The following is a 72,089-nucleotide window of genomic DNA, read 5'->3' as shown; positions in this document are numbered from 1 at the left end:
ACCTAGAAACTGAAGCTTGAGAAGGCAGAAGTGATCTAATCAAGGCTACCTGGAGTATCACACAGGGTATTAAACAGTGTCTTAGAAGTTAACAAGATCCATGGAAAACAAGATGTGAGGGGGGGGGGGGTAGGTGGGAGTGTTTAAGAGAAGAAGAAAGTCTTTGAGAAAACAACATGAGAGCAAAGGCTTAAAAGAGAGGAAGTCATCCTGGAGGTGATGAGGGCCACGCAGGCAGAGTTAACAGGGCAAAGAATCCATGCCTGTGACCTTTCTTTTTTGAGAGAGAGGGAGAAGGAGAGAGAAAGGAGGGGGAGTGCAGAGAGAGGGAGAGAGGGAATCTTAAGCAGGCTTAGCACTAAGTGTGGATCCTGACACAGGGCCTGATCTCATAACCGTGAGATCATGACCCGAGCTGAAATCAAGAGTTGGATGCTTGGGGCGCCTGGGTGGCTCAGTCGGTTGAATGTCTGACTTTCGATTTCGGCTCAGGTCGTGATCTCACAGCTTTGTGGGTCCAAGCCCCACATCAGGCTCTGCACTGGCAGGGTGGAGCCTGCTTGGGATTTTCTCTCTCTTTCTCTCTCTGCCTCTCCCCTACTTGCACTGTCTTTGTCTCTCTCAAAATAAACTATAATTTAAAAACAAGAGTCGAATGCTTAACCAACTGAACTATGTAGGTGCCCCACGCCTGATGCCTTTGAGGAAGAGCCAGAAGGCTGGTGTGGCCAAAGCAGTTTCTGAGACTAAGCATGGAGGCAGATTAGGTCAGATGACTGAGACTAACGTGATGGCAGATTAAGTCAGAGAGGGGGACAAGGGGTGGTGAGGAAGAACCCATAGAGCCAAATAAGCAACTTTGAGGCTGCTAGCTTTTACTCTGAGTAAAAAGGGGGACAACACAGGATAGTGAACTGAGGCCTGGTACGATCTGATACACTTTTATGGACTAGAATGTAGTCTTTTCATACTTCCTGCTTACTGGGCCACAAAGCAAAATTCAACACATTTGTAAAAAGAGGTATCACCCATATTCATGGATCAAAGAAGAAATCATAACAAAATGAGGACTGAATCAAAATGACAACATGTAGCAAACCCTGTGGGCTTCGCAAAAAGTAGTTCATATTTTTTTTTTAGTGTATTATCTTAAATACATCAGAAAAAAACCAAACTGATAGTAAATGAGCTTAGCATCCAATTTAACTAGCTGGAAAAAGAACACTGAATATATTTAAAGAAACCAAAGGAAAGTATATAATAAAACTGTGGAAATCAATAAAATAGAAATTAAAAACCTATTGGATCACTAAAACCAAAAGTCGATTCTTTTTATAGACAAACACTAACAAAACTTCTGGAAAAATTGATCAAGAAAAAGAAGTTACAAACACCTACTATTATAAATGTCACCTAGGAGAAAATGTGCACATAAACTCTAATAAAAGAATATTATCGAGGTGCCAGGGTGGCTCAGTCGGATGAGCGTCAGACTCTTGATTTTGGCTCAGGTCATGATTCTGGGGTCTTGGGATCAAGCTCCACCTTGGACTCTGTGTCGAGCGTGGCGGGCTTAAGGCTCTCTCTCTCTCTCTCTCTCTCTCTCTGTCCTTCAGTCTCTGCCCCTCTCCACTGCTCATGCTCTCTCTCTCAAAAAAAAAAAAAAAAGGAATATCATCAGCAATTTAACCAACTGATATCTAAACATGGGCAAAGTGGACAAATTCCTAGAAAATTCATCTTTCCAAACTTGGCCCAACATGAAATAGAAAGTCTAAATAATTTTATAAGGACCACAGTATTTGAATATTTGATAAATACCAGACTCAGGTTTCCAGGAATTTTCTACTAATGGCTTTAGTTTGAGACAATTCCCCTGTGGAAATAAAAAGGAAAGAAGAACTCTTCATCTCATCATATAGCTTTGATTTCAAAGCCAGAAAAGGCAGTTCATGAAAAGAAAATTACCAGTCCGTGTAACTTTTGGATATAGATATAAAATTCTTAAAATATACGCAAATCAAATCAAACAATTTTTTAAAATATAACACAACAAAATGAGGTATGATTCAGGAAAGCAAGAGTTGTGGAATTTTAGAAAATCTAAAAATTCCATTCACCATATTAACAAGTCAAAAGATAAAATCTCTATTTACATGTCAGTAGCTGCAGAGAAACGTTTTATTTTATAAAGGTCAACATAAACACAGGACAAAAAATCTTTATAAATTAAAGATAGAAGCGAATTTCATTTGATGAAGCATATCTACAAATTACCTGCCATAAGCAACATTTTAATTACATAAACATTAGAAACATGACCTTAAAAATCCATACTATGAATGTGTCTTGACTTAAGAGTTTTGTAAACCCTAAGTAGAGAAGAAACAATTCACCAGAGGGGCCTTTCTAGAGCTGGAAACTCAGGGCACCTGAGCTCGATGCCCTTGAAAGCCAGAGCAGGGACTGCAGTGGGTACATCTGAGGTCACTATATTACAAAATAAATACCTTGTTCAATCTGGTAAAATCCTCTACATTGACGCTGCTTTTCTTTCTTTCTTTTTTTCAAATTTTGTTCTTAATGTTTATTTATTTTGGAGAGGTGAGAGAGAGACAGAGCATGAGCAGGGGAGGGGCAGAGAAGAAGGGAGACAGAATCCGAAGCAGGCTCCAGGCCCTGAACTGTCAACACAGAGCCCAACGTGGGACTCCAATTCACTAACTGTGAGATCATGACCTGAGCCAAAGTTGGACACTTAGGGGACTGAACCACCCCGGTGCCCCTGAAGCTGTGTTTCTAAAGTAACAATATCTCTTTCTGTCTTCACTCAGTGCTATACTCTCAAATGGAAGCAATGATTTAGATTGTGGTTTGCTCTCCCGGACTTCTGCGACCTCCAACTTCAAAGATTAACATACAACTCATGGGCAGAGGAATTTGACTTATATGTTACATTTTCCTAACATTTCCTTGAAATCAGGCCACTGTAGAGAGAAATGGGGTAGAGAACTGGAAGGAAGAGGGGTCATTCACCACATCACTTTCTAAGGAAAAGAAGTGGGAAGTAGATATCCAATAGTGGTTATCTTTTCTCTTTTAATGGTCCATCCACCCTCTCCTCCTTCTCCTTGACCTTGGAAATACTAAATCCTGTTCCTACAGGGCCTAGGCTCTGGAATCAGAAAGACTTGGGCTCCGGTTCCGGCTCCATTAGAAATGGTGGGACTCCTGGTAAGTTACTTGGTGTATTAGTTTCCTGTGGCTGCTGTAACAAATGACCACAAACTGGGTGACTTAAAACAACAGAAATTTATTCTCTTACTGTTCTGGAGGTCAAAAGCCCCATATCAGGGCCTCAGCAGGGCCACACTCCCTCTGGAGGCTCTAAGGGAGAATCTGTTCCTTGACGCTTTCAGCTTCTAGTGGCCATTGGCTCTCCTTGGCTATGGCTGTATCACTTCAAGGCCAGCATCTTCAAATCTCTCTGGCCCATCTATCACATTATAGTCTGCTCTGGGGGTGGTCAGATCTCACTCCACCTGGCTCCTATAAGGGCCTCCCCGAATACCCAGGATAATGTCCCCATCTTGAGTTAAGATCCTTGACTTAATTATATCTGCAAAGACTCTCTGCAACTCTTAAATCCATACAGATACAACTAATCTTATATTCAGTTTGATTTTGTCTAGTACACAGCCTTTCAACTTTTTCCTGGATGTTTTGCTTGTATGTCTCCAAAATTCGAAGTTAACAGTAAAATGTGATTTTACATGTTGTCCTTGTTATAAGGAGTACTTTGCCTGGAAGAGGAGATAAATATATAAGATGATGGACACTGTATTTTTTTAAGTTCATTTATTTATTTTAGAGAGAGAGAGCACAAGCGAGGAAGGGGCAGAGAGAGAGAGAGAGAGAGAGGGAATCCAAAGCAGACTCCAGGCTCTGAGCTGTCAGTGAAGAGCCCGACACAAGGCTCGAACCCACAATCCATGAGATCATGACTTGAGCCAAAGTAGGATGCGTAACTGACAGGGCCACCCAGGTGCCCCTGGACACTGTATTTTTTTTTAATGAATCACATGTGATGGAGGAACAGAGAACGTGATTATTAATTCTGCCTGGGTCTTCCCAGAGGAGAGGGCTACTGAGCTGGACCTACATCTGGCCACTAGTGCCCACATTTCCTTTAAGCCATGCTTTGTCCACTACAAGGGAAATCTTGATCATGTAGACATCATCTTTTAAAATTTTCATCTGGACACCAAAAGCCAAGTAACTGGATCCAAAGTCTTTCGAATGGGTTTGATTGTTTCATCATGAAACTTCCCTTGTTTTGTTGTCCATAGATCACTTCTCCTGAGATGTTGGTTTCTCTGCTCTGGACGAGAGTGTCGGACAAGGCTTCTCGTATTTTGTGATCAAAGCCGGCACAGTCTGAGCAGACACGGGGTAGGGAAACATCAGTGCATCTACCAGGGAACCGCATTAATGCTGCTTATTTTGACTTTGTTCACAATGACCTAACGTGTGTCCCTGATTTCTTTAGGGGCTGCTATTCAGAAGGTGGAGAATATGCCGGTCCAGGGATTCCCTGGGGCTGACCAGAGATGACAGAACTACCAACAGACCCAACCACACCAGCATGTGAGCCCCAAATCCGGCATCTTCTTTCTTGTAGATGCATTTTCCATGCTGTGCTCCACGCTACTAGGATAAGAGTCTAGAAAACTCTGGATTATTTGTAGCTTCCTAACATGCCCCTTCCTTCCTTCATTAATGTTACACTTTACCATCAGAATTCCTGAAACAGTGATCAAAACCCTCTTTCTCAGACACTTGCTTGCACTGTAGTATCTTGCAGTCTGAATTATTCTACTGATATTACCAAACTGAAATCAATCCAGGGAAACCACCAAATTTAAGGGCCTTTCATAAATCTTTAGTATTAATCTGTCATGTTTTCCAGTTCCTAACCCCTACTTTGTTCCCTCACACTCCTCATTCCTCACTCCCGTTTTCCATGCCTCCAGCACTCTTCTAATTCCATCCTTTGGTCTTTCGCTTTTTTTTTTAGTTCTTAATCCCCCCTTCTGGAACATTCCTTCTGTTGTGACTTTGGTATTCTCTTTTATCTCTCATTACACTCTACCCTTCATACCTACTCTGTGGTTTCAACCATATAGCCATTTTGGCTTTAGGCTCACATCTGTCAGCCATGGAGTCCTTTGGTAAAAGGGAAGTTGACAAAGGAGAAAGAGATCTGTAGCCCTGCTCCTTTCTTACACACGCAGGCACCCCTGCACCTCTTTGCTTGTGTGTCCTGTTCAAACCACCAACTCAGCATGCTTAAAACAAAGCCCATTATCTTGACCTTCAAACCAGTTCTTTCCCGTCCTTTATGCCTATTAATGCCACAGGATATCAACCTCTCAGTTAACCTGCTTTAATACCTTTCATTCATCCGTAATTTTTCCTTCTGCTTTTTGTCAATTATAAAAATCTGTGCCCACATGGCCATTCATCAAATGACCAAATCTACTTTTCCAGGCTTCTTTTCTACCGCTTAGAGAGAAAACCCTTTATTTATGTTGTCTTTTTTAAAAAATGTTACTTACTGAGAGAGAGTGAGCGCTCACACATACACACACCAGTATGAGCAGGGGAGGGGGGAGCGAGAGAGAGAATCCCAAGCAGGTTCCACACTGTCAGCCCAGAGCCCAATGTAGGGCACAATCTCATGAACTGTGAGTTCACGAGCTGAGCCAAAACCAAGTGTCAGACCCTTAACCGACTGAGCCACCCAGGCACCCCCTATCTCAAGTCTTACACTGTCAAAGAGCATATATTACTTTATTTATTTAAAAAATGAAAGAAGGTGATGTTTCCATATTCCAAGTTACCAAATGTGCTTTGGAAAGATTAACTTACTTGCCCAATGCCACACCTCCTGTACATAGTGTAGCAGGAGAAGGATCCAGGTCATTTCATGCCAAATATCCTGCTTTTTAACAACACAAAATGATCCTTTCTAGAGGTTTTCCAAGCTGCAGTCTTGCCCCTCAGTATCCCATTACAAACATTCAAGCAAATATACTCCCAAGCCAAAGCCAAGACTGTTGTGAGCCTCTTTTGGAATCATTCCCACATTCTATCATTTCCATGCAAAATGTTCTTCTCACAAAATCCCAGGTGAATTGACAACTGATTCACGCTGTCTTTTCTCGCCGGAAGAACCACTTCCTGTTGAGTATCTATGGCTCTCAGTTTAGACTGCTTTCCAGGCACATAAGACACAAGACAGGTGTTGGAGTTCTCTGAGCCCTTAACTCCATTCCTGGAGCATTCGAGTTCCACTCTTGTATCTCTCCATTTCTCACAGAAAAGAAATACCTATTTTGGAGGTTTGAGCACAGCTTGACCCCATGTACAATACATCTTTGCAGAGGGAATCGTTATGTGCTGGGCTTTGGGGTTTCTTGTTGAAACCGTTTGAAAGTTTACATTTTTAATGGCATGGTTCGGACACACAAAAGGTATAAAATGATATAATGCATCCTTTTCAGGACATTGGCTGGCTTAGAAAGTCAATATTACTGATCTAAGTTTCTTGTGTGTTCCCTATTCATCTACGTGTACCTCAGTTTTGCATTTAATGTGTCTCAGCCTCATTCACTCAGTTTTTACTTTTCCTTCTAATTTATGATTCCTCAAACATTACAAATACCCTCCCTAGCAAAAGCAAATTCACGAGGAAGCAGAAGAAATGGGTGATACGTTTCTCTAAGGCTCACTGAATCTCTTAGATTGGCAGTTGGATTTCCCTTAGGATATGCTGGACTCATACTCAATTGAGGGATAAGGCTAATGTTTATTTTTTATCTAGAAAAACGTATATGGTCAGCATCTCAGTTCCCTAGAGGGAAAACAGGAAAATTTGTGTAGTACCAGCTGTTCCAGAGAGCCTGAGAAGGCTCATGTGTCTGTCCCTCACTATCTTTTATACAAAAATGAAGTATCAGTTATAATTTCTTCCTCTATAAGAAAAAACATTTTATAATTATATATATATAATATACATATAATATATATACAAATATATATATATTACATATATATATATTTAAATATGAGAACAATTTTCATGTAACTTAGACACTACTTTCAAAATTGCTTAGGGTAGGGGCACCTGGGTGGCTCACTCAGTTAAGCATCTGACTCTTGACTTCAGGTCAGGTCATGATCTCACAGTTCGAGTTCGAGCTCAAGCCCCCCATCAGGCTTTGCACTGATGGCATGGAGCCTGCTTGGGATTCTCTGTCTCTCCCTCTCCACTCATTCTCTCTCTCTCTCTCTCTCTCTCTCAAAATAAGTAGATTTTAAAAACTTGAAAAAATAAATATAAAAATTACTTATCGTAATATTAAGGAATTTTGTGGCATATACAATATCACATAATGTGAGAGATTTTGGATTGAGGTTTTATTTAGGTTATTATTTTTATGTATTCCCCTTAATTTAAAATATTTTTATTTATTTTAAAAGAACTTTTTTATAGAATAATAAAATGAATATCCATAAACTCACCAGTCAACTTAAGAACTAAAGTGTTACTAACATATATTATATATGTTATATATATCAAGCTGTGACACTTTCCATATTCCCCTTTATCTGTTGAGGTTTTCCATTAGCTTGTTTTTGTTTTTATAGTTTAATCATATTTATATATATCCCAAAAGACCATATTGTGAATTTTTGCTGGTTTTTAATTTTATAGAAATACCATACTGTAGGGAGTCAGCTACAACTTTCTTTTGTCACAAAATGTTGTAGCCATAGTTCAACTTTAATTGCTCTAATATTCCATTTTTTTATATAAGAACTCATTGACTTATTCTCCTCTCTACATGTTTTGATTTCCATAGTTTTCCATTACAATAAATATTTTTTTAATGTTTATTCAGTTTTGAGAAAGAGATGGAGAGACAGAGTGTGAGGGGGGAGGGGCAGAGAGAGAGGGAGACACAGAATAGGAAGCAGGTCCAGGCTCTGAGCAGTCAGCGCAGAGCCTGATGCGGGACTCGAACTCATGAACCATGAGATCATGACCTGAGCCGAAGTCAGCTGCTTAACCAACTGAGCCACCCAGGTGCCCCTACGTTACAATAAATATTTCTATAAAGATTCTTGCACATGTCTCTAGGTACACATAAGTGAAAGTGTTTCTACTTGTTACTTGTCTTTTCTGGACACTTTTTGAAATGCATTGTGTATTTTTGGTTCTAAATCTTAGTTACTTTTAGGCATTACAGATAACTGCTCCCAGTTTATGGACTATCTTTTCACCTTCTTTCTGATGTCCTTGGATAAATGGGAGTTCTTAATTTTAACATTTTAGGGGCGCCTGGGTGGCTCAATCGGTTGAGCATCCGACTTTGGCTCAGGTCATGATCTCACGGTTCTCTAAGGCTCACTGAATCTCTTAGATCTGCAGCTGGATTTCCCTTAGGATATGCTGGACTCATATTCAATTGAGGAATCAGGCTCTGTGCTGACGGCTTGGAGCCTGGAGCCTGCTTCGGATTCTGTCTTCCTCTCTCTCTGCCCCTCCCCTGCTCATGCTCTGTCTCTCTCTCTGTCAAAAATAAATGAACATTAAAAAAAACTTAATGTAATAACATTTATCAGATTATTATTTCATGCCCCCATCGTAAATATTCTTCTAATTTTCTTCTAAGAGTTTTGAAATTTGCCTTTCATTTCTAAGTATTACGTGCAGAATTATTTTCTATGGTGTAAGAACATATTTTCATATTTTCAAGATTCTTAGTATTTATTGAATTTCTATTTTTTCCCATTACTCTCTAGTTCCACCTCAGTTTTACGTCAGTTTTTCATATTTCCTGGTCCTTTGACCCCTCCCCTACTTTTCTGATGCCTCCTAATGGTCTTTCATTGTTAATTTGTTCACCACTTAACTGCTGGTATTTGATTAGTTTTAACCAGCAAAACTGGGGCCGTCTGGGTGGTTTAGTTGGTTAAGCATCTGACTCTTGGTTTTGGCTTAGGTCATGATCTCATAGTTGGTGAGTTCAAGCCCCACCTCGGGCTCTGCACTGGCAGCACAGAGCTTGCTTGGGATTGGTTCTCTGTCTCCCTCTCTTCCTGCCCCTCCCCTGCTCTCTCTCTCTCTCTCTTTCTCAACAATCAATACATAAACTTAAAAAAAAAAGCAAAACCAACCATTTCATACGGTTCAAAATAAATAGAATCCCTACAACATTCCTTTGAATGTCTTCAGTATTGATTCACAAATATAGAATTCTCTCCTAATATTATTCCATAGCTTTAAGCCTAAATTTTCATCTCTTTGCTACAGGCTATGTATACAGGTTCCCTGCTGGCACCTCAAATACGTGTGCAGGCTTTAAGGCACCCCTCCCCCGCCCCCAGTGTCTTTTTCTCTTTTGTCCTTCAGGCTTAGCTAAAGTACTTGTCTTCTTTTTTTCTCAGACTGATCTGTACCAGGACTTAACTTTTCCACCCAGGCAAACTCTCAGTTTTAGGATCATTCCTGACTCCTCCCAATTTACAACTGATGCCATGTCCCATTGAATTTGTATTACAGATCCATCCATCCTTCATATTCCTTTTGAAACTGCCCCAGTTCAATCCCTTCTGTCTTATAATACCTGGTTCTAATTATGTGCTCCTTAAAAGTATAGAGAGATAGAGTCAAGCAGATGGATCAAAATATCAGTTGCTACAAGGAATCTGCTTTTCATATGGCCAAGGAAGTTTTTACCAGACTGGTAATAACCCAAATGCCACAGGTTATAACCATAAACCTAGAAAGGACACGGGGGGATAAAAAAACCCTACTTACTTGTAAGTACCAGACAGGGGGTGGCTGGGTGGCTCAATCAGTTAAGCGCCTGACTTCAGCCCAGGTCATGATCTCACGGTTCGTGGGCTTGAGCCCTGCGTCGGGCTCTGTGTTGACAGAGCCTGGACCTGTTTCAGATTCTGTGTCTCTGTCTCTCTCTGTCCGTCTTCCATTCACTCTCTGTCTCTCTCTGTCTCTCTCTTTCTCTCTCATAAATAAACATTTAAAAAAAGTACTGGACAGTGCACGAACGTAGGCAAATTCCATGGAGAATCGACATTTGAAAGGAGGGAACAGCATGGGATGTGTTTCTCATGTTATGGCTTTACTATTAGCATGGAAGCAGCTGCAACCAGGGACATGTGGAATGAAAGACTTTTCAAAAACAAAAGCTTTGATTTTTTTTTTATTGGAAAAACCAGAGGATAGAGTTCAGGGCTACACACAACAACTACTGGCGAATGAGGCAGAGATACCAGCAGGCAGCAAGCCAAGGAGAGGGAGGGAGCCTCAAATTTGGTTTTTAAACTCTAGCGAGATCTGTGGGTGTGATCTATGAATGGCACATACGTGAAGAAGATTCAAAGAAGTCCAGCTCAGAACTGAGTTGTGAACATCTACTTAACTAACTGCCACGGGATTTGCCTTTGACTTCAGCAGAGTGAATTTCCTTATTAAACAAACAAGGTGAAGATCAATACTCTTGAAGATGATAACAAAATTCATTTCCTAGATATGACTCCAAGGTATTTGACATACTAAGAGCCAGGAAAATGTGAGCCATTGTCAAGGGGAAAAGCAATTAACAGAAGCAACTCCAAAATCATCCAATGCTGGGATGAGCATCTGAATGTTTTACGGTAGCTATTAAAGTTATGCTCAGTGAGTGAAAAGAAAAACAGGGGTGTGAGGCCTAAAAGGAGAAAATCCTCAGGAGAAAAACAAACAAAAAGAAACAGATGGAAATTCTGGAACTGAAAATAATGTACCAGTCATTAGAAATGTACCAGATAGGCTTATTAGCAGGATGGAATCAAAGGAGAAAAGATAAAGTGAACCTGAAGTTGGGCTAATAGAAATGATCAGATTTGAAGACTACAGAAAAAAAAAAAAAAAAAGATTGAAAAAAAAAAAGTGGACAGATCCTCACAGCCCTATGGGACAATGTCGAGATCTAACATACATGTATAATTGAAGTTCCAGAAGGAGAGGAGAGAAAACGGCACCAAAATTATTTAAAAATATAAAGGCCCAAATTTTTCCATATTTGGTGAACATAATAAGTGTACAGATTTAAAGAATTCCATAAACCCAAAGCAAGATAAAGAAAATCGGGCTAAGCGTGTAGTATTCAAATCGCTAAAAAGCAACGATAAAGAAAATATCGTGCAAGAAGCCAGAGAAAAATGACCCAGTACATACGGAACAGCTTTTCAAACGAATGTTGACTTGGCACAAAAACTATGATACTGACATAGTGTGGAACGTATCTTTGTGTGCAGAAAGAACAACCCGTCAGCTCAAAATTCTATATAGAGCAAAAACATCTTTCACTAATGACGTTGGAATGAAAACATTTTTAGATAAAGCAAAACTAGTTCTGGCAAAACTAGTAAAACTAGTAAAACCAGCAGACACACAGTATAAGACACGCTAAAGCAAATTCTCTGGGATGAAAGAAATTGCTACCAAATGGGTAATTGGATATTCTGGAAAAGTGAATACCAGCCAAGATGTAAAATTATGGCTAAATATAAAAGGCTACTTTTCCTTTTGATTTCTTTACAGTACATGATCCTCAAAGGGAAAACCGTGATATTGTTATATAGGGTTTTAGTGGTATACCCGTTAATATATATGATGAACATAATATGAAGGATATAGGCACATATGGGCTGAGACTTGTGTAAGATTTCTACATTTAACGTGAAATGGTATCGTATTAAGTGTAAGTAGACTCTGAAAAACAAAGGATTAAACATCAAAAAATAACGCAAGATACCATAAATGAAGAGCACGATTCTAGAAATATTCAAATAATTTAAAAGGGAAAACGAGTCAAAGAACAAAGAATAGAGAAACAGGGGGAGACACAGAAAACAACTAATACAATAGTAGACTTGTATCCAACCTTGCCAAAAATTACAATAATTGCAATGGTCAAAGCATTATGATTCAAAGACAGGAAATGTCATAACGATATGCTGCCTATAGAAACACACTTCAAGCACAGATAGTTGCAAAGGAAATGAATGACAAAAGAGGTAGCAGGCAAATAGCCTGAGAAAGCTGACTTGGCCACATTGATATCAGATAAAACAGACTTAAAGAAAAGTTAATCATAATGATGAAAAAGTTTAATTTCCCACGAATATACAATAATCATAAATAAGGGTGAATATAGTAACAGTGCTCCAAAAGAATATTGTTAGAAGGTGGAGAAGGGTGGGGCGCCTGATTGACTCAGTCGGTTAAACGTCCGACTTCAGCTCAGGTCATGATCTCACAGTTCATGAGTTCGAGCTCTGCTTCCGGCTCTGGGCTGACCGCTCAGAGCCTGGAGCCCGCTTCGGATTCTGTGTCTCCCTCTGTCTGCCCCTCCTCTGCTTGCACTCTGTCTCTCGCATTGTCTCAAAAACAAATAAACATTAAAAAAAAAAGAAGAAAGAAAGAAAGAAAGAAGGTGGAGAAGGGTCAGTAAATTATCCTCCAGACTGAGAGGTCACTTTAAGACCAAAAGTCAAAGCAAACCACTCCATACCATTTCCACAGAGAATTTATTCAGGGCAACTTACTGACCTTGGGGAATGAGATGAAGGCACAATCCAAGCACTAAGCAGCTAGTCTCCACCCAGTCCAGACTCGACTCACAGCTTTTATAGAGCTAGGGGCATTGCAATAAAGTCACAGGGTAGTTATCTAAAGTGACACGATCTGTGCCACTAACTAGTGGCAGGATCTCTACTAGTTGGCTGAAGTGGGGCCCTCTGCGTGCCACTGTAGGGAAGATCAGAATAGCCTTCCTACATTCCCACTGGGACTTACGTTAATCTCCACAGCACTGGAACATAGCCCCAAGGGAGGTCATTGCAGGGCACGAACAAGATGGAGGGCCAAAGGGGCACCTGGGTGGCTCAGTCAGTTAAGTGCAAGACCTCAGCTCAGGTCAGGATCTCACGGTTCGTAGGTTCGAGCCCCACATTGGGCTCTGTGCTGACAGTTCAGAGCCTGCAACCTGTTTCAGATTTTGTCTCTGGATGTCTCTGCCCGTCCCCTGCTTGTGTTCTGTCTCTCTGTCTCTGAAATAAATAAACATTAGAAAAACAATTTTTTTAAAAAAGATGGAGGGCCAAAGATAGAGTCAGTGTTGTCAGCACTCCTACAAATATGAAGCAAAAATGGACATAATTCTACAGGGAAATAAACTTGATGAGAGATTTTAACTGTCCTATCTTGACAACGGATAGAACAATATTGGCAATATTAGGGAAAAAGTAAGGTAATCTAGCCAACACTATCCACTGCCTTACTATTGGTATTTATACACCGACAATTACAGAGTACACACTTTTTAAATTTTTTTTTTCAACGTTTATTTATTTTTGGGACAGAGAGAGACACAGCATGAATAGGGGAGGGGCAGAGAGAGAGGGAGACACAGAATCGGAAACAGGCTCCAGGCTCTGAGCCATCAGCCCAGAGCCCGACGCGGGGCTCGAACTCACGGACCGCGAGATCGTGACCTGGCTGAAGTCGGACGCTCAACCGACTGCGCCACCCAGGCACCCCGGTACACACTTTTTAAAATGTGCTTCATAAGTTCACCACAACAGACCATATGCTTAACCATAAAACAGGCTTCAATAATTTAGAATAACTGAAATTACACATCTTAATTAGAAACGCATAAGAAGAAGATATTTAGGGACACAATACATAGGTTTAACAATATAAATGGGTCACAGAAGAAGTCACAAAGGAAGGTAGGAAATATTTCTAAGTGAATGATTGTGTATATACATTTCAACATTTGTGGGATATAACTAGCTAAATAGAAGGATATATGCAGTTTTATGTGCCCTTATTTGAAAAAAAAGAAAAGAAAAGAAAATCAATCTTAAGAGTCCAACAAAAAAATTACAAGCCAATTAAAAGGAAATACTAACAATAGTAATAATAGCAAGAAAAAAAATCAATGAAATAGAAATGAGGAAAATGATTGAGAAAGTGATCAAAGTAAAATGTTGTTTCTGTTAAAAATTCCAGAAACTTGGTCAACCCCAACCAGACTGACAAAAGAAAAAGGACAAAGAACAAAAACTAATAACATTGAGAGTGAAAGAGGGATTGTTAACTACAGATCCTACAGGTATTGAAATGATAATGATATAGTATTATAAATAGCTTCATGTCTTAGAAATCGTGGGGAAAAATGAACAAATTCCTTGAGAATATCATTTATCAAAACTGGCATATGATTAAAAAATCTAACTATCTCCAATCTATTAAATAAATTGAACTCATTATCATAAACCGCTACACGAATAAAATTACAGACTGAAATGGTTTCACTAGTGAATTCTATCAAATATTTGAGAAAGAAATTAATCTCATTCAGAAATTAGAGGCAGAAGAAATGCTTTCCAAATCATTTTATAAAATTACCATAACAGTCACACCAAAACCTGACAGTCACTACAGATATCCATTAAAATATCCCTCATAAACATAGATATATGTTAAAAGTATAATATTTCACAAGCAAGTTGAATTTTCTCCATATGTAATGTAGGCATTAATCAATGTAAGTTACCATATTAACAGAACAACAGCAACATAAACCATTTGATTGTATCAATTCATGTAGAAAAAGTATTCAAGACTCAATCATGATAAATACACTCAGCAAACATAGAATACAAAGGAAAACTATGAAAAATCTACAGTTAGCACCATGTGTAATGATGAAATATTGAATGTTTCCTCCTAAAATTTAGGGACAAAGCAAGGATGTATACTCCCACTACTTGTATTTAAAATTGTAAGAATAATGTAGCCAGTAAAAAAAAAAAAAAAGAGAGAGAGAAAGAAAAACAGAAAGAAAGAAAGAGAAAGAAAATAAAGAAGTAAAATTTTCTCTATATGCAGATGACTTCATTGTTTATGTGTAAAATTCTAAAGCATCTATAAAATAACTTCATAAACTAATAAAGCAATTTACCATGGTTTTATGATGTACAAAAAAGAATTTAATGTTAAAAAATCAATTGTACGTTTGTATATTAGCAACAAACATATGGAAATAAAATAAACTGATTATTGTACAATAATATTAAAATATTAAATCATTAACATTATATTTAATCAAGGACATGCAAAAAGTCTACACCGTAAACTAAAACAAACTTCTAGGAAAAATTCAAGAAGACATAGATAAATACAGAGATAAACTATGGTCATGGGTTGGAAGGCTTGATATTTTCAAGATACTCTTTCTATCCATGGTGATATATAGAATCAACACAACTACAACCATTAATTTAGTAGATTAGATTTTGGTATAGGTAGACATGCAAATTCTGAAATTTATATGGAAAACCAGAGAATACAGATGTCCCAAACATCAATCATATCTAAAAGAATGAATTTAAACATTTAATACTTAAAAAGATGATAACTAAGAAAGTGTGATATGGGCATATGTATTGACAAATTGATCAATAGAAGAGCATAGACTTATAGTCTGTATAACTATTTGATTTTCAGTAGAAGTGCCAAGGGAAGGAAAAAAAGCGCTTTTTAGCAAGTGATGCTGGACTAATTGGATATCCACATGGAGAAAAGTAAAGTCCAACTTTCTACCACACAAAAAAGTAATTAGAGATGGAATACTGACCTCCATGTAAACGCTAAAACTATAAAGGTTTTACAAGAAAATGTTATAGAATACTTTCATGACTTGAAAGTTGAAAAATATTCCTTGGATGAGAAAAAGCAATAAGAGAAACATTGATGTTATGTTTCATTAAATTAAATAAATCTTTTTTTTATCAAAAATACCATTAAGAAAATTAATAGGCAAGTAATAGACTTGGAAAAATATTCAAAAAACATATCTGACAAAGTACTGGTATCCAGGATATATAAACTTTTACAACTTAGTAACAAAAATATAAGAAACTTTATAAGATGTGGGCAAAGTTTAAATAGACATTCCCCAAAAAAGTTATCGACATGGCCAATAAGCCCATCAAGAAAGTTGAAGTCATTAGATATGTTCAAATTAAAACTACAATGATGTAATACTCCATAGTCAAGAGAAGAGCTAAGAATATAAAGGTGGAAAACATTAATTGTTGTTGAGGATGTTGAACAACTGCAATTTTCATGTTTTTGGTAGGAAAGTAAAATGGTACAATTAGTTTGGATACAGATCTAGTATTTTCTTATAAAAACAAGCACACACCTACCCAGCAATTCTAATCCTATGTAGTTACTCAAAAGAGATGAAAATGTACGGTCATCAAAGATTTTTTTTTTTTTTCTGCAAGATTGGTGAGTATATTTACCATCATAGACCCTAAATGGAAAAGCCTAGGGGTCCATCAATAGGAGACTGGATAAACTGCCCTATTCCATACAATGGAATATTTCTCAGCCATAACAAAAGAATGAACTAGTAATTTATGGAACAAGTAGATGAATCTCGAAACCATTATGTGGAATGAAAGAACCTTTACAGAAAAGAGTCCATACTGTATGTAAGACTCCATTTGAATAAAGATCCAGAACAGGCAAAGTGATCTATCACGTGGGGGGAAAAATCTGAACAGAAGTTGCTTCTGAGGCTTGGGGGTAAGAATTTACTGGGAAGTGGGGTTAGATAACTCTCTGCCACATTAGTGCTGTCTAAGTATGACAGGCATTTGAGTTGCCTTAATGTACGCATTTGTCAAAACTCAACTTACGGAGACTTAAAATTTGTGCACTTCTGGAATGTTTGGTTTAAATGAAAACAAAAATAAACTGTAATGAAATACATGCTGAGGCACTTGAGGGAAAAGTCAGTGTGGTCTTATTTTAAGGCATCATACGAAGTGTCTCAAAATATGTGATGGAACAATTGGTGGGGTGAGAAATGGCTATGCGGAGAGTCACGTGTTTTACCAAACACGTTTGGTAAAATGTGAGTGGTACGTAGGTTTTTACAGATATGCCACATTTGAAATTTTTCGTAAGAAAGTGTTGAAAAAAGGAAATGAAGTACAAGTAGAAATGAGAAGGACGTCTACCATAGAGCACGAAGGATGTTTGTCAATGAGCTGATACAGATGTTGGAGAGCAAGACCTTCTAGTGCGTGCCGAGTGCAACTACTACCGGTACCTCTAGATTTAGACACTATTGTAGCCACTGGAGGTTCTCAGTACCATGAGGTGGGGGTGGGGGTGGGGGGCTTCTCCCCGGAGCAGAGTTTACCGTGTGGCTGAGAGACAGCCAGGCATCTCCTGAATGAAAAGAGAGGGCGGCAGAGGAGATGTGCGTTCCCGGTTGTTGAATTTCTCTTCCGATCCTTCTCCTCCACCATCGCAGAGGTGAGGTGAGGCGGTGGAAAGAGCCAGGAGACTGCTCGAAGGAGTCTTCCTCCGAAAGAGAGAACTAGAGTTTGCAAAGACGCAGAAGGCCTCAGGTCCCTTAAGGAGCTCACCTTGTTAAAGGGACTGAAGCTGTCTCGATAGTTGGCTCCATCCCACATTCCTTAGGGGCTTACATCCACCCAAGGTAACCTTTATTTTTGAATAGATCGTAAGCTAGCTTGCGCAAAATCAGATAGGCAGGTATGGGGCATAGGCTTTAAATTCAGATATTCAGGGAACGTGATATGGATTGGGCAGCCAAGAGAGTAAATTCCTGATAACAGAATAATTCTCCCCAAATGAAGACTTAGGGGGCTCTTAGCATTCGTTGGCAGGAAGCGTGAAAAGTATTCGGGAGCAAGGGGAGCAAATCGGCAGAATAGCAAAGCAGAGAAGGCAGGTGAGATTTAGGAATAAATATTAAGAGAGATCGAAAGAAACGGAGCGCAACAAAACACGGGTGGATGACGTGGCTAAGCGGTCCCTGCTTGCTTACAGTTGGCACCAGAGAGGAGGGAGTAAAAATGTGACCGGTAAATGCCTCAATCCCCGTGAGCTGCTCTGACAGGACGCTCCAGACTGGGAAGCTTATCAACAATAGAAATCGAATTCTCAGAGTTCTGGAGGCAGAAAGCAGGAGGTCAAGGGGCTAGTGTGGTTGGGTGAGGGCCTTCTCCCTGGTGCATAGCCAGGGCCTTCTCCCTTGTCCTCATGTGGTGCAAGGGGCGAGGGAGCTCTCTGGATCCTCTTTTGTAAGGCAACATCCCATTCATGAAGGTTCCACCTCCCAAACACCCCGCCTTCTAACAACCTTTTGGGATTAGGATTTCAACATATGAACCTGGGGGACACATTGAGACCATAATGGGTGGACAGGACCTCGTGGTGGGGGGGGGGGGGAGGCGGGGAGGGAGACAGGTGTTGATCACCCAGAAGTTTGGCCTCAAAAAGAGGTAAGGCTATGCTAATCACCCAGATCCCTGACCCTATCACCCCATAGCCTCCTAATGAAGAGTGAGGGAGCACAGCTCTTAGGAGGACAATACACCCCTGTCACCACGAGGAAGTGTCCTTCATATTTTTATTTATTTATTTATTTATTTATTTATTTATTTATTTTTAATGTTGATTTATTTTTGAAAGAGAAAGAGACACAGTGTGAGCCGGGGAGGGCCAGAGAGAGAGAGGGAGACACAGAATCCGAAGAGGGTCCAGGCTCCGAGCTGTCAGCACAGAGCACGACCCGGGGCTCGAACCCACGAACCGTGAGATCACGACCGGAGCCGAAGTCTGACGCTCCACCGACGGAGCCACCCAGGCTCTCCGGAGAAGTGTCCTTTTTATATTTGTTGTACCGGGGGCACCACGTCGTGTGCAGCCAACCCCAACAATCCTCTTGTGAATGGAAATCTCAGGGACTCACATGTGGCTCATTAGACTGCATGTGCCCTGAAATAGGGGAGACGTGTCCCTGACTGTTTTAGCAAGTTGTGTTCAAAGGGAGAGCAGCCCATGCCTAATCTCTGTTTGCTGTAGCTGCCAGCACATATTACAACATATAAAGGAGGCAGGCAGCTGAATTATAAGTGAATCCCTTTCTTCGAAAATGACATCTCAGTGTAGCCTGCCAAAAGAACGGCAGTGATACTAAGTCAAGCCGAGGGAGGAAAGCTGCAGAACAGAGGGGGCCTCCTTTCACGTCCTGTGTGAAGCAGGAGGGTTTTGGCAACCAAGCGGTTAACCTGAATTTACCTGGGGTAGTGATGGGGAGCGGATTTTTAATCAGCATCATCATACCTAAGCATGGGAGGTATAGACCTTCAGGCTGAGATCCGCATTTACGGGCTTTGGGGGGAAGGGTAAAATCTGTGCCGATAAAGAACACAAAGGTTGCCAAAAATGAATTCTGGAAAACTGAATTCAAGGAGCTTTCACTGGAAGGCCATCATAAGCAGTCCCTGTGGGTGATGAGGAAGACTTGGACCCACCTTATACTCGCTTACCATTTGACCATGACGTTGGGGCCCCACCATGAATGTCCCCCTCTTCGGTTAAGGAGCTGTTTAATCAATTGGGTGGAGAACACCTGACACAGGAAGTGGATGCAGAGGCAGAATTAGGAGAAGAAACACGTGTGTCAGAAAAGGACAGAAACAGGACTGGGCAGTGGGAGCCCTGCAGCCACAATGCAGACTGACGATGCCTCTGTCAGCCCCAAGAAGGTGCTCTGGAGCGAAGCATGCCCCTGTGCCTGACCAGCCTTGGCCAGAAATGACTAAGTCCTTGCTCAGTGCCTGGAGGGAGCCCTGAGCGTAACCGGAGGTGGAGCCTGAAGGCACAAACAGCTGAAGGTCATCAGCTAACCATAGTCCTCACAAGAAGACAGTCCTGAAGAGGGATTTGAGAGGCACATCTCTGCGTATTCATGATCCCAGAGCACAGATAAGGGCCATCTTAGAGCCTGATGAGAGAGAGTAGGCTACCAGAGGACTCTCTTCAGCTGTTCACCCAGAGACAAAAGCAGACTATGACTGGTCCCCAGGAGTCATAAACGAACATGGCCTATAAGACCCTGAAAGATCCTCACAGAACACTAGTTCAGCACCACTGAGAAGATAGTTGAGCTAAAGAAGATCGCTGAGCATCCCCAGTCGGAGGAGGAAGGGACAGACTAACATTTTACCTTGAGTGTAGTTGGGTTTTGCAGCTTCAAGGATGCTAGGAACTGGGGGGATTATGGTTACAAAACATGCAAGACTCACTCCCATCCACTTGTGTGAGTGATCTGCTCAGTGCCCCTTCTTCAGCAGGGGAGGCCGTAAACATAACGCTGCTTTGAAGTATGGAGAGTTCCCATAACTCTGGGGGAGTCAAGGATGCCAGCACACAACACCAAAAGAGTTTCCATCGTTCTTCTCAGGTAAGATTCTCAGGAATGGTAACCAATGGGAAACCTTAGGGCCAGGATGGATGGAATCAGCTGCGTAAACTCAGGGAAGCAACACCTTCCTTGGAAAACACATTATCCCGGGCTCATAGGACATCCAACAAGGTTTTGCCTTTTGATTTGTCTTATGTTTAAGCAATTTCTCACTAAGTTCCATGATTACCAGAAAAGTCAAAATAGTACATGAGTGCCTTGGCTGTTGATCTAGAATATTCAACAATATTAAAGAAGATGAATAGCATCACTTTGAGATGTAGTCTCTAAAGATGGGGCTGACAGAAAATCAGAACAAAAGGGGTGTTTTGGGTTAAAATAGCTAAAATATTTCATTTTATCACCATTTTTATTATACAATGTTGGGCAAATTCTTGCCCTTTATTTTTAGAATTATTAGGGAAGAAAAATAGGCATTAAATATTGTGCCTGTTCTGTTGACTTTGAGAAATGAACATCAAAAAAATTTCCCAGGTTCCAACAGCCATGGGGACTTTCTGAAAGATAAACATTTTTCTACTTCACACCCACCAGTAGGATTTCGTATCCTGTTGACAAACCTTGTTCTTAGAAACAACCTCTACTGTGTTTGAGTTGCAATAAACTCTGCTCCTTCCTCCAATTCCTGTATCTTTCCACATCCTCTGTCTTTCTACTTCTTATCTGTTTCCTTCACTGTCATTGGGTGCCTTCCATATACATCACATGGAACGTTCAATCCTGATGGGGAACTTGGATTACGGTAACAGTATCCCCATTGTAGAGATGGCAAAATTGAGACTCAGCAAGTCTGAGATGTATGCTCACATCTCTTCCTGCCATATCATTACCTTCTGTTTGATTTGTCTTTATGTATCTCCATTTATAAAAGGAGACCCACTAAATAAAATTTATAGTGTCACGCTGGCAATTTACTTAAATATTTTCCTGATGTAGGGTTGTGGGTTTTTTTTTTTTAACCGATATTGGAAATTAATAATGTGACTGGTGAGTAGTGAAACAATCAAACTTAAAGGAAGAAGAAGAAAGAAAAGCAGAGGATGAGTTGGTCTAAAATGAAAGAGGTACTCAAGGAAATTAAAAGCTGGCACATGCACATTGCTAAATGAAAGAAACCAATCTGGGGAGGCTACATAGTGTATGACCCCAACTCTATGAGATTCTGGAAAAATGAAAAGCTATAGAGATAGTAAAACAGATCAGTGGTTTGCCATGCAGGCTTGGGATGGGATGATGAAGAGGTGGAACATGGGATTTTAGGGCAGTGAAACTCTTCTGTGTGATACCGTAATGGTGAATGCATGGCGTTAACGCGTTTGGCAAAACCCATAGAACCCTAGAACACAAAGAATGAACTCTGGTGCAAGCTCCAGACTTCAGTTAATGATGATGTACCAATCCGGTTCATCATCAGTTGTAACAAACGTGCCTCACCAACACAAGAGGTTAATAATAGGGGAGTCTGGGGGCTCCTGGCTCAGTCGGTTGAGCGTCCGACTTTGGCTCAAGTCATGATCTCACAGTTTGTGAGTTGGAGTCCCACGTCGGGCTCTGTGCCCACAGCTCAGAGAGCCTGGAGCCTGTTTCGGATTCTGTGTCTCCCTCTCTCTCTGCCCCTCCCCTGCTCACGCTCTGCCTCTCTCTCTCTTAAAGATAAACAAACATTTAAAAAATGAAAAAAATAATAGGGGAGTCTGCGGGACCAGGGGAGAGAGCGAGGAGATGGGAACTCCATACTTTCTGCCCAATTTTTTGTAAACCTAAAACTGCCCTAGAAAATAAAATCTATTATTTTTTTTTAAAGGACTTCCTTAAAAAATAGCTGGTCCAGGAAGACGGACAGCTAAATGTCCAGATGTCAAAATATACCCTTATTTTAGGATGTATTTTAAAGTTGCTAGATAGGCTGCCTGTTAAATATCTGAGTCCCAAAGAATAATGCCAAGTGGCTTTAAATCATGAACAAAGAACAAAGAGAAACGATTCTAATACAAATTTCCATTTTTCTCTATTCACTGCAGACAGAATGCTCATGCCTTTAAGTCATGGGCAGATGGGCTCAGTGACAGGCGGTGGGTATTCATATGTGCAGGACTGAATCTCATTACACTCTAACAAGAAGATCATAATGGAGACAATCAAAACCAAGTCTGGCTAATCATATGCAAGAGGCACTGATTTTTTTTTTTTTTTTTTTTAACTCAGGGCAGGGACATTTTCATGCAATCTGAGAAATCTGATGATGAATGTTACTTTCATTATCTTTTATTTCCTTTGTCCTTTAAAAATCTAAGTGAACCAATGCAATTTAAGAATTAATTTCCAGTTGCATTACAGTTATTTTATTATTGAGTTTTCCCTCAATATTACATAGAGGAGACCGTCTCTTTTTCTTGTTTATTATTGTTATTATCTTGCCAGAAGTCCTTTAAAATCTCTGTTGTAAAGAACATTCTACCTCTTAAAATATGTGCAATCAATAAAGAAAAGAGTCTCAGTGTAACCCAGCAGTATCACCATCAACAAACTCACCGAATCTCAATACGTAGCAAATTACACAGGCTGCTATTTCAGTTTATAATGTGAACTACATAGCACGGACCAGACTTATTTCAAAATGCATTGAAAATAGTGTAATCTCATATATTTTGTGGATTTCATTTAATTAAGCATATGCATCCATGCAAGACCATTTGGGGAGTAGAAGTAGTGAGATGTTTGTTATTTTCAAAATTATCAGTAACTTGAAAAATCCCTGTCTATTTTAAAATGATCACTCCGTGGCCTGTAAACTTTCTGGGACAGGTGGGATTTCAGGCAACTCTTTCATCCATAAAAGGGAACAAGCTTAGTAAACCTGAAAATGCCAACACACCAAGTGCTGTGAAGATACATGAAAGAAATTGAGTTAATAAATCACAAGAGAGGTAAAGGGATGACGGATGCTTCTCAGGTAACTGAGGGCTCTGGCAGGATGTCAGGGGCTGGTGGTGTAAGTGAGGCTGGTGGACACTGAAAACAGAAGACGCTGCTGAGGGGCGCCTGGGTGGCGCAGTCGGTTAAGCGTCCGACTTCAGCCAGGTCACGATCTCGCGGTCCGTGAGTTCGAGCCCCGCGTCAGGCTCTGGGCTGATGGCTCAGAGCCTGGAGACTGTTTCCGATTCTGTGTCTCCCTCTCTCTCTGCCCCTCCCCCGTTCATACTCTGTCTCTCTCTGTCCCAAAAATAAATAAACGTTGAAAAAAAAAATTTAAGAAGACGCTGTTGAGCATCCGTTACACCCAACGTGTTGAGGTCGGGTGGGGGTGAGATAGGGGTTCGTTTATGCAAGAAGACAGACAATTCAGCAAAGTCTCTTGAAACCAACTGACAGAAATGCCAGGTAAAGTGACGCAAACATTATTTTCAATGCATAGCTGAGGTGTCAAGGAAGAAGGGGAACCCCGGAACAGTTTCCCTGGAGGTACGTCAGGGAGGGACAGTGCCCAAAGTTGGGGACCGGGCTGTCATTTCTTTATGGAGCCAAGAACAGAGGGCGTCAGCCTGCATGAAGTGGGTCACAATGAAGAAAGCATCTGTATCTGGGGCACCTGGGTGGTTCAGTCAGGTGAGTGTCCGACTCTTGACTTTGGCTCAGGTCATGATCTCGTGGTTCGTGGGATCAAGCCTACATCGGGCTCCTCACTGACTGTGTGGAGCCTTCTTGGGATTCTCTCTTCCTCTCTCTCTACCCCTAGCCCCTCTCAAAATAAATAAACATTTTTAAAAAATTTTTTTAAAAAAGAAAAACAAGAAAGCATCTGTACCCTCGAGGAAAATAACCCAGCTAATGAATTTGTTCATCCACATGAAAAATCAAGGAACAACCTTGTCTACCCTTTGCCAGCTTCAGGAGAAAAGATGCTTCTAAATCCCAGCCTGCTAATATGAATAAAAATTTTTAAAAAAATTTTAAAAAAGGGGGTGCCCAGGTGGCTTAGTCAGTTAAGCTTCCGACTTCGGCTCAGGTCGTGATTTCATGGTTTGTGAGTTTGAGTCCCATGTCGGGCTCTGTGCTGACAGCTTGGAGCCTGAAGCCTGCTTTGGATTCTGTGTCTCCCTCTCTCTGCCCCACCCCACTTGCGCTCTGTCTCTCTCAAAAATGAATAAGCGTTAACATTTTTTAAAATAAATCCCAGCCCTGACCAGGAAAATGGTTTGGAGTAGGAAAATACAAATATCTGCTCCAGGAAAGCAGAATACCAGAAATGTACATAAAACGGGTTTCCTAGGCCTGTGGAGATACTCCCAGGCATTGGCAAAAGAAAAGGCGAGACTGCCTCCAATCCATGCCACGAGGATTCCCAGACAAAGCTCTTTTAATTTAGGTCCCCAATTCAAAATTCTAAAACATGCAGGAGACCAAGACTCCATAAGCAAGAAACAGCATATGCAAAAAAGTAGGAATAGAAACTTGAGAATTTCCAGTAAAATAATCACGCAGTAGAAACTATGAAACAGATGAAAAATGTTCAAAAGTATTTATCAAAGCTGCTGAGATCATCAGAAAAATGACACCATAACAAATGAGTAGATCAATTAAAAATAATAATAGATGTGCCAAAAGTTAAATAAAGGCAGAGTCACTTAAATTCAAATCTTAATGGGTGAATAAAATTGTAGATTAGATACAGCTGAAGGAAGAATCGGTAAGAAGGAAAATTAATCTAGACAGCGGTTCTCAATCTTGGCAACATATCTGAATCTCCTGAAAAATTTCAAAATGCCAGCGTCCAGACAACACTCCACGCCAATGAGATCAAAATCACTGAAGAAAAGATGTAGGCAGTCCTGTTTTAAAAGATCCATAAATGAGAACAGTGTGAGGCGGTTCTAGTAGGAGCTGCCTTAGAAATAGCATAGAAGAAATTGGTTAATGGAAATAGCATGATCCAGAGGGCAACACCTCCTCACACACACCTGAAGCTTATTGTAGTTCTATATCTTTTGTGTGCCTTTTCTGGGCCAGACACCAGATAAAAAGATAAATGAGACACAAAAATTCAGAATTTCAAGGTGCATCATTAAGCACAGTTACCACAATATCCAAACCTACCAATGTGTTGTTTTTACTAGGAAATTAGATGGGAGCTGAAATTTTGCCGTAACCTGGAGAATTGCATGCAATAGAGGGCAATTCAGAAATCTCCATCCATTGGGGTATGCCTGTAAAACGAATTCTTGTGTATTTTCCTCACCACCTGCTCCCAGCTATGTTGTACTGAACCGCTTCAGGCTTCCGTCTGCCTCAATCTTTGCTCCTGCCCTGGGAGGTCACAACAGCAACTGAGCTGCCCCGCGAATGTGGCCAACTTTCTGGAGTCTTCACTAGTAGTCTTTTCGGACTCCCCTTGCCTGTGGGATCTTAGCCCCTCTCCTATGGGGAAAGGAAGGACTAGCCTCTCGATGAGCTTAGTGAACTCACCCCTTTGGCCCAGTCTCTTGTAAAGTACCTGGTGATGGCAGTTAAATGTGGGGCAGAGTGGTTTGTAGTAGGGTCTGAACAGAGCCTTTCAGGACATCTGTGGGAAAGTGGATGAGCCCCAGTGGTGATGACTCCATAATTACAGAATGTGCTATCATATGGATTAAGCCATCGCCTGAGTATGGGGTCAGTGGAAACATCTCACTTCACAAGATGCATGGGAATAACATGAATGGTACTTCAGCAGCCCAAACTTAAAAATAAATTAAAAATGAACACAGCCTTAAAAATAAACTTACAATGAAAAAAAATTAATAGACCTTTCCCCCTTGCCACCCCCTTTCACACAATTAATAATTCATAGCACCTATTTTTTTAAAATAAGCATTTTGCTTGATATACTTTTCTCAATAAACCTTTAGAATTCCTGAAATGATGAGAAATCCCAATATTTCAGAACTATCTTTTAGAATGAATTTCATCATAAAGTTTAAAATGTTGCCAATATTTAAGCATCAGACTGTGATATTAATATCTTCCTATTCACTATAGTTAGTATTGATTAAATAATTCTCATTATAGATGATGTGACAAAACACGTCTCATTAGATATAAAGCTGAAGAGCCCTAACTCCTGCCATTTTCTGCATTGTACTGCCACCTACCGGCTCAGTTTATTATGGTACATTAGCTAGAAAGGTCTATCTGCCATTACCAGTAGGGTCATTAAAAAAAATCAGAACAAAGACAATCGAGACATTAGCACATGCCCACAATTATACCCCACTGTTATCTATCTTGACAAAAGACTCACAAAGTTATTTTTTTTTATCCAATAAAAAAGAAAAATCCCAATAATTTTATTAACCTTGTTGGGTTATTTAATAAAACCAAACAGCATCATATATTTTCTAATATTAAAAAAAATTATAATGAGAGAGAGGATTCCTAGAAATCATTTCTTTAAATTTGTCATTCTACATATGAGGAAACCTACGTCCAGAATGAAAAACACTCTATAATCATTTGTTGAAGACCTCATAGCTAGTTGGTAAATTCAGAGGAAAACCCCAGGAATTGTGACTCATGGCTGGAGATTTTTCTGCAATTTGGCTTTACTAGCTAAGAAAACTGTCTCACTACTTTATTGGAAAAAGCATCAGGAAGTCATGGAAATGATTAGGTGAGACACGAGGGAAATTCAATCATCATCTTATGGAATAAAATTAAAGGTCCCATGAAACAAAACTATATGGACAAAGAGGTTTGATGTGTGGAGAGCAAAAGGAGTCTTGTAAGGACGTAAACTCAAGGTTTTATGTCATCAGCTCAAAGTGAAACTCATTAGTGTCACATAAGCAATATTTTCACTAAGACAAAAGATATATATATATATATATGTATATATATATACATATATATATATATATAATGGTTGTATTTTTAGATATGTGAAAGAGAGATATTTTGTAAGCCCTAGGAATTATATAGGAAAAACATAGCTAGGTTGAATTACGTTTGGTTTTAATACCTGATCCTACAGAGAGAGAGAGAGAGAGAGAGAAATGGCCAAGAGCAGTTTTCCCTTTTATTTTTTCAATTTTATGTTCAATTTCATCACAATTTCTCAATATAAAAACATGCTACAGTTTCTTGAGGTTTTTAAAAATTATTTTTTAGTGTTAAATCATGTGCGAAATTGACAATTCCAAGTCGTATTCACAGAATGGTCTGAGCAGTCCTTTTACTCGAATAACTGAGAAAATATTACTGAAGTTATTATTTTTCCTTAACCATTTTGGAAAATCCCAAATTGAAAGAGGTGATAGTTTTTAGAAGTAAGTGTGCAATCGAGCAGGAATGAGCTTATATTTAAAAATTCCAAATGTGCTTTAAAAAGATGAAGGTTTTCTGCTGCTTGGATATGATAACTAAATTAGAAGCAAACAGACAAACGAGTACAAATTACTTTAACTGTGGCCCACCATAAAAAGAAGTGTTAAATATAAGACGCTCTTCACTACAATAAAGCACCTAAAGATGAAAGGAGAAGAAATTTTCTCTTGGAACTGAGATCATTAGCATCACCTGTGGATTTAGTAAAGCGAGGTAAATGATCGGGCCTAATGGAAACATCCTGAATCAGAAATGCCCAGAAGGGGGCCCAGAAATGTGTGTTGACACATGCTCTTCAGGTGATTCATTGGTACACCGGAGCTTGAGAAGCAACAATCTAGTCCAACGAAAGACCCTGTTCTTTTTTTGTCTTCAGGTAGTTTCCCCCTAAAATGCAAAACCTCAGTATTAACACCTATTGGATCAGCTATCAATTTATCACCTCTCAGCTCCACATCACATTTTTTGTCCGAATTGCTGCATGGTTTCTGTCTCTCTGACTGGACCTCAAATGATTCATTTAGCTTGTCTAGCAGATCCTTCTAGAATATAGGATCAACTCATGGGTTGTATCAAGCTGCAATTCACGATTACCCTAAACACATCTAAATCTCATCATTATTTGGATAGACAAGTAATTCATTTTTAATGTTTATTTATTTTTGAGAGAGAGAGAGAGAGAGAGAGCAGGGGAGGGGCAGAGAGAGAGAGGGAGACAGAGAATCCCAAGCAGGCTCCCGCTGTCAGAGCAAAGCCCGACGCGGGGCTCGATCCCACGAACCCAAACCGTAAAACCATGACCTGAGCTCAAGTCGGGCACTCAACCAACTGAGCCACCCAGGCGCCCAAAATAATTTAATTTTTATTAAGAAAAACTCTCATAAGGCTGTGGATATTGAGTAATTTTTAATAGCGTCCATAGTGATCCATGCTGAACCTCCACCTGCCTGTAGTAGTAACAATAATGCCTTATAGATATTGAAGGCTAATAGTTTTCAAAACCATTTTTCCTTTTATTATATGATCTGGAATACAATTCCTGCAGTAGAATACACCTGAAGGAGTGCCTGTTAAAGATGAAACAGCAATCCGAGGTGTCTCCCATGTGGTCATATTGACCATTCACACCTCCAACCATGATGGGCGCTCATGGACATCCACTCTGCCCAAACTCTTCTGAAGAGAAATCATTATACACGGTGACCCTGAGCCCTGACTGAACAGTTCTAGCGTTTATGATATGTTTTAGGAGAAACCAGAGAAAGGTTATACCAGTGGTCCCTGGGCCCTGTTGACAGAATCCTTGATCCTCATGGATACTAACATCAAATGAAAAAAAATATAAAAGGCACGACTGGCCCAAGCTGGACAATGCTTGGGAGACCTCACAAACTTCCTTATGTTTGCGTCATGTTATTGGGATTTTAGGATTCCAAATTTCTAGACTGGACCACCAACAAAATTCCTGAAAAAAAATTTTTTTCAGCTAAAGAGAAATCTTGTCTCCCTTGGCGATGTTCCCCAGCCTCTGCTAATTTCAGAACATCCTTCCCTTCTCAAGACATAATAATCATCCCTTGAATCACGAGTGAGGACACAAGGTTGGGCATCCGGGGAGCACAGTTCATGCCTGATATTTAGACCCATAACATGAAGATGGCCCTTCCTTTCTTCCTTCCTTCCTTCCTTCCTTCCTTCCTTCCTTCCTTCCTTCCTCTCCCTCTTTCTTTCTTTCTTTCATGGAAACATTGTGTTTTCCTCAACAGTACTTACTACCATGTGAGCTACTATATGTCTTATTATAATTTTTCCATTATATGTCTCTTTACCCACCCCTCTAAGTTGCCAGGTAAAATAGAGTCCTCCAGTTAAATTAGAATTTCGGGGAATTAATTAATGATATTTTAGTGCAAGTGTGTCCAATGCAATACTTGGAACATAATTGATACTAAAAAAATGTTATTTAGTATCAGTATCTTACATGCAATGTTTGACATTTGCTTGCACTGAACAACAAATATTTTTGTAGGACCCAAGTATATGAGACATAGTTATACTAAAAATTATTCATTGATTTTCTGAAATTTAAATGTAACTGGGCCTTCACCTTGCCCTCCCCCCACTCTTCGATCCACTCCCCTAGGGGTTAGGGTGGAAATTTCGGCAGAACACTAGCACTGTTGTTGTCTCTGCTTTGTGTTTTTTCTTTCTTCCTGTATCATAGAGAAGTGCGTGGCACTTGATAGATATTTGGAAAAGAGGGGCTTAGGTTTCCCGGTGAACTTGCTTCCTCACAAAGTCCAGTCTCACAAAACTAGAGAAATGTACACATTCAGTGATTAAAGTCACCCCCAAAAGACTGCCCAATGCCTGCGGGACACGCCGGTACCCTGGCCACGGAATTATTGGAATATGTATTCCAGTATTTCAAAACAGGTTTGGAATATACCTGAATATTTAAGGATGGGAATGAACTATCAGAAGCAAGGATAGGAAGTCATTAGGAAGAATGCAATGGTACCAATATGTACACAAAACATTCAAAATCCACAACACTGAAGTGTTCTAAACGGCTACAGCTGACAACCAAATGACTCGGCCCAACACGCCCAGGGTCCCCCTTCTTTGCAAATAAAATGGCACTCACTCCTTATCTGTCATGGGCTGGGTGGTACCGGGTCCCTGCTACACTTCTCGCCTCAGCTCTCAACACTGCCTCTTCTATTTTCTATCAAGCGTGTGATAGTTCAGCGAGCATGCCTGTGACCTGTGACCGTTGGATCACAGGTCTCCACTACCCAGTCCATTCCTAAGGGGCTCCTCCCCTCCCCTCTCTCCTCCTGTTCACCATGCAGGGAGTGGAGTGTAGGGGTTAGATGCTACTTCTCCAGGCCGCTCCATCTCGAGGCTGAGTGAACATGGACAAGAACTCTGAATCTCTTTGTGCCTCACTCTCCCCATCTGCCAAAAGGGCACAAGGAGTGTGCTCATGTCGCCAGGCTTCTGTGAAGGTTCCCGGTGATCACACACAGAGAACACGGCGTGGTGCCTGGTATTCTAAGATCTAGACAGAAGTATAATGATTTAAGTGTGGTTAATATTATTCCATAATTATTCTATATTATGCTATGACTATATGCAGCCACACTCTCAGTTCGGAGAGACTGAGAGCCTGGAAGCAGGGGACTTCCCAATCAAGATGATCTGTCAGCAGGTGAGGCGGGGAGGGCCTGGGGAGGAGGCAGGGATGGCATGATTAATGGGCTCAGATCGCCCTCTGGTGTTAGCAAGGGGGAAGTGCTGGGGGAAGGAACCATTGTTCTTGCCCACCTGCCAACACCCACTCAAACTCCACCCTAGGCCAGTGTCTCTGTAGGGCCCTGGGCTATGTGAAAATAATACCAGAATATGGACATAGAACACTCACTGTGCTGGGTAAGCGTTTGAACATCTCCTCCACAACTCCCCAGTGCTGGTAGGTACTCCTTGGTTTAAGACTGAGTTAAGAGTGTCCTTCTCATGTCTGACCTTGCCTTCCCAAGCTGAATTAGGTAAACTCCATGCTCCCAAAGACACAGGGGATGCAACTACTGAAGCTCCTGCATATTTACAGAACCCTCCCCTCCTGTAAGGTTTTGCCCCAAATCCTGGAGACAAAGCATGTTCCTCTTAGACTCAGTTGAAGAGAGAGCCACCCACATGCAGACACCAACAGCTGGGTTGCTCGGGTTGCAACAGGTAATAGGGCTGGGGAGCTCAGAGAAGACATCAGGATGCCCAAAGCATGGGATGGGGGTGGGGGCAGTGGGTCAGTGAAGTCTTCTCTGAGAAGAGAGGTTTTGAGAAGACACCTGTAAAACGAGGAGGGGCTGTTTACCAAAGAATGAGTTTACAGGATAAGTGGATTTAAAGGTAAAAGGGTGATCCAGCAAACCCAAGAAGACATGGGTAGATTTGCTGGAGATTTGGAAGCATTTGAGGTGATGATGATGAAGTCAGTTGGTTTAACAAATGCCCAGAGCCCAAGATGGTGAGTTAGTTGTATGTCTAGATTCTTAGCCCATTAGAATTGTATCACAACAGGCTTTACTCAAAGTAGACTGTAATTGCCTCTCTTTTGAGAAACTTCTCCCTTCCTTCCTTCCCTCCCCTCCTCCCTCCTTCCTCTTTTCCTCCTTCCTTCCTTCCTTCCTTCCTTCCTTCCTTCCTTCCTTCCTCCTTCCATCCCTCCCCTCCTCCCTCCTTCCTCTCTCCTTCCTTCCTTCCTTCCTTCCTTCCTTCCTTCCTTCCTTCCAGAACTACCCACGTGGATACTTGGGGGAAGAATGTTCCAGAAGGAGGGAAAAACAAGGACAAATGCCCAAAGGTAGGAGCATGCTTGGCTTGCTCCAGAACCAATTCAGGCTGTACGGCTGGAACAGGGCTCTTTGATCAGATGCACAAAATCTTATTTGGGGTCTCCTAACTCCCACACCATTGATTCCATGGTATTTATCAACTCGGTGCAAGGGTGAAGACAAATATTCAGAAGCAAGGAGTAATTCCTGTGGTTATTGTTGGGTCGTAACGGTAACAAGAGAGCATTTGGGAGGGGAGGATATTTATTTGTGTGTTTGCTTGCTTTTAATAAGGTCATTTATTTCTCTAGATCTCTGTGACTGGATACTAGATCATTGCCGTAGAACATTCTGGCACTGAATGCAGTGCCTGTGGGAGCTCAGAGTGTGGGTGGTTTCATGGGCAGGAAGCAGGGGAGAGCCATATTCTATTGGAAAAACAGTCAAATCCCACGGAAACATTTTCAGATGTCAGGTACTCAGGGATGAGACCGTCTTCAGCCCTGAATGTCCAGAACCCAGCATCGTGTCTGGTACAAACGAGGCTCAGTAAACTGAACTTGGTTGAAGCAAATGGAAGCATTTTGTTAATCCAAGATGAGACAGATGATCCAGAAGGATGTTCCCAGTTAGCATTTCTAGGCAGGAGGGAGCTGGTTTAAAAAGGAGTTGGTTTGCCCCGTGTACCCTGCCTCTCTACAAAAACTTGCAAATACGGCTACACACTTAGCCATTTTCAAGCCGTGCAGCTGGCATTGGGGCCTGGAATTCTTGCCCTGCCCACACCTTGCCCACAGCCCGCAACTTCAATGGGCTCAACTCCCAAATTGTTCCGGTCCCTCCTGGTAACCACCAGCAGAGGCCTCAAGAAGAGAGGACTGACTTGGCTTGGGGGTAAACTCAGTTGGTTTCAGTTTCGGAGGTTTCCATTGCCCCTCCCCCTTCCCTCCCACAGGAAACCTGATCATCCAGTCACATATTGGAGAAAACAAGTGGAGAAAACCAACTGCTTGTAGATCTACGGGCTCTGGCCTGAGCTAACGCAGAAAAACTCGCAGCAACCAAATGAGTTGCAGATACCCAGAAAATGGGACCCTTTGTAAGTGTGGTTATATAAATGCCAGATCTGGTTCATGCACTCACTTCTGGAATGACTGGTAAATGTCACCACACAGAAGGTTTTAGGGTTTTTCATTACAGAGTCATTAGGTTGCATATAATTTTTCCCCCATCAAGTTGTTCATCCTGGATATTGACGTTCTCTTGGTGTTCCCACCAACATGTGGGGTCACGAAAGGAAGGGTCTCCGCTATACCCATCAGGTCAGGCTCTGCTTCCGCCATTCATCGTCCCTTTTAACCAGGAGCAGGTCATTGAACTCTTTTCTTTCTTTTTTTTTTTTTTTAAAGTCTTTGTATTTACTTTTGAGAGAGAGAGAGAGCAAGCATGAGTGGGGGAGGGGCAGAGAGAGAGGGTGACAGAGAGAATCGCAAGCAGGTTCCCGTGCTGTCAGTATAGAGCCCTAAGCAGGCTTGACCCCAGGAACTGTGAGATCAAGGTCATTGAACCTCTTAAAACCCACTTTCCTTGTCTGGAAAATGAACATCTAAGCCTCCCTCCCAAGGCTCTATTAAGGATATATACGGTCATAGGAACATGTTTTAAAAGTAAATTAAAATGAAAGGTCTTAAATTTCCAAGATGATATATACTTGTCAAACATTTCTCTGTCAAACATTTCTCTGGCCTTGCTGCCTTGTGTCTTTTTATTTTTTCTTGATTTTAGACTCTTGGTCGCTACTTAGAGACCAGATGCTTAGCTAAACAAATAAACCGATGAAAACCACGTAAAGAGACAAAGAGCCCCAAACACTGATTTTGAAGGAGACAAATGATAAATTTGTGGTCTTGCCCTTTTTTGGAGTCACATCCTTCCTATTTCCCAAGTTGGAGAAAACACTTTCCACCATGTGAATGACAAGCATTAAAATACAGCTTGAAATAAATCTCTAAAATTGTACATTCAAAAGTTCTAGCAGGCAACTGTGTCTGATTTTGCATTTCCCAAGTTTTAAAAGCTTCTCTGCGCAGTTAATAGACCAGCAGGCAGTGCAGAGAAATGGGCAGGTGTTGTCACTTCTTGTGTGACTTCGGGTAATTTCCTGAAACCCTATCAACTCCAGTTTTGTCATGTGGAAAATAGAGATAAGAATCATTATTTCATATCCCCAGAATTATATGAGATAAGGATGTTTATCAGATATGAACCGCTTCTCATGAAACCCAGAGAGTTCATTTCAGTTCCTTTTTTTCTTTTAATTAAAAAAAAAAATCCATGACTTGGTGCACCTGGGTGGTTCAGTCGGTTAAGCGTCGGACTTTGGCTCAGGTCATGATCTCGCGGTTTGTGAGTTCGAGCCCCGCATGGGGCTCTGTGCTGACAGCTCTGAGCCTGGAGCCTGCTTCCGATTCTGTGTCCCCACCCCCCTCTCTCTGTCCCTCCCCCGCTCTCTCTCTCTCTCTCTCTCTCTCTCTCTCTCAAAACTAAAGATTTTTTAAAAATTAAAAAAAATATATATGACTTTTAAGTTGTAGTCAGAAGTCACAGTGTAAGTTATGGCATTAAGGATAAAGCTAAGGTTTTCCCAACTATTTCCCTTCTTATTCCTAGTTGTCTGCTTAGATGGAAATAAAATAGAATCCAGTCTTGAAATCCAGGCACCACGTTTGGTCAAAGTGCAATGTCAGAGTTTTTCCCTTATTTTTCTCTGTGAGCCTCCTGGGTTTGGGGAAACGAGGGGAGTGTTACTTCTGCCAGATACCGCAGTTGGGCTCTGGAGTCAGGATACCCTGACAGTCGCCCCATCCACTACCGGGACTTGGGACAAACCACCGCCCTTGCCCCTGGATCACGCTCCCCCGCACTGTCCGGCCCAAACATCCCGAGCAAAGGCGTAAGCAGACTTCTAAAGAACACAAAATACGGTTTGTAGTAGGTGACTCCTGCGAGAGAGGCTAGAAAGAGAAAAGAACGAGGAGTAGAGCCGGGCTGTGGTCCCACCTGCAGAGAGATCTGACAGACTCATCTGTTTCACAAGCTTCATACACAACGCACAGCACACAGGTTAATGTCTATAGTGAATCCCTTATATCTGCCTTTGTCCAGACATAACACATGGTGAGAAGGAGGCTGCTGGAAATAGAGACTGCTCAACAAGCCACAGCTACTACTTTTGCTATTATCTGGAACCTTCCAGGATTGTGCTTGTGGCTGAACTGTAAGGCATGTCTTCATAATGCTAGACTGACTCCCTTCCCTTCATGCGTGGATTCCTGGCTAGTGGAGCCTGCGTGTCCCCCCTCCCCCCGGCCCCCACCCCAACTCTGTTTCCTTTGTTTCTCTTCCCTCTAGTGGTTGAAATCGGGTACCGCACCTCATCCTTCCTAGCGTTAAAGGCACCTGAGAATTGCAAACCTTAGAAAGTCAGATGTCACCTTTGGTGTAATTTGGTTACAGTTCTTCATTTTAAGATGTCAGAAAGTCAAATGACTTGTCTGGGAGACAGGTGTATCCGGAGAGAACCAAGAATTCGAGTCTTATTTTTAAAGAAGTCCATATCTTGTGACATTCTCTGTCTCGGGTCCAGTTTTGTTAATGATATTGTCCCCTCCCGTATTAGCGTTTCATGTTACTTGTCAGTCCTGGGTCTTTCACACTTACTAAGTCAGCAGTTTAAATGCATGTCTTACTTTTATCAGTGTTTTACATTATTTTCACATTTTGAAGGATGAATACTTAACTCACTTTTTTAAAAAGATGAAAGCATAAAATGGTAACGATTTACCTCTGAGTTTAGCCTTCGTGATGATCTTACCGAGCCATACATGTGAGAGTCAGCCAAGTAGAGAGAGGCCTTTTCCATCTACAATCTGTATTTCTTATTTATACATATTCCCTGTGGTAAAACTCCTATTTCTGTGACACGGCGGTGAAAGTATGTGGTGTGCACATCGACAATTTGGAATTTTTGAGGACTTCCTTGTGGCTTAATGTGTTCTACGAATCATTTGAAAATTTTAAAAACTGGTGTGTGAGGAGAGGTCTATATTCTATTTACAGAGTCCAATGCCGATTCCTAATGAATCAACTTTATCATGTATATTGCACATGTATTCCATGTCCTTATTTATATTTGATCAATTTGAGTTTATAAGGACTATTACTTGGGAATTATTTTCTACTATTCTATCTGTGCTCATTTATTTTCACATATTACAAAAATAATCAGTGTTCATTTCGGAAAACTTGGAAGCTATAGAGGAACACAGAGAATAAGTAAATTACCTCAAACACAAAAACAAAAAAAGTCGGCCGTTTAGAAATTTGTGTATTTTTCTTTCCATGATCTAATATCTATGTGTAACACATAATCGCGTGTTAGCGTATGAGAGACAGCATGATGCCCCATAACATGTATTTATTCTTAACGGTAACGTGTGATTTTTTCTTCTCATAAACATTTTTCAATATTATTTAATTGGAGGGTCAAATAATATGAATATTTTGCAGCTCTTTAAATACATTACTGAACTGTCTTCCATCAAGGCTGCATTGTTTATACTTTCACACATTATGTATTGTGTCCTTTCCCCACATCATTTTTATTTACGTTTATTTATTTACTTTGAGAGAGAGAAGAGCATGAGTGAGGGAGAGGCAGAGATGGAGGGAAAGAGAGAAACCCAAGCCTGCTCCACACTGTCAGCACAGAGCCCAATGTGGGGCTCGATCCCGCGAACCAAGAGATCATGACCTGAGCCTAAATCAAGAGTCGAATGCTTAACCAACTGGACCACCCAAGCACTCCATTCCCCACATCTTTGTCAAAAGGATATTATGATTTTTACGGGGTGCCTGGGTGGCTCAGTTGGTTAAGCATCCGACTTTGGCTCAGGTCATGACCTCGCGGTCATGACCACGGGGTTTGAGTCCCGTGTCGGTCTCTGTGCTGACAACTCCGAGCCTGGAGCCTGCTTCGGATCCTGTGTCTCCCTCTCTCTCTGCCCCTCCACTGCTTGTGCTCTCTCCCTCTCTCTCTCAAAAATAAACATCAACAAAATTTTACAAAGATATTATGATTTTTAAAACTTTACCAACATGACAAAACTCGTTCCTATTAGCATTTTTATAGGTGTACATTTGATTAGTAGGAGGTTTATTATTTTTAATCTATTTATTGTGTGTTTTTATTTTTTCGTGTTTGTAGAACCAATTTACAAAATACAAAATTTTTTTGTCAATTTTTATATTGTTTTTATTTATATATTCTTGTTAATGTATAGGTGCTCTTTATATATAAAATATAGTATGCAAATAACAGTGGTAAAATCCATAAAGCCTAAGCAGTTAGAAACAAAAACAAAAAGGACCAAAATCTCCACCAGGGTGTGTGTGTTGAATGTGCCACATTCGGTTTCTAATTGTATCATAGTGGGTCTGAATACCATGCATAATGAGGTTCCTTTTTTGGCCTTGTTCCTCCTTAAAAAACATCAGTGATCTGTGTATCTGACCTCTCTTGTCTGGTCACATTATCCATTTTTTTTCTTCTTTACCTTCATTTTACTTTTTTGTATTTATTTTTGTAGCCAGTAACTTTTTTTAAAAAAAAAGCAATCTTTACATTAAACGTGGGGTAAGGGGTGCCTGGGCGGCTCAGTCAGTTAAGCATCGACTTCCGCTCAGGTCATGATCTCGCGGTTTGTGAGTTCAAGCCCCGTGTCAGGCTCTGTGCTGACAGCTCAGAGCCTGGAGCTGCTTCTGATTCTGTGTCTCCCTCTCTCTCTGCTCCTCCCCTGTTCATGCTCTCTTTCTCTCTCTCTTTCTCTCAAAAATAAACATTAAAAAAATTTTTTAAATGTGGGGTTATAATTCAAAAGTCTCCTGCTTTACCCACTGAGCCAGCCAGGTACCTCTTCCCTTTCATGTTTCAATAGCTTTTCACCCTTGTCTTGCACCACGTTGTTTGGGTTTTCTGTAGTTGGTCCCTACCTTTGAAGCATCTACTTCTGTTTACAATGATGTTAAACCACGATTTGTATCAAGTTGTTTTCTTTCTTTTTCTCCAACTCCCCTTTCTTTTGAGTGTACTATCTTATTTCATTTTTTCTGGCTTGATTGATAAGAACCATTTTGATTTCGCAAGTGCCGAGATGCCACGAAATGCTGTCTGAAAGTGTTTCTGCTTCCCCATAGGAATGTCTCTTCCTTCCTCTATCTTCCTCATGCTAAGTTTCTCTCTCCTTCTATGTTGTGGAATATTTTGAAGTTTTCTTTGGTTGCCGGTGGTGTTTATTCCCAAGGAAAGTCAGCTATTTGCCTGCTATTTAAGCCCAAAGATCGTATGACCCTGCCCTTGTTTTGTAGATCCTGTAGCCCATCTTCCTACAGCAGAAGTTAAAGAATCCGATGATGCAGACTGATGCTATCAATCCGTTGCTCATGCCTCCAAGAAGTATGGCAGGCAGCGAATTCATGTCCGTGCAGAAACATCAGCGTACAAGGCTACTTTTCCCAGATCTGGACTTTTGTTCCAGCCTAACGTCTCCAAATACTGATTTAGCTGTATCTATCTGGTCTCTCTCGGCCGTTGCTACCTGCCACGTTGTCAGTGTCCTGACCCATCGGGGAAGTCCCGTTATGTCTAGAAGATGAATGTCTCATAGCGAGATAAGCGGCTACATTAGTGACAGGCTGACTCAAGGTAAATGTCCACAGCCCAGAGTATGAGGTTCACTTTAGGCACGGAGACTCGCAGCCTTCTCACACATGCCTCTGCCTGCCGTGGGACTCTGGCCACCAAGGGCTGCGACAGGAACAGCATCTCCTTTTTCCGTGGTCGTCTGAGACTTCATCCCTAGTGATTGTACTGACCTCTTTTCTCATCCTTTGGGCTTGTCATGCCTTTGATTTATGCAGCATAAAGACCGTTGCTTTTCTTGATGAGGTGATTGGTTATTTTTTCCATCTGTTTACTCAGCTGAACATGGAAGTGACACATCCAGGTGGCATTTGTCACTTGGTTTCCGTACCGATCCCATAGTTCCTGTGGATGTCAGCAATTCCATTTGCTAGGATCTTAGTCTAAAAACCTCATGAAGAGACTAACAGATACTCTCCTGCACTGATGCTTGGGTTCTCTGATGGGCCAGGGGAGTCACTCTGAAGAGCACTATCATGGATAGCCCAGAAGTAGCTGGCTCCTTCCCTTGAAATGAGTCCAGACGTTGACCCAACACTACAGGTCCTACAGGGTCAGGGGTCTCTCAAATCTCCATCCTCAGCACAGCCCCCACCCACTGCAGACCTACTAGTGTTCTTCCTGTCCTTTTATACCTTATAGCCTTTCACGAGACATTTAAAAAAATTTTTATGTTTATTTTTGAAAGAGAGAGAGAGAGAGGAGAGCATGAGCAGGGAGGGACAGAGAGAGAGAGGGAGACACAGAATCTCAAGCAGGCTCCAGGTTCTGAGCTGTCAGCACAGAGCCCGACGCGGGGCTCGAACTCACAAACTGTGAGATCATGACCTGAGCCAAAGTCGGACGCTTAACCAACTGAGCCACCCAGGTGCCCCTCCCGTGACATTTTAATTAAGCGCCCATGAAGGTCAGAAGGAAAACCATTTCCCCCTCACTTTTCACTCAGCTAGCTCTTAAAAATTTTTTTCATGTTTTGTTTATTTTTGAGAGAGAGAGACAGAGCGTGAGCAAGGGAGGGGCAGAGAGAGAGGGAGACACAGAATCAGACACAGGCTCCAGGCTCTGAGCTGTCAGCACAGAGCCCGACGCGGGGCGGGGCTCGAGCCCACGAACGGGAAGATCATGACCTGAGCTGAAGTCGAACGCTTAACCCACTGAGCCCCCCAGGCGCCCTTTGGCTAGCTCTTTCTCATTCTGAAGATCTGCTCTGAAATATCACCCATTGGAAAGGAGTTGTCTTATCACTCTTCCCAAACTAGCCCTTCCATTTTTTTTTTTATCAACCACAATATGTTGTTTTTGTCTTCGTGGAATCTATCACAATTTGCAAGCACAGGTATCCTAACGGCATCCAATACTCTCCCTATTCTAATTCTTTATTCCAAAACTCAAAACCCAAATTCTAATTCTTTTTACTGAAACTCAAAACCCAAATGCATTTGAATAAATTTTTAGATCTATACCTGGCATCTAAACCTTCCCATTCAACAGATAGAAACCAACTATAGTCAGATAAAATAATCTCTCTCACTAAAAACCTCAGAGAACAGATTTGATATTAAAAGATATTTGTTGGGGCGCCCGGGTGGCTCAGTCAGTTAACCAGCTGACTTTGGCGTGGGTCGTAATTTCGGGATCTCACGGCTTGTGAGCTTCAGCCCTACGTCGGGCTCACAGCTGTCAGCACAAAGCATGCTTCGGGTCCTCTGTGTCCCTCTCTCCCCTCCCCTGCTGGTTCTCTGTCTCTCAAAATAAATAAAAAAAAAAAGATATTTGCAGGTACTCTTTTTATTTGCTTTTTTGTCTTCTCTCTCCACTGTGAGGCAGGATCTCTTTTGTTTACTCTTGTGCACCCCGTGCCTTGCAAAACAAATGCATGAATGCATGGGCGAATTCACAATGCTCACCCAACACTCACTTCTCCCACTCTTCTATTTGTTCTCAGAACTTTTCTTCATGTAACCAACTGGCTTTGGTGGCACTGTGCCTATTGTCCTTAATTTTAGGGTTTGGTGTTGACTTGCTGATTTTAGTGTTGATCCCTTTGAAAGGATGTATTGAAATAGAAACTGATGGGAAGGTGAGTAGAGCTGAAGTTCTTGGTTTCAGAATACTTTAATGTATATTTACATGGCAGTGACCTATATTTTTTCATATTTCTTTATTTTTTGAGGGGCGGCAGAGAGAGAGGGAGACAGAGGATCGGAAGCAGGCTCTGTGCTGACAGCAGACAGACCGACGTGGGGCTCGAACTCACAAACCGTGAGATCGTGACCTGAGCTGAAGCTGGATGCTTAACCGACTGAGCCACCCAGGCGCCCCAAGAACTACCTACTTTTATGGTTAAGGCATGCTTCAGGGAGAGCAGGCACACGGGAGGGCAGTGCTGAAGCAAATTCTTTTCACCCACTTTCTGGGGGCCTGTTTCCTCTGCTTCAGGGTTTGATGCATGTGGCATCTTGCACAAGAACATCTTTTTCCTCCTACATCAACATTTCAATTAGTAGAAATTTCCCCTGGAATTTAGCATATGGTCTTGTCTTAACTTTTAATACTGCCAAAATTTGGCTTTTTGATTGTCAGGATGAGCTACAAAGGAAGCTCTGAAGACAGAGATCAAGCACATCTAGTCAGCCATCACGGCAGTCCCAAATCCCACACTGGGGCCTGCATTTCTTTCACTGGGTTGGGGCACGTCTTCAATCGTGACCTTAGAAATTATGTGACGTTTCTCATTATGCAGCTGAACTTAAATAATTTCCTAGATCAAGTGTGTAAGATGAGACGACGTGGTTCACGGCCAAGGGACACTGTCGACCACACAGATCAGAACTGACTTTCTACGGTGTGAAGGTCGAGTTGCAGAGAAGGCTTCCACACAGCTGCGGAAAAGGGAGCGCCGGCCAGCTGGCTCATCCCAAGGACCCAGAAAGAGGCCAATTGTTTTCCCTCATGGAAGTTTCTAAAGGCAGAGGTCAATTTGGGGTTTCCTTAGGATACAGTGCTAGGTAGAAAAAGGGAATCCAAAGTCTCAGATCTCAATAGGGAGTAAGACTGAGCCCTGAGGGAATAGGACTCCCGGCCATCTTTTGTAGTCACGGAATGGTGTTCTGAAGTTCCTTCCGGGCCCCAGAGCCTAAAAGCCATTCAAGTAGAAAGGCCCAACTGTGAAAGCCAATGGCTTTCATTTGGGTAAACACGCATTTTAGAGAAGAGTTGGGTGAAACTCACTAGATGCTCTTCCAAATAGCAATGGTGGTAAAGGAGACAGCCCTGCAAATCTCCTCATGTGACCTGATGTGGGACAAAGGGCTGTGTTACAAAGATTGGAAAACGTGGGGGGCCATCGAGGCTTTCCAAGAAATATTACGACACAGCTAGAGGCTGAGTAATAAGATAGCCTCGGGAGAGAGAAGAGGAAGACCAAAGAACCCAGATTGGTATCTACTTAACCATGAACAATTTTGAGAAGTTTACGGTTCCCAGAAGATAATCTAAAGCAGTGAAGTCAGAATGTGCAAGTTTGGCTGTACAAAAGCCACCTGAGAAGATTGTTTTAAAAATACGGATTTCTGGGTCCCATCCAGACTAGCTGAATCAGAGCTGTGTGGTGTGTGGCCTTAGTTATCTGTACATTTTTTTCAGGTCTCTAATGATTCGGGATCTCTGACATAGGACATATGAATACACAAGAAAGTCTTAAAAACTGGAGAGTGTATCTTCCTGATACATTCTAATAGGGGAATCTTGAAACATTCACATTAAATTGTACATTCCTGACGTTAGGGATTGACGTACACGTCTCTGTATTTTTCCCACTGCTTTCAAACCCATATTCAATTATTGCTTTCACCAGTTGACTCCCCTCCATAAAAGCTTATCATAATGATTTCATTTCAGGCCACGATGCAATAAAATGGACTAGACTTATGCTTAGCTGGAAACAACTAAAAACACACAGAATATATGAAATAAAGATTTCCAGATATCGGATAACAGTCATCAAAGAGCTGTGCCCCTCGGGAAAAGAAATGAGCGAGATGAACCTTATCACAGTTGTGGCTTTCTTCCTACACACACACACACACGCACACTGTAGAATTTAGTGCCCAGGACTGACTCCAAGCAGAGCATATCTGTCTTGTTGAGCTGCATTCAGTTCAGTTCTGTGGTGATGAAGGGACTGGAAATTGTGGGGCAGAGTTTAGGATAGGAGGGAGCTAGAGAGAAAAATAATCCCCAAAATGTCCTCAGAGCTCCTCTTGGGCCTGCATATTGAGTTGCCCATGCATAAGGTGACATTTCATGAACCCAGGCAAGAAGAGGCCAGGATGCCATGAGATGAGCAATTCTAAGCTCATACAGAGTGGGCATATATTTCAGATCTTAAGCCAAAATGGACAGAATTTTCTAATCCCTGGGGCATTCAGCCTTCAGATGAATCACATTTGAGCAGTAGGATTAAATTATCCCTAGAGTAAAGGCGACTCCAGACCCGACATAGCAAAGCTTAAAAATAGCCTCAAAATATTCCAGCTCTTGGGTAACTTAATTATCTTCCAGGAAAAAAATCTAACATTCAGTTTAAAAAAAAAATTCAAATTCTTAAACATAATATTTGGAATGCTATCTATCTATCTATAATGACAAATTACAAGACATGCAAAAATCCAAAAATAGCACAGGAAAATGTGAACCATAGCTCAGAGAAAAATCAATATTTGATAAATACTTTAATTTCATGGTAAATTATCTATTTTGATTTCTAGTTCTTCTGATAATTTGATAATTTATGTGTTTTTGAATGAATAAATGAAAAAAGTCATAATCTTCCATTTTAGATTTTTAAAAGATTTTTATTGAAGTGTAATTAACATACAGTGTTATATTAGTTTTGGCTGCACAATATAATGGCTAGCAATTCTATACATTATTCAGCGCTCATCACAATAAGTGTGCTCTTAATCCCCCTTGTCTCTATGTCTTTTCTAGGACATTTGCTTTTATCTACATTTCAAATGACTGCTAAATATTTTATATATTTCATTTAGGTTTGCTTTTTTTTCAATTTCCTCTGTACCTTAGAGACTTTCTTATATTTATTCCTAATATTGCCTAATTCTGCGTTTGTTCTTGACCAATCTAGCCAGAGATTTTATTTTATTTTATTTTATTTTATTTTATTTTATTTTATTTTTATTTTTATTTTATGTTATGTTATTTAAAAAAATTCTTTACAATTTTTTTAATGTTTATTTTTGAGACAGAGAGAGACAGAGCATGAATGAGGGAGGGTCAGAGAGAGAGGGAGACACAGAATCCGAAGCAGGCTCCAGGCTCCGAGGTGTCAGCACGGAGCCCGACGCGGGGCTCAAACTCTGTGAACCGCAAGATCCTGACCTGAGCCGAAGTCAGATGCTTAACCGACTGAGCCACTCAGGGGCCTTAGCCAGAGATTGTAGCTAGTTGAAGAGAAAAATTATTTGGTTGCTTACCTCAAATCTTTTCCTTATTTAATTTCTGTTCTCTTTCTGTTCTTTTAATTTCTTCAACTTTGTTCTCATTTTCCTCTTAATTTGAATGTCACATTCACATATTTTTAATCTAGAAAGTGAAATAAAGGTATGGCTATGCAGAAACGTTTAGACTGGTGTGGTCTAGACACTTCAGAATTGCAGTTCTTTCGAATTTATCCCCAGTAACTCTTACTTCTGTCATGCTCAGCTTACTTTTTGTAGATACATATGCAAACCCTTAAACAAACATCTCAGTCATCATTGCAAATAAACATCACGATCATCATTGCTGGGTTTGGTATAGAGCCATAGAGATAGGGTTTTTTTGTTTTTTTTTGTTTTTTTTTTTTCTCATTCAAACAGTGATGAAGAACCTTTGGTGGACCCCTGCATGTTGTAGCTTATAGCCTTGCAAGGCAAAGTGCAGTCTGAGTTTGGATAGCATCAGTATCAGCTGGGAGCCTGTCAGGAATGCAGATGGTAAGGTCCCACCCCGACCCACTGAACCAGAACTTGCATGTTAACAAGAAACCCAGGACTCTTACACATAATCAAGTCTGATACCTGCTTACTTGGAGGACTTATTTGCAAAGGGGACACTGTAGGAAATGCTCAGAAATTTGAGAGTAGAAAGGCATGCATTGTAACAGCTAAAAGCTCTGAGATAGCTGGTGAAGTCAAAAATCAATGAATATTTGCTATTTCAGTTAATATGACTTATTTTTAATCCCAAGAGCCCAGATTTCACATCTCTGGTTGGGTGAACAGCCATGGGTATACCACTCGGGTATTTCCTACTTCAATCTTGGGTACGTTACTTCCTAATTATTTACTTTTTCAAAGAAGGAGGCTGTGATAAACCTGGAAGAATAGTATGATAGAAGTGGAATTTATTCATTAACTAATAAAAATTTCTTGGGCTCTTGTTATGTGCCATATCTAGCATTAAGCCCTGAAAATGAAAAGATGAATACAATATGGGCTTTGGGCATATTAAACTCATAGTGTAGTTAGGAAGTCAGAAAAGTGAACAGATAAACATGGGGCACCCGGTGACTCAGTCAGTTGAGCATCTGACTTTGGCTCAGGTCATGATCTCACGGTTCATATCACTTGTTAAGTACCATATCATGTCTGGAGACAAGGGAATAGTGTATTTTCAACAAAGTTGTCCCAGAATATCAAAGTATATTTGCCATATATTGAATTTGGCCCAGTAAGTGTTTTATAGGTCTAGGTCTAGAAATTGGGAAGAACCGTGGTGATTTTCTGTTTTTTTTTTTTTTTTAACTTTTTAACGTGTATTTATTTTTGAGAGAGAGACAGAGACAGAGACAGAGAGACAGAGTGTGAGTGAGGGAAGGGCAGAGAGAGAGAGAGAGAGAGAGAGAGACGGAGGGAGACACAGAATCTGAAGCAGGATCCAGGTTCTGAGCTGTCAGCACAGAGCCCAATACTGGGCCCGGACCCACGAATTGTGGGATCATGACCTGAGCCAAAGCTGGACGCTTAACCAACTGAGCCCCCCAGGAGTCCCGAGGGTGGTGATTTTCTATGCAAGGAGAACACCTTGCTTAAAGGCAAGGAGTTTGAGAGAATATTCATTCATTATTTCATTCATTCATTTAATTAATATAACACTTACTGTTTGAGCTCCTGCACATTAGCCTCTGACAATCATCAGCAAAATAGTGTCTCTGCTTTCATGAGGCTTATAGTAGGAGAGATGTACAGTAAATTAGTAAATATAGAATATGAAAGCTGGTGATCTGTGCTATAAATGTTTAAAAGGCCAAGGGAGTAGAGTTCTGGAGGAACAGCACTATTTTATGAACAGGAGTCAGAGAAAGCCTCTAGAGAGGAAAACCTTTGAGCTGAGAAGGAAGTGAGGGGGCGGGACATAGGGCAAGCCAGAGAAAGAACAGAAGCTCATGACCTTGAGGTATTGCAAAAAGGCATGGACTGGAGTGATCAAGGTGGAGAGGGGCTGGATGAGGGAGAGCAGGAGTGTGACAGGGGTGGCAGCTGAGGGTTACATCACAAAGGGCCCAGCTGGTCACGATAAAGACTTTGAATTTTTCTCTGAATGAGACAGGCAGCCAAGAGATGGTTTGACCAAAGGTATGAAATAGGTCATGTCCTAAAAGGATAACTGATTTCTGTGTGGAGAGCAGACTGTGGAGAGGCACACATGCAAGGAGCGAGGCTCAATGTGGTGCAGAGGGGGCACGGACCTATATACGCCTGGTGCCATGGTGTAGTTGCATATGAGGTTCATTGGGACGAAGCATGGGTGGAGGGGAGGGGGCTCAGAATGCATGGTCTTGACTTCTCACTGCTCTGCAGAGAAGTCCGCTCAGGTAGAATATAGTTAAATCCATCATGAAAAGGATTCCAGTAGAATAGCCCGTGTTCTGTATTGTTCTACATGTTTGTAGGGTAAGAGAGAGCGGCTACATATAGTCAATTGTGTAGCAGTGAGAGGTTCCTGGATAATTAAATAGGCTTTTATAAAAGGTGGTTCTTTGAAGCTCTGTTTCTGGAATCATCCCTTTTTTGCACTGAGTTAACTCAGACCCACTGCTAAAAAAGGAAGAAATGTGCCTCCAGAATTATCTATTTGTGTCTCTCGTCAACCAAGTCTGAGTAGACTACATATCCCATCCTGAACGAGTTGTGATTATATCTCTAGCTTAATAATCTCCTTGTTCATTTCTTATATGCACAAAGGGTTATAAATTTGGATTGTCTAAAAAGGGTTTCAAGGAGACCATAGTGAGGCAAAGAAATACCCTGATAAGCACATGATAATCATAAGTCTCACCTTCCTCTGGGACAAAGAAGTGTGGAGGGCTTTAAAGTATTGCAACGGTAGATGGAAATAAATGCGGTGAGAGTAGTCAAGTCCCTCTAGAAGCCGAGGTAAGGCAGTTGTCCTTAGCGTGCCCTTCCTTGCGATATCGACAGGTGTTTTTGCCTACACTACATAGAGAGGTGTTATTTTTCTTAACTTAACATTAACGCTTAATACAAAGATATGTAATTTGATTTGTAAATTCTCTCTTCAAAGTGCTTAGGAGTGAATGTCAGCTCAGGTCTAAGACCATTAACAAAGAAGGAAATAGTAATTGGGATATCACTGCTTCAGTGAACCAAAGTATCCCTGGAATGTGGTCATCAGTCTCATTTTTTCCCTAAATTTCTTTGTTGTTAAATTGACAGAGATCAGGACCTTCTGGACCCTATATCCTTTTTTTTTTCTTTTTTAAAGTTTCATTATTTTGAGAGAGAGATAGCATGAGCATGAGTCAGGGAGACACAGAGAAAGAGGGGGAGAGAGAAAATCCCAAGCAGGGTCCTCACTGTCAGTGTGGAGCCTGATGAGGGGCTCAAACTCATGAACTGCGAGATCACAACCTGAGCCTAAATCAAGAGTCGAACACTTAACTGGCTGAGCCACCCAGGTGCCTCTGGAACCCATATCCTATGTAGAATCCTGAAATCTTAGCAAGAGTTTAGAAAATCCTAAATTAGATGATCAAATCTGCTCTTGACCAAGGTTTAAAGGCATGAGACCAGTGAAGCTGGTCATCAACTCCATCCATGTCTCCATGCATGTCTTTTGACTCATATCCAAAGATGCATCCAGGATCTTTGAAAGGGTGTTGCGTGGTGATAGAGGCATGTTTAGGGAGAAGACACGGAAGAAAGGGATAAGACTTGGTATAGGAGCAGGAGGAGAAAGGTGCAAATCAAGGGGCAGCAGGACTTAAGACATGGGTTCCAGGAAGGTCCCCAATCTGAAATTGAGTCAAGAGAGACAGAAAGGGGAGTTTCAGTGTGAATTTTAGATCCTCCACATTTCTGTCAGATTTTCTAAGAAGAATGTATTTATTTATTTATTTGTTTGTTTTTTGTTTGTTTATTTTTGAGAGAGAGAGAGAGAGAGAGAGAGAGCGAGGGAGGGAGAGAATCCTAAGCAGGCTTCATGCTCAGAGTGGAGCGCTTTGTGGGGGCTTGATCCCATGACCCTGGGATCATGACCTGAGCCGAAATCAAGAGTTAGACACTCAACTGACTGAGCCATCCGTGCACCCCTAAGAAGAATTTAAGAGAAGAAATTTTAAAATATCAATTTCTTTTAGAGGCCTCTTGTGCCATTCAAAATCGTTGACCATAGAATCGTTAAAACATCTGAACCCTCTGATTCTAAGGCAGCACACAAATAGTTTAACTTATTTATATCCCAAATCATCCAGAGTGGCTACTGCAATCCAATTGTCCTTGATAATCGCCAAAGTTTACGAAGCTGGACATGTCTGGAGGTTTGCTGAGTGATGGGTTGTCTATATTCCATGTTGAAAACAAAGAGACAAATCGTCTGGCCCCAAGAATCTTGGTAAGTGCGCACACACGCCATCACTGGGAGCCTTGTGTAGTGAAAGGAATCAAAATAAAGATTTTTCACCACACACTAAGAAAAATAAAGCCTTAGATGCCACTTCAACATAAGAAAATAGGGCACTTATCTATTGAGAATAAGACATAAGCAATTTTCGTATCACTAGTGTTCCAAGGAGGGTCAAGGGACATCAAGGAACCTCTCCTTTACACTATCCTTATCAAAACGGCCTGAGCTGAGCAGCAGCAGATCCAATCCTGTTCAGAACACCAATTTCTGTGCAATAAAATAAACCAGCGCAGTGTTAATCATAAGCCCTTATTTTTAATGCCAGCCACAAGAGAAGTCTGAAGGAGTGTTCTATCTTGGGGACGAAGGGCAGAATTTAGAGGTATCAGATCTGGAGTCAGCTAGTTTTGAAAAGAGTTGGTCAAACCTTCTTGGAAGAAGGAGAAATTGTTCTTAGGGATTAACAGCCACAAGTTAGGCATTGAGTACTGCTATAGAACGTATGCTCGTTCCCTCCCAAATTCACATGTCAAAACCTCACCTCAATGGGTATTAAGAAATGGGGCCTTTTGGAGGTGCTTGGATCATGAGAGTAGAGCTCTTGTGAATGGGATTAGTGCCTTATAATAGAGACCCCAGAGAACTCCCTCACCCCTTTAGTCATGTGAGCATACAGTAAGAAGACTGTCACATGACCGTGAGCCAGGAAAGAGGCTTCACCAGATGCCAAATCTGTTGGTGTCCTGACCTTGGACTTCCCATCTTCCAGAACTGTGAGAAATACATTTCTGTTGTTTATAAGCCCCCATCCTGTTGTATTCAGGGATAGCAGCCGGAATTAAGACAGGTGGGGGTGGGGAGGAGCAATTGTAAGGGCACAGTTCAAGTGCAGGAGGGAGTAGTGGGGAATAGCGCTGGAGGCTGAGAACATGTGAGGGCCGCGGTGGAACATTTCCAGTTCTTCTAGAATTCTTACACTTTAAAAAATTCAGGTGGTGACACAGCAGCATTCTACCAAACCTTCAAAGATCAGATAACTCCAGTACGACAAACTATTTGAAAGCATAGGAAAAGAAAAATCAATTTTTTCGTACAGAATAAAACATAGATAGCCAAACAGGATAAAGATCGCAGAGAACAGGAAAATTCTAGACTAACCCTATCTATCTAATCTGATGTACTCTAAATATATCTGGTTTATTTAATAGACAACTTTTTAAACAAAATAGAATAATGTCACCTGGGATTTGAAAAATGTACAAGTTAAGTATATGACACTAAGAACAAAAGAGGTGGTTGAATGGAATTACATTATCATGAGGTGTTTTTGTCAGTCATGAATCATGTATTTTATGTATATTGTGATCTCTAAAAAAAAAACCATGGAAAATCACATGAATATATAGAGCCAAACCATGGATAGAAAACATAAAAAGACATGCTAAAATAATTGCTCTATTCACCTAAAAGTAGGCATTGGAGAGCCTGGGTGGCTCAGTCGGTTAAACATCTGACTTTGGCTCAGGTCATGATCTTGGGGATCGTGAGCTTGAGCCCCGCATCAGGCTCTGTGCTGACAACTCAGAGCCTGGAGCCTGCTTTGGATTCGGCATCTCCCTCTCTCTTTGCCTTTCTTCTCCTGGCACTCTGCCTCTCTCTGTTTCTCAAAAATGAATAAACGTTTGAAAAGAAAGATTAAAAAACAAAGAAGGCATAGAAGATGGAACAGGAAAATAAAGACTAGACACATAAATACAACCATAAATTCTCTGAACAATACAAGTAAATACAAAAGATTTTTCAGTATGGAAAAAAAAATTGAAGTGCGAGCTGTTTACAAGAAAGCCATATTTAAATACAGCAACACAGATGAGCTAAAAGTAAAACGAGAGATACCATGGAAACACCCAGCATAATAAAGCTGACATGGGTATATTAGTATTAGTAAGTCACATGCCTACAGAAGTATGCTAGAGAAAAGGAGGGGTACTTCACAGTGTTAGAAATGGAAATTCCACAATAGGGTACGATGATAATAATGACAGGGTGAGGGGCACCTGGGCGGCTCAGTTGGCTAAGCGTCCAACTCCGGCTAAGGTCATGATCTCTCGGTTCATGAAGTTCGAGCTCCACGTTGGGCTCTGTGCTGAGAGCTCAGAGCCTGGAGCCTACTTCAGATCCTGTGTGTCCTCTCTCTCTCTGCCCCTCCCCTGCTTGTCCTGTCTCACTGTCAAACATAAATAATAAAACATTTAAAAAATTTTTTAAAATGGCAGCGTGAGCGGCTAGCAGCATAACTTCAAAATATATGAAGGAAAAATAAATAGATACCTATACCAATCCACAAATGTAGCTGGAGATTTTCCTACCTTTTTGTTTTGAAATTTTCCTACTTCTTTGTTTTGAAATTTGTTTTAATGTTTTTATTTATTTTTGAGACAGAGAGAGACAGAGCATGAGCAGGGGAGGGGCAGAGAGAGAGACACCCACACAGAATCCGAAGCAGGCTCCAGGCTCTGAACTGTCAGCACAAAGCTCGATGCGGGGCCCGAACTCACGGACTGTGAGATCATGACCCGAGCCGAAGTCAGACGCCCAACCGACTGAGCCACCCAGGCGCCCCTGAAAATTTTCTACTTCTTTACCAATACTGAATAGAGTTAGCTGATAAGAAATTAGTAGGGATATAAGACATTTGAACAACACTATCAAACAACTTTATCTAAATGACAAGGCTGTAACACCATACCCTCAATTGCAGAATTCTTTTCCAGTGCATATAAAATCAATATATTCTACAGGTGGGGCCATCTACTAATCCTTATGAACTATCAAGGCATCAAAATCAGAGTATGTTATTGAACCACAGTACAAGTATAGCAATTTAACAGAAATAAATGTGAAAATTCTAAAATATCTGGAAATTAAGCAACACATCCCTAAATAACCTTAGGATCAAAGAACAGCAACAACAAAGAAGGAAATTAAAAATACTAAGCTAGGAGTCAAAATTAAGACACCATGCATCAAAAATTGTGTAGGATGCTCTGGAACAGTGATTAAAGGGGAGAAATTATAGCCACAGGCCTGTACTGGAAACAAGAAAGTGCTTACAATAAATTACCTAAGCTTTTCTTTGAGAAGCTATAAAGAGAAGAGCAAATTATACTCGATGTAAGAAGAGTGAAAATAACGAGAGTAAGAGCGGTTTTGTGAACTAGAAGGCAGATAAACAATAGAAAAAAAATCCACGAGATAAAAAGGTTTGTGTTTAGAAGAAACTAGTAAGCTAATCAGTGCTTCGCTAGTTTCATCAAGAAATGGAAAACAGAGGGTCACCTGGGTGGCTGAGTTGGTTAAGCATCTGACTGTTGATCTCAGTTCAGGTCACGATCTTGCGGTTTGTGAGTTCAAGCCCCGCATCAGGCTGTGTGGTGACGGCCCAGAGACTGTTTGGGATTCTGTCTCCCCTTCTCTTTGCCCCTCCTCTGCTTGTTCTCTCCCTCTCTCTCTGCATCTCTTTCTCTCTCAAAATAAATAAACTAAAAAAAAAAAAAAAAAAAGAAATAGAAAATAAATTATAGTATCCATAATAAAATGGGAGACATTATAACATAATCTGTAAGCATTAAAAGGACCTCAAAATTATTTAAAACCTTATGCCAATAAAGTCGACGACTTCAATGGAGTGGGCAAATAAATTCCTTGAAAAAGTTAAATTACCAAAACTGATAGAAGAGGACATAGGGAATCTGAATAGTCCAATATTTATTAAAGAAGTTGAATCCATAGTTTAAAAACCTTCCCCAAAGAAAATTCCAAGCCCTAATGGCTTCACATGTGAATTCTATCAAACATTTAGGTAAGAAATGATAGCAATCTTATATCACTCATAAAAGATAAAAAATAATACATTTGACTTCAATGAAATTTAAGGGTTACATTCACCAAAGGACATAAATAAAGCGAGCAGGCAAGCCACAGGCTGCAGAATGTTCTTAGTGATGTGTGTATCTGACAGAGCACTGGCGTCCTGAATATGCATAGAACACCTAAGAAATGGCTGGAAGAATTCACCTGGGCATGGAGTCTTCCTGTGGCAAACTTTTCAGCAGTTTCTGACAAAGTTGAACATGTCTTTACCATGCAACTCAGAAATTCACCATTTCTATGATTTGCTGGAGCAAAATGTACAAAAATGGGAGCTATATACTGGAATACACAGCCATACACACAAAAAGTTTGCATAGGATTGTTCACAGCATCATTTAAAAAAGCTAGTGCCAAGTTGGGAGCAACCCAAATGTCTAGAAAGAGAATAGGGACACAAATGGTGGCCTGTTCATAGAATGGAACCCTACTCAGTAATGAAAAGGGATGCATTACTGACATACGGAACCACAGGGATGAAACACAAAACGCCACCCTGAGCCCAAGGAACCTGACATGTAAACTAAATAGTGCAGGGGTCCACTTATTTGAACTCTGAAAACAGACAAGGCTAGTCTCTGGGGCTAGGAAGCCATAGCCTAGGGCAAGGAGCCGGAACTAGAAGGGAGCAGGAAAGAACTTTCTGGGTTGATGACATTGTCCATTACCTTGTTTTGGCAAGTGGTTGCATATTTTTACACAATTGTCAAAACTCGTCTGACTGAATGCTTCAGAGCAATCCATTTTCTTTCTTTCTTTTTTTTAATGTTTCACTTACTTTTGAGAGAGAGAGAGAGAGAGAGACAGATACAGGAGGAGAGGAGAGGGGCAGAGAGAGAGGGAGACACAGAATCTGAGACAGGCCCCAGGCTCTGAGCTGTCGGCACAGAACCTGATACAGGGCTCCATCCCTTGAATTATGAGATCATGACCTGAGCCAAAATTGAACGCTTAACCGACTGAGCCCCCCAGGCGCCCCTAAAGCAATCCATTTTCTTCTATGTCAGTTAAGCCCCCATAAAGAAAACCAATTTCCTTTTGCCTGATATGGAAGCCCGTGTCTCCTTCTTCAACTTACTTCCCCACATTCTCTAGTAGAATTACAAAATAAATAGGTAGATACAGACAGATAAGCAAATAACAACACCATGACACTATCCATGTTTAGAATACACAGTTGTCAGACTTCTGTGTTTGTATTGCAGTTAATAGGTTCTGAGGATTTAATATGTTTGCTCTCTTTACACCATGAGATGTATGTTGCCAAGTGTCTCAAGTTAATAGCCGCCTTCGGAGGCTGCCTCATGGCTGCCTCTGAGGTAAAGTCCATCGAGGTTGCCTGTCACTCCCTGAAGTGCCACATCCAAAAACCTCAGCCAGAACACAGGCGGGGGAATCACACGCAGGTTCCGCCCACTAATGTGGGCTCCAGTGAGTGAGAGAACCTGTGTGTGAAGAGGCCTATTTAAATTCTGGAAGGCTGGCACAAGCGGGGCCTTCATTTGAAGACTCTGGGAAGAAGGGGAAACGTTATGAGGAGATTAGTGTATTCTCCTTTACTCTGCTGGTTTAGTCTTTCCTTGCCTGAAATGTTATCACCGAACCGCAAGGAGGAGCTATCGTCACACAGTTTGTCACTGGCTCCTGTATTTGGAACAAAAACAACATGGCGCTTTTCCTGTTAGCTGCTTCTTTGATTCGCTCCCTGAAATACACTAATTATTTCATCAACCAGGTAGGGCAGTGGTCAGTGAATCACACAAGACACATTGTCTACCATGACCTTGGTATTAAATTTCGCTTCCCTCGTACAAAAACTTCTTGGTTGCGTGAGGAACTTTGATATTATCTATACCATCTCAACTCTTTTTTAAAAATTTTGTGTATATATATATATATATTATATATTTTTTTATTTTTTAATTTACACCAGGTTAGTTAGCATAGAGTACAATAATGATTTCAGGAGTAGATTCCAGTGATTCATCCCCTACATATAATACCCAGTGTTCAACAAGTATCTTCCTTAATGCCTCTTACCCATTTAGCCCATCCCCCCACCCACAACCCCTCCAGCAACCCTCAGTTTGTTCTCTGTATTTAAGAGTCTCTTATGTTTTGCCCCCCTCCTTGTTTTTATATTATTTTTGCTCCTCTTCCCTTATGTTCATCTGTCTTATACCTTAATTTCCATGACATTAAATTATTTTCCTTTCGAACAACATGTTCTATGGCTTTATTATCCAATACGGCACCCAGTAGTCAAACAAGGCTACAGACATTTAAGTTTAAATCCATTACAATGAAATGAAGTTAAAACTTCAGTTCTGTACTTGGACTGTGGACATCCAAGTACTCAATGGCCACATGTGGCTGGAGGTTCCCATGTTAGAAAGCACAGACATAATACATTTTTGTCATCACAGAAATTCCTATCGAAGAGTGCTCCTCTAAATAACTACAGTTATGTGTTATTGTAATATGTTACAGAACATATTGAACATAATGATCATTCAGACAGAAAGCAAAGTCCCTAGCTAGAGAATCATTTTTCCTATGTTGTACTTACTTAATACTAGAGAACAACAAACATTTTTTCTGACTTTTAAGATCATCTCTATATTTAACTTTTCCCTATTTTTTATGTTAATGACCACGTACCAATGCAACTAAAGGAACATCCTGAGAAGCAGAAGCTGGATCCCGTGGTCAGATAGAACTTTCTCTGTGATTCCACGGTGCAGAATTCATGCTCTCAGGAAGGTCTGTTTAACCATAAGACAGAATTGGCTTAAATGGTCAAATGCAGTCATTCTTAAAGGGTGAGGCTCCAACATTTACATTTGCTTTAAAAAAAGAGGGGGACCCCAGGAGTAGGTATTAAGTGTGTAGTGAGGTCGGGGGCATCTATTCTTTTATAGGCTCCAGGTGATTCTTACCTGCCCTATAGTTTAACCACCACCAAGAAGCTGTATTTGTGTGTTAGAGTATATTAAAGTGATTTTAAAACGCAAGTTCTGTGCAACTATTCACGTAAGAGGAGAATGCTTCTCCCCTATTCCTCATGTTCCCTAAAGGGGAGGAAACATGAATTCCTTTGCAGGAAAATGAATGGGAGGGACACATCTGTTCTTTTTCCTTTTACTCCCTTTCTGTTTCTCCCTGTTAGAGGAGGAATTACTTTCCAGACTGGTCACATTGGAAATAAGAAATCAGCTCATATGTCTCATCCCCTTTGGGATTTTCTATCGCTCTATAACAGGGTGGTCCCTACAAACACAGATATTCTGGGATGATCAGTCCGGTAATTTCCTAAGAGCATGTCAGGGGATCCCGTTGTGACCAGTGCACAAGACACGTTCTCCAATTCGGCCTTATCGACAATAGGGCTGATAATTTCTTCCTCATCCAATCGGTTCCAAACCCAGGAGTTTGAGTCTCTCAAGCCCTGACCAACAAAGCTGTAGGGGTCCTGAAATGAATGCAGGTTAACTGCTTGGAAGGGTAGTATGTTCACAGTCTATTTTATATCCACCTCTGTAGGCACACACACCACCCCTACTTTGATACACCGTTGCTTCCTACAACAGACAAAAATGTTTCTCCCTTCCTTTCTTCCTGAATTAAAGAAACGTGCCTGATGGCGCACCTGGGTGGCTCAGCTGGGTAAGCGTCTGACCCTTGGTTTCAGCTCTGGTCATGATCTCACGGTTTTGTGAGTTCAAGCCCCGAATCAGGTTCTATGCTGGCAGTGCAGAGCCTGCTTAGGATTCTCTCTCCCTCTCCCTTTGCCTCTCCCCTACTCATGCTGTCGCTGTCTTTCTCAAAATGAATAAATCAACTTAAAAAATTTTTAAGAAGTGTGCCTGAGGGATGGAAGCGTGTACCTTATGGTAAAGGGAGACGCCATGCTTTGGAGTGTGAAATGGCCGTCAGTGGGAAGTTGTGAAGATGCCTCCCTAGGTAGCCCTCACTCATTTCATTGATCATGGACGGACACTCATTTCGTTCATCATGGACGGGCACTCATTTCGTTCATCATGGAAAGAGGTGTTTGTTTCTCATTGGCTCTCAGGGGATGCAGTGGGTTTGTCATGTGGCTTGACAGCGTTTTACCTTTGTTACAGGAGACTATACAAAAATGGTACAAATGTGGGAGGGGCTTACTGGTAGGTCCACTCGAATGAGGGCAGTAGCTGGATATGGCCTCCTGTTGGCTTGGCATCCTCTGTCACCAAATGGCATCCAAAGGCACTATGGTTCCTTTCCTTTGTTCAAATATATGTTGGTCTTTGTAAAATATGTGTTAATTTTATGAGTAGAATGAGATAGAGACAGAGAAGGGAGAGTAACCCAGGTCGCTTTGGAAAAAGGAAGGGCCGTAATAAGAACACAAGGGACTCGCAAGCCTTTTTTAATCATACATAATAATTACACAGAATAACACTAGGTTTTAAGATGATAGATGAGCCAATACTCTCAAGATAACAGCCAACTCTTCAGCCTCAACTTTTGGATCCTGGGAAATGAAATGTCTGGATGCTGCTGTCTGTTACAAAGTAGTGGCAACGAGTCACAATCACCAGCTAATAAAATAAGGAAGGGCATCCTATGACCAGGATGTGATGGACAAGGGGCGGAGAAGGAGGCGTCAGCAAGGACGTAGAGGCGAAGAGAACAAAGACGAGACCTGCCTGTTGTGTATTAACAACACTCCCCTTGTGAAATCCAGCCTTGTTCTGACCTCAACCTGTTAGAGTGTGAACCAAGTACCATAAGTGAAAACCCACAGGTGCTTCCCTTCTGGAAGTGGTAATAAACTTGTGCCGAGGCAGCGAGCAGGAACCTGTGCGAAAGACCTTCGGAGGACCCCACCATCCATGAGACCCAGTACTGCCACCCTCTGGCTACCACCTGCAGAAGAGAATTTCAGATTCAAGAGGGAACTAAACTGGGGCACCTGGGTGGCTGAGTCGGTTTGGCCTCTGTTCGGCTCAGGTCACGATTTCACCGTTCGCGAGTGTGAGCCCCGCATCGGGCTCTGGGCTGACAGCTCAGAGCCTGGGACCTGCCTCGGATTCTGTCTCTCTCTGCCCCTCCCCCAGTCACACTCTGTCTCTCTCAAAAATAAATAAACATTAAAAAAAATTAGGAGGGACTAAACCTCTATTCCAAAAAAGCATGTCTATAGTAAATTATTAAGACCCAAACCTGGAACATTGACCTGTTCTGAAACCCACAGTTGGAGAATTTTGTAAGTCAACTGGAATTCATTTGGAAGAGGGTGGATAGGACGATAAAGAAATGCAAAATTACATTTTCTGAACTTTCCTCAAAGGTCTCAGTGTATCTTGCCACTCCTTTCTTTCCAGTCCTCTTTCTGGAGTGATATTCTTTGTATCCGAGACCTTAAGCAACCTTTCAGTTAAAAACCTGAATCCAGAATGGTGTCTGAAAAAAGTTAACAATGAATGACGGTTGAAACCATGTGTGTTAAAGGGTTTTTTTTTGTTGTTGTTGTTGTTGTTGTTGTTTTGTTGTTTTGTTGTTCCGAGAGTGAAAATGTATTTTCAAATGTGAATTCATTCAACTCTCAGGAATTCTGACAGGAGAAGTAGCCAGTATGGAAAGAACCATCTGTCCCTCCGCCTCATCTCCCTACCAAAGATTTTCCTATAAGGAAATACTAAAAAATTGCATTTTATCACTCATCACTCATTGTCAGTTCTTTTTGCAGGGCTCTTTTGGAGTTAAATTCACATTGTATATATATTTAGCAGCAGCTCCAAGCAATTGAGTCCAAATGGTGTACATGACAACACTGATAAGACAAGGCCCAGAAGGCAAACACAATGCTTCTCATCTCTCGTGCCCTCTGCAAAAGTTTATCAGATGAGAGTCAAGGACGTTGCACAAAGATCTTGCACACTTTTTTTCTTTTTCCTTTTCTTCTTCTTTTCTTTTCTTTTCTTTTCTTTTTCTTTTCAGCAAGAAGAGTCATAGTCTACAGCACTAGCAAGTTTTACAAAGCTTATCTGATTTCTGGGTCAGAAACTCATTATTGGGAAAAAAAAAAAACACAGGACATCAATCACTCTGCTTTGAATAAGGTCACGACAGAATCCTGATGGGTCGGAGATGTTGGGTGTAGAGGTTAGGCTTGAAAATTAAATCCAAAGCTTCTTCTAGGGGATCGTATAACACGTCCGTACACTTAGACTATGTATACAGCTTAAATTTACCATATAGTTGCAAGTCACAGCTACTTAACACATATACATGTTATAAATACATTCTACATGTCTATTCTCTTCAGAGGCCTGATATACGTAGCAATTTTGAGCCCAAGGGGGGAAAAAAATCAACGTCAACTGTAAGCTTAAGGGTTTTATTTTTTCACTTTTCAAGCCCACCGCTTGATGGACATCCTTTCCCATCACCGCCTCCTCACATCAAAATCTCAAGAAAAAAAAAAAAATATCCGACTTGAAAAGATTTTGTAAGAATTATATCAAGGCAGAGATATAAAATGCTGAGTTAAGTTGAATTCGCATCTAACAGAGAGTAGCCATGAGATAATTTTACACTGTTTTAATTTGAAAACTTTTTATTTTATTGTATTGTATTAAAAACTTAATATGTATTTATTTATTTTTGAGAAGGGAGAGACAGACAGAGGGAGAAACCACCCGACTCGGGGAGGGGCAGAGAGAGAGGGGGACAGAGGATCTGAAGTGGGCTCTGTGCTGGCAGCAAAGAGCCCAATGTGGGGCTCGAACTCACAAACCATGAGATCATGACCTGAGCCAAAATCAAAGTCGAATGCTTAACTGACTGAGACACCCAGGTGCCCCTAATTTTATGTATTTTTTTTAAACACTGAAAGGTACCTAAGGCCAGCAAGAAATCTATATGAGGTCATCTGGATAAAAAGGAATATTTTCCATTTAAAAATGTCTTTGGCTAAGCTATATTTAAATAATAAAAAAATAATAAAAATAATGTGAGAATGGGAAACTAAGAAAAATAGTCTTTGTAATTGGGCTTCTGAAAAATAATCTTTAAAGTTTTTGTTTGTACTCTATAAACCCAAAGTTTTCTGTAGTTTCATGATTTATGACAATAATTTTCTCTATTATTAGACAATGCCTTACTGTACTAATGATCTCATAATTCAACAATATTATATCCATTACTTTTGAAATCTCCAATTGAAAAATTATGAACTCAAATTTAAGGAATGGTTCACGTCTAATGAGCACACAGTTTTTAGCCACCTCTAATATAGATCTGAGACATTTGCTCTAAAAACTATTTGAGTTCTATATTAAAAGTAATTTGTTTTCATTTCCACTAGCATTTTAGATGTTTAAAATTTACACAGAAGTTGAAAATTGCCTTTTATGATTTTTTAAACATCAATAAAATTCATGAATATCAAATAGAGTCAGAGCCCAAAAGATATCTAATTTATACGGGTCAAGGCATTCTGTTTTAGGACCTGAAAAGTGGACTCCAATCACTGATATAAATCCATAATGAACTATGATTCACCAATGACTCAAAACAGGGCAGCTGGAAGGGAAGCCAGGGAGAACACTGTGGTTCTATTTAATATCTCCATGATCAGTGTCATTTTCCAATTCAGAGGACCCAGTCCCTTTTCACTTCCTCCTATGTTCATATCTCATCCTTCTAGCTAACAAATCTGCTCTTGGTAAAGGATCTATAATCAATTCCTATCAATCAAGGCACACATTTCCTCTCAAAAGCATATCTGGAGTGGTTTATGTCTCTGGGTTTAAAAAATATTTAAAACCCTGGGATTTCCATTTATTAGCTGTGTCCCCGCGTCTTCAGATTATTGAAAGGACCCACTGACCTCCTTAAAGCCCACTCAATGCAAGGCTGTAACAATGCAAAGAATGCCGTAAGACAATAGTGAGCTACTTTTAAGACCAGGCATTCTGCTTCGCCGTGTTTGTTTAGCTGTACAAATCATTCCTATCCACTGTCAGTCCCCAGTGTGGTAAGCAGGTCCTTGACGGGTGGTGACTTAGATGATTACTTTACCATGTGTGAAAGTTTTGTGAGCCATCGCTGTCCAGCATTGGCAAGGGAATGTGTTCCTTGATCAGGTGTTATCTAAACAAGAGGCCCCAAATGAAACAAAATTTCTACTTTAAAATTGATGATGTCTAATACCTTTTCTACTGTTACAGGGAATGCAAATCCAAATTCAGAATAAATGTCTATCCCAGTAAAGGCCCTTCAGCTTCCTTCTGGGTACATGGGCAATGGGCCAATGTAATCCACTTCCCACCTGTGAGTGGGTTTGGATCCTCTCGCTACGCAGCTCCTGGTGTCCTTCAGTCTTTGAGAGTCCTTCGTGATTGTCTCCAAAGAATGGATGATGACATCTACTCGTTGGTTCCAGTTCTCTTTATAATTCTCACTTCTGATTCTATTATGTTTCCTATAACATAAAATCATAATGTGGGTGCTTATTCCTCATGACATGAGGCTTATGTTCGAAAACATGCTACTAGTCCTTTGGCTATGGCTCAATAATTGGCATAATTCTTAACTTTCCATCATCATCATCATCACCATCATCATCATCAATCATCTAGCTTCTCCAATACTTAGTATTTATCTTTTCTGTTTTCAATTAGAAAGTGACCATTAGTCAGTCACAATGGAGCTACCCTTCACATCAAATATCGACCCTCCACCCATGAGCTACCATCAATAAACCATGCATACTTGTTTTCATCCTTTGATAGTTGGCCAAAAGTAGTTTTTCATTTACCTCCGAGATCAGGTGGATCAGAAGGATTGAAGGCAGGATTTTAAAGCATAGTTACCACTGTTTGTGTATGCAGTGAATACCTCACATGGTTACCCCTGTTTACATGTTCCTGAATATATTAATCTACTAGTATAACTCTGTTTAATGAGGGAATCTTTTTGTGTTGCCCTCCTTTCTGAAGTATTGTTCTGTCATCATCCATGAATGGATCAGTATTTAAAGTCTCAAAATATTTTTATGGTTTTATGTAAAAAAAAAGTACAGTTTCGATTAAGGTTCAATAATAAGCCAACAATAGGAGTTCGTGGGTGGCTCTGTCTACTAGGCATCTGACTTTGGCTCAGGTCATGATCTCATGATTCGTGGGTTCGAGCCCCACGCTGGGCTCTGTACTGACAGCTCAGAGCCTGGAGCCTGCTTGGGATTCTGTGTCTCCTTCTCTCTCTTCCCCTCCTCTGCTTGTGCTCTGTCTGTCTGTCTCTCTCTCTCTCAAAGATAAATCAACATTAAAACATTTTAATAATAAGCCAACAATTACTCCTTAAAGAGCATATAACTGGAGGATGTCTTAGGCAACTTAATAATCTGAAATCCTAGTGGCCATTGCTGGCTAATAGTCAAGGACATGCCAGTAGATGTAAGTGAGCATTGTTGACCCTGGTGATGTCATCTGAGCATGGGTATTTGAAGCCCTCAGTGTCATTGATTGAGCTCGTTAGAGTTCTAATAAAGACTAACCATTCAGAACACCATGTATTTAAGTTTTCTTCCATGTGACTTTATGAATGAAGGTTAGCAGAATCCTTAAATGTGGGAAATGACGCCACAGCAGCCGATTAAGCTTTGATTTCAGTTTTGGACTTAGCAGGTAAAACAATTTAATGTTGGTTTTGGTTATTTGAGTGAAATGCGTCCAGTGGCTCCAGCCCAAATTATTCCTAAGCATTTCTTCATTTGTGTTGGAGCCTGTTTTGTTTTGTTTTGTAGCAGGATTGATCATTCATTCTTTTTTTTTAAATTTTTTTTTTCAACGTTTATTTATTTTTGGGACAGAGAGAGACAGAGCATGAACGGGGGAGGGGCAGAGAGAGAGGGAGACACAGAATCGGAAACAGGCTCCAGGCTCTGAGCCATCAGCCCAGAGCCTGATGCGGGGCTCAAACTCACGGACCGCGAGATCGTGACCTGGCTGAAGTCGGACGCTTAACCGACTGCGCCACCCAGGCTCCCCGATCATTCATTCTTAAAGGTGCTCCTATAATTAAGAAAAAAATGTTTTACAGTTTTAGCTTTATCTTTAGATCCAAACATTGTATTGTCAATATAACAATTGATAATGCTTTTCAAAATTGCTTCTAATCTGTTTCTTTTCATTAAGCTATACAAGAAGAAGGAGAATTTAAACATATTTGGGGGATAATAGTAAACTTGTAGATACTTCTCATTCGTGTGACATCTGTTCTAATAACACATGCAGGGCAGGGTGATTCAACTATCATGCATAATGTCTCTTCATAAATTCTCATTTACCAGCACAAGTTTGACTTTCAGTCTTCCAATCACACAACTCGATTTCCCCTGTTTAGTCACGTTGTTTTTTTTATTTTTTATTGGAAGCTTTTATTATAACAGTACATTGTGCACCGCTATCCAGAAGACACCCTGAAGTTTCTTTATTAACTCTAGATAATTAAAACCACACAACAGTGAAGGTCTCTGGTGGGGGGGTTCCCCCAGAGGGGGGTTGTGCTAAGAAACCATGATCACTGCCACTCAAAATTGTAGCCCTATTCTCCATCTTATAGGATCTGGTTCTAAAAGGATTATGTATTCTGCATATTCCTTCAGATTTTAAAAATTCATCAAAGCTAGGATAAATGGCGCTGAGATGCCACCGTCCCGCCGTGCCTAAGGAGTCCACACTCAGTCTTCAGTAATTGTCTGTCAATACCCTATAGACACTCTATCCATAGCCTCCTTTTTCGTTATATCCTTATTAACTACCTAAAGACTTCCTTTTGATGTACTCTACCTAGTATATTGTTTCTTATTTAAAAAGATATTATTCCTTGTGTTCTGGAAACAAAATTTTGCATATAAGTCCATCCCATTTTCGTCACTGAACTGGCAAGACCATAAAAGCTTCCTTCCCAGAGTTTTCCCTCTCATAGTAAGGTAGCATTTGGAGCCCACACCACACCAGCGAAGTACTATTTACTACAGCATCATTACAAACTGAGTGAAGGCATAAACTTATATGAGGCTTTATTATCATCATGGGACCAATCCAATGTGGCTTATCTTCTCAACATATTAACATCCTCAGTAGGGTATTCTATTTTATAATCAACATGAAGGAGGAGAAGAGAAATATTTCATGCTGAAATTGCTTGAATTCCCATTTTAATCCAGGATCCATATTAGAAACCTTAGGGGTAGGACTGGAGGAATCTGCATCCATGTAAGTGGCAAAGGTAGACATTTACTGAGAGTCTTATAGACTCAGTGTTCATATGTCTCCCAGATTTCTGCAATGTATGAAGGCTATGATAATTTGACACCAAAAATCCCTTCCTGTTCATCATGCTCAGAGACACAAATTGGGAAATATTAAACATTAAAACTAATGCCATTAAGGTACTTTTGGGAACTGCCTACATCTGTCCATAAAATTAGACACCTTCTTGATAGAATATCCTCTCTTTTACTAGTCTTCTGTTTGGAAATTTCACTTTAATAGCTATTTCAGTAACTAGGGGTTAAATAAGGATCACAACAGTGGGCCATTGGCATTTTCCAGTCTCTTGTTGGTACCATTTCTTGGTTCCTAACCCAAGCAACAACCAGTTTCAATGTGATTCTGGACTTTGGATAGCTCTGTAACTGATTCTGTATTTACTAATCACTGCTGATTTATCCTCAGTTTACGTTTTGTTCCTTTTCCACTTATTCCCCCCTCTGAATAGATTATTCTAAATTCCATCAAGAAGACTCTCTAGTTAGTTATCTCAATGCTTGTATGACCTCAAAGTAGTCTGGCTCAGGAATCAGCTTTGTGTCAAAGGTTCTCTATCCTTCTTTCCTTATCTTCCTTACTCGAGAACAAAGCTTTAGCCGTTTGACTCAAATCTGGAGCCAGTTTAATAGTCCAACGTCAACGGTACTAAGCATGCTTTTTTGGATTGCTGAAAAGAATCACAAAACTCAACGAAGTAGATTCTCACAAGTTTTTAATAAGGACAAAGGATACGATAGGCCAGAGAGAGGAATCATGATAAATCCTCAGGAAAGTGCCAGGCATCCAAGCACAGCTTCCAAATTTCTTTCTTGGTCACACAGATTGTGCTTTGTCTCTAGAGCATAAGCTGCCAAGACACACATAAACACAATGACTTGGTCTCAGGCAAACTATTGATTCATTCAAGGCGATTTTATTTGTACACAACCAAGAAGAAAGTGTGTGTGTGTGTGTGTGTGTGTGTGTGTGTGTGTTGAGATGAACTGTGTGGTACGCACTAGCTTTGTGACTTATGGCAAATGCTCAGGTCCATTGTGACTCAATTCCCTCATATCCCCCCTCAAAAAAAAATACCTAAAAATAATATCATATCATATCTAAATGCAACAAAGCACATAAATTGCCACACTCCGTGTTGGGCAACTAGTAAACAAACTAAAAATAAAAGCAGTGCTCCAGTGTGTATCATCTATTTTCCGTGATCAAAGAACTATGTTAGGCTGGTGGCGTCACTCTGACCCCTTGATATGACACAGTGAAGCCTCACAGCGTCTAATGGAGGTCAATCTGTGAGCGAAATCAGGAAGAAAACATACGAGACGTCCCACCTGATATCCCCAGGCCATTCCTTTCCCTTCCCTTGTTTCTCCTAATTTCGATTTTATTCTTTTGCTGAATTTAACCCCCGGTATACACAGAACTCAGCCTGCCACAGGGCTGGAACTCTGTGGAGAGAAAAGATAAGTGTGGGCATATGGGTAGCTCCGTTAAAAACAAGAGATTCAGGGGCGCCTGGGTGGCCCAGTCGGTTAAGCGTCCGACTTCAGCTCAGGTCATGATCTCGCGGTTCATGAGTTCAAGCCCCGCGTCAGGCATCTGTGCTGATGGCTCAGAGCCTGGAGCCTGTTTCAGAGTCTGTGTCTCCCTCTCTCTCTGACCCTCCCCCATTCATACTCTGTCTCAAAAATAAATAAACATTTAAAAAAATTAAAAAAAAACAAGAGATTCAGATAAAAAATAATATAGAATTTCTCCTACTAGGAAAGAAGGGACACAATCCAAGTCCTGCCCTGCAAAGATAATGAAATTTGATGCTTGTACAAGATATATGGGCAGGGATCATTTCTAAGACCCACCCGATTCATTTGTTTTTGATTCATAACTCCCATTGAATCCTACACAGATGCTATTTGGCCACAAAGATCATATAGACCTAGTCTGAATGTCCTACTTCTCCTATTTTTTCAGATGGGGCCACAGTCCTCATTTATATTTAGGGGAAAATCTCATGAATGGAGTGGCGTGGTGGAATTTGTGAGCAAATTGTCTCCAGGGGAAATAGGAACAGAGTGAACCGAGCTTCCTTCCACACCAAGCATGGCAGACCAACCACACATTAGCAACATGATAAAGGAAAACCTATACTGGTTTCAAACATTTAGAGCAATTCTTTTCAAAAAGTTATTGCTATGAACCCCCTTTCTGACATGAAACCTTACACGGACCCCAACATGTAAAACATATACAGATGAAATGCTCTCGTTAGCTCTGGGATAGCAGGTCTGGAGTCCTGGCTGCTCGAAGTCCACCCCCACTCAGGGCTTTAATTTGAAAAACGTTAGAACTAAAGCTCTCCTGTGGGGTCAAATTCTCATAGAAAAGAAATAATAATAATAGTAATAATAATAATAATAATGTCATATTATCTTATGTTCTCCTGTCAATCATAGAGCTACAAGGAAGTTTAACAGTCACAGCCTGGAGGTCACAAGCTGACATACCTTGAACATCACGTGTGCTTATAAACATGTCCCACTGGGAAGGGCAGCATTGGGGTCCCAACTGCTGAGCACAACCGCCAACTGTCCCCAATTCATTTTTGGACCCTAACCGAGCAGCCACTTTAAACCCTTAATTTAAGATCAATCTCTTCACTGAGAAGACAAAGAAACAGAACTCTAGAGAAATTGAATAATGTACTGAAAATCTCCAACGTCCAAAACCACTTCTAACTCCGTCATCTCATGACTAGAGGAAAGGATCTCCAATGACTTGTGGAGAAAAAAAATTACTGAAAATAAAAGTATTTTCTTTATTCAATCTGTTGGAGACTCAATATTTGTCAAATAAAAGAGAAATGCATCTAGAAAAATGTCCTGGCCCATGTCGGAGAAATTACTTCCTGTGTTTTCTTCCAGGCTTTTTGTGGTTTCAGGTCTCACATTTCCATATTTAATCCGTTTTGAGTTCATTTTTGTGTGTGGTGTTAAAAGGTAGTCCAGTTTCATTCTTTTGCATGTACCTGTCCAGTTTTCCCAGCACCATTTATTAAAGTGACTGTCTTCTCCCCATATATATTTTTGTCTCCTTTGTCATAAAATAATTGGCCATGCAATCATGGGTTTATTTCTGGGCTTTCTATTCTGTTCCATTGAGTTGTGTGTCTATTTTTGTGCCAGTACCATAATGTTTTGATTACTACAGCTTTGTAATATATCTTGGAATCTGGAATTGTGGAACCTACAGCTTTGTTCTTTCTCAAGATTGCTTTGGCTATTCAGGGTCTTTTGTGGTTCCTTATACATTTTAGTGTTATTTGTTCTAGTTTTGTGAAAATTGCTATTGGCATTTTGATAGGGCTTGCACTGGATCTGTAGATTGCTTTGGGTAGCATGGACATTTTAACAATATTACTTCTTCCAATCCATGATCATGAAATATCTTTCCAATTGCTTGGGTCGTCTTCAATGTCTTTTATTAATGGCTTATAATTTTCGGGGTATAGGACTTTCACCTTTTTGGTTAAGTTTATTCTTAGGTATTTTATTATTATTATTATTATTATTATTATTATTATTATTACTATTTTGGTAGAATAGAATGGCTACAATTAAAAAAGATAAGAAATAACAAGTGTTGGCGAGGATGTGGAGAAAAAGGAACCCCTCATGCACTATTGGTGGGAATAAAAGGAGTGTAGCCACTGTGGAAAACGGTGTGGAGGTTCCTCAAAAAATTAAAAATAGAAATTCCATATATCCAATAATTCTACTACTGAGTATTTGCCTAAAGAAAATGAAATCAGTAATTCAAAAAGATATACGCCCCAGCAATTGCACTACTAAGTATTTATCCAAAGGATACAAAAATATTGATTTGAAGGGGCACATAATACCTCAATGTTTATAGCAGCTCTATCAACAAGAGCCAAATTATGGAAAGAGTCCAAATGTCTATCAACTGATGACTGGTTAGAGAAGATGTGGTACACACACACACACACACACACAGTGGAGTATTACTCGGCAATCAAAAAAGGATGAAATCTTGCCATTTGCCTTGTGGATGGAACTAGAGAGTATAATTCTAAGTGAAATAAGTGAGTCAAAGACAAATACCGTGTGATTTTACTCACAGGTGGAATTTGAGAAACAGAAAGATGAACATAGGGGAAGGGAGGGAGGGACAAATAAGACAAAAACAGAGAGGGAGGCAAATGACTTCCATACAGAGAACAAACTGAGGCTTGCTGGAGGGAAGGTGGGTATGGTGATGGGCTCAATGGGGAATGGGCATTAAGGAGGGCACTTGTTGGGATGAGCACTGGGTGCTATATGTAAGTGATGAGTCACTGGGTTCTGCTCCTGAAACCAATACTACACTGTTTTTTAACCAACTTGAATTTAAATTAACAAATTAAACTAACTAACTAACTAACTATTTAATGGTTTATGACAAAGTAGTAGATTTTTCTTTCTTATATGTTGTTTTCGTTAGGCTTTGTATTGAGAACAAATGAAACTATTTGCTTCAAAAAAGATATATGCACCCCTATGTTTATCGCAACATTATTTACAATAGCCAAAATATGAAAGCAACCTAAGGGTCCCTCATCAATAGACCAATGGATAAGGGAAATGTGGTACGTATGTACATATACATACATACATACATACAATGGAATATTCTGCAATGATAAAAGATGAGATCTTTCCATCTGAGGCAACATGGGTGGACCTAGGTGGTATTATGCTAAGTGAAAAAAGAGAAAAACAAATACTGTATGATTCCACTCATAAGTAGAATCTAAATCACCAAACGAAATCAAACAAAAGAGTAAACAGACAAAAAGCAGAATCAGTCCCGTGAATACAGAGAACAAACGGATGCTTGACAGAGGGGAGGGGAGTGGAGTGTTGGGTAAAATGGGCGAAGGGGAGTGGGAGATAACAGGCTTGCAGCCATGGAACGAGTAAGTCATGGGAATGAAAGGCACAGCATAAGGAATAGAGTCAGCGCTGTTGTACTGGTGATGTATCGGGACAGGTGGTAGCTAGGCTTGTGGTGAACACAGCATAACATCTAAAATTGTTTTTTTTTGTGTGTGTGTGTTTTTTTTTTGTTTTGTTTTTTTTTTTGTTTTGTTTTTTTTTTTTGTTTTTCAACGTTTATTTATTTTTGGGACAGAGAGAGAGCATGAACGGGGGAGGGGCAGAGAGAGAGGGAGACACAGAATCGGAAACAGGCTCCAGGCTCTGAGCCATCAGCCCAGAGCCTGACGCGGGGCTCGAACTCACGGTCCGCGAGATCGTGACCTGGCTGAAGTCGGACGCTTAGCCGACTGCGCCACCCAGGCGCCCCTACATCTAAAATTGTTGAATCGTTATGGTGTACCCCTGAAACTAATGTAACATTGGGTGTCAATTACACTCAGGTTAAAAAAAAAATCTGAAAGAAACAAATCACTTGAACAATGGAATAAGAGAAAGACCTACAATACGGAGGCCCAGATTTTTAAAAATTGTTAGAATTGATAAACAGAAAATCACTCTGTCAAATTGTGCTGGAAGTGCCTAAATGTTTACTCCTCCTTGTTGCACTAATCTCCTTAGTGTCCCGGAAGAAATGTATGGGGACTAGCCCCAGTTCAAGGGGCACACTTTAAGTAGCTCTGCTGTAGGGGACCTGGGTTTGAACTACAAAGTCAATGTAGAATTTCTATGCAGGCCTTTGCCTTTAAGTATCTAGGTGAGCCCACAATCAATCATGTCCTTTACACAATGCTGACTGACTTTCATTTTCATCTGGAAGGGTCTATGGTGTGCCTTTAGAAGCCTATTTTGTAAGAATGTCAGCCACAGGCGTCTATTTTTAAAATCGTTATAAATAGACAACAGGTATAAGAGGTGCGATATATCCTGACCTTAGAAGTAATTACAGAAATCGGAATGCATAAGCATTTAATTGGGTCTTTGTTCCTGCGTTCTCTTTTCTTTGTGTATAGAAGCGACTTCGGCTGGGCTAAAGGTTCTTGCTTAATTAGTTGATATCCAGACAGGACAGAATAATAACTCAGAGAGATTTTCAAAATTGCAACGTAACACAATAGCAGTTAGTCTCCTAATTGTGAAAATGTATCGGCCCTTGTTGTTACCTTCAGAGTTAATTTGGGAGCTTTCTTCATGGTTAACCAGCAATGACATTATCAAACTAAAGTAAAACACCTCCCCCCAAATCCTTAACGAGATTCTCTTGACTTAAAATGACTTTTTTGTTTTTTTTTTAATTTCAGTTTTTGTATTTCAATGAATGTTGAAACATGGAGGAGTTGGAATTAAAAAAATGAATGTTGGAAAATAAGAAGAAAAAGGAGCTTAAATATTCGGCAACTGTGTTATCTCTTTTATTTGATCAGGAGCATATTAACTTGGCTTCTTCTGAAGGGATATTGTGGGAAACTCAAGTTTCTGATGATTGGGGCAGCATTAAACTCTTCCTATTATGCAGAACTTGTGGTTTCTTTCATGGCACCAACACGGAGAAATGCCTTTCGTCCCTCTTTCTTTTTATTTTTTTATTTTTTTTTCTTTTCACTAAGATACCGATTCCTTCAAAAAGATTGGTTACTCAGCAGATCAGAGTGATACTCAAATAACATCATTCTGAATTCCCTACAGATGCCACATTATCTCAACTCCTTAAGGAAGAGCGAATATTTTAGACATTTTTCAAAGGCAATGACTATAATGCGTGCTACCGTCCTACTCCTAATATTGCAGTTACCTCTCAGAAGGTAAAAGTCTTAAAAATAAAAAAAAAAATTTAACGTTTATTTAGTTTTGAGACAGAGAGAGACAGAGCATGAACGGGGGAGGGTCAGAGAGAGGGAGACACAGAATCTGAAACAGGCTCCAGGCTCTGAGCGGTCAGCACAGAGCCTGACGCGGGGCTTGAACTCACGGACCACGAGATCATGACCTGAGCCGAAGTCGGCCGCTTAACCGACTGGCCACCCAGGCGCCCCCAGAAGGTAGAAGTCTTGACGTGGGGGCACATCGTTGGTGCTGCCTGCCTTCCCCTCAGCACCCAATTGTAAGTGTGAAAGACCCAGACTTTGTAGGCTCCTGTCTTCTAGGTACTCGGTCAAACTGGTTGGGACAAAACTGCCAGCATATTCCAAAGCTCACTCTTGTCACTGCATAGAAATCTGGAATTAGTCATGTTGCCCCATGCCTGGTACATGGTGTGCTGTATCTGTCATTGGTCATCATTTTTTAAATTTGTTTATTTATTTTGAGAGAGAGAGAGAGCAAGCGAGCAGGGGAGGGGTAGAGAGAGAGGGGGAGAGAGAATCCTAAGCAGTTTCCACACATCAGCATGGAACCTGATGCAGGGCTTTATCCCACTAACCGTGAGGTCATGACCTGAGCCAGGCATCCCTGTCATAGGTCATCTTTACTTGAATGTCTCATCATTTATCTCAAACTCAACACATAAGAAAAAAAATTGTTGCCCTCCACAGTCCCTGAGTTGGGACCTCTGTAGACATTCCCCATATACATCTAGTGAAGAACCTCCTAGAAACCCAGTTACCCAAATCTTATTAATGGCCTTTCTCCTACTCCAGTGCAACCTGGTGCTGACTCCCATTAATTCTATTTCCTGTATTTTTGCCATGTATTCTATTTTCCCATGCTTTTACTTGTAACTTTTCCTCTTTGTGTCTCTCCCAGATTGCCTTCCAAACATACCTCCTGGACGCACTGCCCATATAATCAATTCTTAGATCATGGCCAGATCAACCTCTCACTTATATTCCAATTTGGCCATCTTACCTATTGCAAACTTCTTCACTGTCACCTCCCACGATTGTTAACTTCAGGGTGAAATCAAATGCCCTTAGTAGAGAATAGGAGAATTTTCTTTCTGGGAACCATGGTTTCTGCTTCTACCTATAGTAGGGACTCTTCTAAGCATCTTT

The sequence above is a fragment of the Leopardus geoffroyi genome, chromosome C1 (genome assembly GCF_018350155.1).
Source record: "Leopardus geoffroyi isolate Oge1 chromosome C1, O.geoffroyi_Oge1_pat1.0, whole genome shotgun sequence".
Lineage (NCBI taxonomy): Eukaryota > Metazoa > Chordata > Mammalia > Carnivora > Felidae > Leopardus > Leopardus geoffroyi.
The sequence above is the reverse complement of the archived record's forward strand: the minus strand, read 5'-3'. Positions refer to the sequence as shown.